The 60,948-nt window shown below is 39.9% G+C and overlaps 2 protein-coding genes across 2 annotated transcripts; both read left to right on the forward strand.

Moving 5' to 3' along the window:
- The first annotated feature begins 36,959 nt into the window (after positions 1-36,959).
- On the forward strand, positions 36,960-39,911 carry LOC144300243 (uncharacterized). The gene is made up of 4 exons (XM_077876146.1): positions 36,960-37,358; positions 37,528-37,569; positions 37,760-37,877; positions 38,033-39,911. Exons 1-4 carry the CDS (start codon positions 37,130-37,132, stop codon positions 38,058-38,060), a joined length of 417 nt encoding a protein of 138 aa, XP_077732272.1. The 5' UTR covers positions 36,960-37,129; the 3' UTR covers positions 38,061-39,911.
- Positions 39,912-41,818: 1,907 nt separating this feature from the next.
- On the forward strand, positions 41,819-60,653 carry SDR16C5 (short chain dehydrogenase/reductase family 16C member 5). Its single transcript, XM_077876900.1, has 7 exons — positions 41,819-41,970; positions 46,631-46,977; positions 51,758-51,889; positions 54,437-54,536; positions 56,274-56,418; positions 57,031-57,156; positions 59,583-60,653. The coding sequence occupies exons 2-7, from the start codon at positions 46,645-46,647 to the stop codon at positions 59,674-59,676; spliced, it is 930 nt and encodes a 309-aa protein (XP_077733026.1). The 5' UTR covers positions 41,819-41,970; positions 46,631-46,644; the 3' UTR covers positions 59,677-60,653.
- The last annotated feature ends 295 nt before the right edge of the window (positions 60,654-60,948 follow it).

Below are 60,948 nucleotides of genomic sequence, written 5' to 3' on the forward strand. Positions count from 1 at the left end.
GATACAAAATCAATGCCCAGAAATCAGTGGCATTTCTATACACTAACAATGAGACTGAAGTAAGAGAAATTAAGGAGTTAATCCCATTTACAATTGCACCCAAAAGCATAAGATACCTAGGAATAAACCTAACCAAAGAGGTAAAGGATCTATACCCTAAAAACTACAGAACACTTCTGAAAGAAATTGAGGAAGACACAGAGAGATAGAAAAATATTCCATGCTCATGGATTGGAAGAATTAATATTGTGAAAATGTCTATGCTACCCAGGACAATTTACATATTTAATGCAATCCCTATCAAAATACCAGGGACTTTCTTCAGAGAGTTGGAACAAATCATCTTAATATTTGTGTGGAATCAGAAAAGACCCTGAATAGCCAGGGGATTATTAAAAAAGAAAACTATAGCTGGGGGCATCACAATGCCAGATTTCAGGCTGTACTACAAAGCTGTGGTCATCAAGACAGTGTGGTACTGGCACAACAACAGACACATAGATCAATGGAACAGAATAGAGAATACAAAAGTGGACCCTCAACTTTATGGTCAACTAATATTCGACAAAGCTGGAAAGACTATCCACTGGAAAAAAGACAGTGTCTTCAATAAATGGTGCTGGGAAAATTGGACATCCACATGCAGAAGAATGAAACTAGACCGTTCTCTTACACCATACACAAAGATAAACTCAAAATGGATGAAAGATCTAAATGTGAGACAAGATTCCATCAAAATCCTAGAGGAGAACACAGGCAACACCCTTTTTGAACTCGGCCACAGTAACTTCTTGCAAGATATATCTATGAAGGCAAGAGAAACAAAAGCAAAAATGAATTATTGGGACTTCATCAAGATAAAAAGCTTCTGCACAGCAAAAGAAACAGTCAACAAAACTAAAAGATAACCTACAGAATGGGAGAAGATATTTGCAAATGACATATCAGATAAAGGGCTAGTTTCCAAGATCTATAAAGAACTTATTAAATTCAACAGCAAAGAAACAAACAATCCAATCATAAAATGGGCAAAATACATGAACAGAAATTTCACAGAGGAAGACATAGACATGGCCAACATGCATATGAGAAAAAGCTCCACATCACTGGCCATCAGGGAAATACAAATCAAAACCACAATGAGATACCACCTCACACCAGTGAGAATGGGGAAAATTAACAAGATAGGAAACAACAAATGTTGGAGAGGATGTGGAGAAAGGGTAACCCTCTTGCACTGTTGGTGGGAATGTGAACTGGTACAGCCACTCTGGAAAACTGTGTGGATGTTCCTCAAAGAGTTAAAAATAGATGCGCCCTACAACCCAGAAATTGCACTGCTGGGGATTTACCCCAAAGATACAGATGCAGTGAAATGCCGGGACACCTGCACCCCAATGTTTATAGCAGCAATGTCCACAATAGCCAAACTGTGGAAGGAGCCTCGGTGTCCATCGAAAGATGAATGGATAAAGAAGATGTGGTTTATGTATACAATGGAATATTACTCAGTCATTAGAAATGACAAATACCCACCATTTGTTTCAACGTGGAGGGACCTGGAGGGTATTGTGCTGAGTGAAATAAGTCAATCGGAAAAGGACAAACATTATATGGTCTCACTGATTTGGGGAATATAAAAATTAGTGAAAGGGAATAAAGGGAAAGGAGAGAAAATGAGTGAAAATATCAGTGAGGGTGACAAAACATGAGAGACACCTAACTCTGGGAAATGAACAAGGGGTAGTGGAGGGGGGAGTGGGGGGGGGTTGGGGTGACTGGGTGATGGGTACTGGGGGAGGGCACTTGGCAAGATGAGCACTGGGTGTTATGCTCTATTTTGGCAAATTGAACTCCAATAAATAAAAATTAAAAAATAAATAAATAAATAGCATCCTACTAAAGAATGAATGAGTCAACCAGGAAATTAATTAACAATTTTTTTAAATCATGGAAACAAATGAAAATTAAAAAAAAAACAATTCAGAACCTTCAGGATGTAGTAAAGGCAGTCCTAAGAAGGAAGGATATAGAAATACAGGCATTTCTCAAAAAACAAGCTGGAGAAAGAAAACCAAAGAAAGCCTAAATCCAGCAGGAGAAGAGAAATAATAAAGATTAGAGCAGAAAACAATGAAATAGAAATCAAAAGAACAGTTCAATGAAGCTAAGACCTGATTCTTTAAAAGAATTAAAAAGATTGATAAACTGTGAGGTAGATCTATCACAAAGAAAAGAGAAAGGACCCAAATAAATAAATAAAATCATAAATGAAAGAGGAGAGATCACAACCAACACTGAAGAAATACAATTATAAGAGCATATTCTGAGCACCTATATGCCAACAAATTAAATCTGGAAGAAATGGATGCATTTCTATTTCAAAGATATATAAACTACCAAAACTGAAACAGGAAGAAATAGAAAACCTGAACAGACCCATAAGCAGCAAAGAACTTGAAGCAGTCATCAAAAATCTCCCAACAAACAAGATTCCAGGACCAGATGACCTCCCAGTGGAATTCTACCAAACATTTAAAGAACTCTTTTCTTCTGAAGCTGTTTCAAAAAATAGAAATGGAAGGAAAACTTGCAAAGTCATTCTATGAGGCCAGTATCATCTTGATCCCAAAGCCAAAAACCCCACCAAAAAGAATTACAGATGAATATCCTCAATGAACATGGATGCAAAAATTCTCACCAAGATATAGCTAATCGAACCCAACAGTACATTAAAATGATTATTCACCAAGATCAAATAGGCTTTATTCCTGGGCTGCAAGGGTGGTTTGACATCCACAAATCAATCAGTGTGATACATCACATTAATAAAAGAAAGGACAAGAATTATATGATGCTCTTAATAGATGCAGAAAAGGCATTCAACATAATACAGCATCCTTTCTTGATTAAAACTCTCTGCAGTGTAGGGATAGAGGGAATATAGTATAATATAATAAAAGCCATATATAAAAACTCATAGCAAATATCATCCTCAATGGGGAAAAACTGAAAAATTTTCCCGTAAGGTAAGGAACAAGACAGGGATGTCCCCTCTCACCACTGATGTTCAACATAGTACTGGAAGTCCTAGCTATAGCAATCAGACAACAAAAAGAAATAAAATACATTCACTCTGGCAAAGAAGATATCAAACTTTCACTCTTCATAGATGACATGATATGCTATGGTGAAAACCCAAAAGACTCCACTCCAAAATTGCTAGAACTTATACAGGAATTCCGCAAAGTCGCAGGCTATAAAATCAACGCACAGAAGTCAGTTGCATTTCTATACACTAATAATGAGACAGAAGAAAGAGAAATCAAGGAATCAATCCCATTTACAATTGCACCAGAAGCCATAAGATACCTAGGAATATACCAAACCAAAGACATAAAAGGATCTGTACTCTGGAAACTGTAGAACATTTATGAAAGAAATTGAGGAAGACACAAAGAAATGGAAGAACATTCCATGATCACAGATTAGAAGAACAAATATTGTTAAAATGTCTATGCTACCCAAAACAATCTATATATTCATGCAATCTCTATCACAATACTTATACCGTCAACGTTTTTCACAGAGCTGGAAAAAGCAATCCTAAAATTTGTGTGGAACCAGAAAAGACTTCAAATAGCCAAAGGATTGTTGAGGAAAAAAACACAAAGCTGGTGACATCATAGTTCTGGACTTCAAGCTATATTACAAAGCTGTAATCATCAAGACAGTATGGTACTGGCACAAAAAACTGGACAACCTCATGCAGAAAAGTGAAACTTGACTGTTATTACACTATTCACTAAAATAAACTCAAAATGGATAAAAGAAAAAAAAAGAAAAAATGGATAAAAATGGATAAAGACATAAATGTGAGACAGGAATTCACCAAAATCCTAGTGGACAATACAGGCAGCAACTTTGGTCACAGAAACCTCTTGCTAGACACATCTTCAAAGTCAAGGGAAACGAAAGCAAAAATGAACTATTAGAACTTCATCAAGATAAAAAGCTTTTGCACAGGAAAGGCAACAGTCGACAAAACTAAAAGATAACCTACAGAATGGGAGAAATATTTACAAATGTCTTATCAGATAAAGAGCTGGTATCCAAAAATCTATAAATAACTTACCAAACTCAACACCCAAATAACAAATAATCCAGTAAAGAAATGGGCAGAACACATGAACAGACATTTCTCCAAAGAAGACATACAAATGGCCAACAGACGCATGAAAAAATGCTCAACATCACTCAGCATCAGGGAAATACAAATCAAAACCACAATAAGAACTACCTCACATGTCAGAATGGCTAAAATGAACAAATCAGGAAACAAGTGTTGGCAAGGAAGTGGAGAAAGGGGAACCCTCTTACACTGTTGATAGGAATGCAAACTGGTACAGCCTCTCTGGAAAACAGTATGGAGTTTCCTCAAAACATTAGATATAGAGCTACCCTACAACCCAGCAATTGCACTACTAGGTATTTATCCAAAAAATACAAATAGAGTGATTCAAAGGGGCACCTGCACTCCAATGTATATAGCAACAATGTCTGAAATATGGAAAGAGTACAGATGTCTATCAATAGATGAATGGGTAAAGAAGATGTGATATATATATATATATATATATATATATACACACACACATAATATTTAAACACATAAATATTATATATATAATATTTGTTCTTTTATATATATAATGGAATATTACTCAGCAATCAAAAAAAATGAAATCTTACCATTTGCAACAACATGGATGGAACTAGAGGATATTATGTTAAGCAAAGTAACTAATCAGGGAAAGACAATTATTACATTATTTCACTCATATGTGAAATTTAAGAAATAAAACAGATGAACATAGGAGAAGGGAAGGAAAAATAAAATAGAACAAAATCAGAGAGGAAGACAAACCATAAGAGACTCAATATGGGAAACAAACAGGGTTGCTGTGGGGGAAGTGCATGGGGGGATTAGGGTAACTGGGTGATGGGCATTAAGGAGGGCACCTAATGTAATGGTCACTGGGTATTATATGCAACTGATGAATCACTTAACTCTACCTTTGAAACTAATAATACAGTATATGTTAATTAATTGATTTTGAATTTTTAAAAAAATCTACCTTTCCCCAAACAGTTTTTGCCATCCTGCCAATTTATTGGAATGAGAGCAATTCTGGTTTACAATAAAGCCAGGAAGGTTAATGTAATTAAATTTTAATACAAATTGCTAAAAACTGGAAAAATTAAGCATACTAGAAAAAGTAGTTTTTAGGATTATTAGCAAACTGTAAATGTAAAATATTGATTTAATTCAATTGGTATAGTTTCCCTAAAAGAAAAAACAAGCCAAATAATATTTCATATAGATTAACACATAATAAATTTTAAGATTCTTGAGAAGTGACTACATGGCACCAGTAACTATTTTGTACTGCCACAGAATTTCGCATAAATATCATCAAATATTTAGTGAGCAAATAAAATAAGAAGTGACTGAAACATTGACAGTGTGTTTATATCTTCCAGATGTGTAAGGCCTTCCTTCCTGCCATGATTAAATCTAACCATGGTCAGTTGGTCTGTATTTCAACTGTAGCAGGAGTAGTTGGCATAAGTGGACTATCAGATGAATACTTTACTTCACCAAGTGTCTTTGTATTCCCTAGTCATGGCACCCTCAAATTAGGACTCTTCTAAGATACAGAGAACTCTTCCTGCACCAAAGGAAAATCCCTGGGACGAGTGGTTCTATTTTAAATGGCAGTTATAGGGGAGATATTCTCTTCTTTAAAAAAGCAAAAACAGGGATCCCTGGGTGGCACAGCGGTTTGGCGCCTGCCTTTGGTCCAGGGCGCGATCCTGGAGACCCGGGATCGAATCCCACGTCGGGCTCCCGGTGCATGGAGCCTGCTTCTCCCTCTGCCTGAGTCTCTGCCTCTCTCTCTCTGTGACTATCATAAATAAATTAAAAAAAAATTAATAAAAAAAATAAAATAAATAATAAAAAAATAAAGCAAAAACAAAGAGAAGAATGCATTTATTGGCTCATTAGTTTCTTGGGTTAAGAGAAATTGAAATAATTTCCACTTTGCTGTTGGGTAAATAGTGAAGGTATAGTAGAGTGGTCACAAAAATTACTTTAACAGTGATATTTTGTCCCCAAGGATAAACTAGAGAAAGGAAAGGGAGTTTCAATTTTTAAAATAATTCCAAGAATTAACTTTTCCAATTCTATTATGAATAGTGAATAGCTTTTCCTTTTGTTTCAGATGATTGTGCAAGCAAATTCACAGCTTTTGGCTTTGCAATTAAGAATTCTAAAAAAAAAAATGAATTAAGAATACAAAAAAAAAGTACAATTTAAACCATCATAATTTGCTTGAAATTCATCAAAACTGGAATGTTTGATGGCTGTACAACCAAGTATGTAAACTCTTAATAATAATCTTTGTTCTTATAATAATCTTCTAATATATGTCAATTATCATCTTTTTATTTTGAAGTTTTAAAATATGGACAGTCAAACAAAAGAAATAATTGGAATGTCTAATTTGGTAAAAACATCAATATGCATTGAATTAATGAATTTATTCAATTTCAAGATAATAATATGCTAACAAGTTAATGGCATGGTGAAAACGTATAGCTAAATTGCTAATCTGAATATACAATATAACAGAAAAATTGTTGGTGAGAAGTTATTAAATAGTTAGCACTGTAGTGTTGAGAAGATAATTTCTTTCCCAAAAATAATATGAAGTAAAAATGATCCAAAAGATAAAATATTTCATGAGACTGATTAATATATGTGGGAAAGTGTCAGAGGGTGATATTTTGAAAAAAAGGTTACATTTGGAAGAAAGATCCAAATGAGTATACAAATGAAATATGATGGCTTTTACACAAAGGAGCCAATCAGTAGAGTATATTGAAAAGCATAAACATGATTTAGGGCAAGCACAGTTATTACAATTGCTAAAAAGAGGGTTGACATGATCCAAATGGCATTAATCAGCCATATTTGTAGGAAAGAGACACAGCCAACAAAAAGGCTGACTAAAAAGCAATGAGGCTATTTAAAGTCTAGTGGGACTAAAATTAAATAAAAAGTACTGGTCAACTAATATTCGATAAAGGAGGAAATACTATCCATTGGAAGAAAGACAGTCTCTTCAATAAATGGTGCTGGGAAAATTGGACATCCACATGCAGAAGAATGAAACTAGACCACTCTCTTTCACCATACACAAAGATAAACTCAAAATGGATGAAAGATCTAAATGTGAGACAAGAGTCCATCAAAATCCTAGAGAAGAACACAGGCAACACCCTTTTTGAACTCGGCCATAGTAACTTCTTGCAAGATACATCCACGAAGGCAAAAGAAACAAAAGCAAAAATGAACTATTGGGACTTCATCAAGATAAGAAGCTTTTGCACAGCAAAGGATACAGTCAACAAAACTCAAAGACAACCTACAGAATGGGAGAAGATATTTGCAAATGACATATCAGATAAAGGGCTAGTTTCCAAGATCTATAAAGAACTTATTAAACTCAACACCAAAGAAACAAACAATCCAATCATGAAATAGGCAAAAGACATGAACAGAAATCTCACAGAGGAAGACATAGACATGGCCAACATGCATATGAGAAAATGCTCTGCATCACTTGCCATCAGGGAAATACAAATCAAAACCACAATGAGATACCACCTCACACCAGTGAGAATGGGGCAAATTAACAAGGCAGGAAACAACAAATGTTGGAGAGGATGCGGAGAAAAGGGAACCCTCTTACACTGTTGGTGGGAATGTGAACTGGTGCAGCCACTCTGGAAAACTGTGTGGAGGTTCCTCAAACAGTTAAAAATATACCTGCCCTACGACCCAGCAATTGCACTGTTGGGGATTTACCCCAAAGATACAAATGCAATGAAACGCCAGGACACCTGCACCCCGATGTTTATAGCAGCAATGGCCACGATAGCCAAACTGTGGAAGGAGCCTCAGTGTCCAACGAAAGATGAATGGATAAAGAAGATGTGGTTTATGTATACAATGGAATATTACTCAGCTATTAGAAATGACAAATACCCACCATTTGCTTCAACGTGGATGGAACTGGAGGGTATTATGCTGAGTGAAGTAAGTCAGTCGGAGAAGGACAAACATTATATGTTCTCATTCATTTGGGGAATATAAATAATAGTGAAAGGGAATATAAGGGAAGGGAGAAGAAATGTGTGGGAAATATCAGAAAGGGAGACAGAATGTAAAGACTGCTAACTCTGGGAAACGAACTAGGGGTGGTAGAAGGGGAGGAGGGCGGGGGTGGGAGTGAATGGGTGACGGGCACTGGGGGTTATTCTGTATGTTAGTAAATTGAACACCAATAAAAAATAAATTAAAAAAAAAACAAAAAAATTGTTAATATATATTGTTTTTCAAGAAGTGATCAATTTTCAGAACTTCTGTTCTCACAGATTGTAAAATTAGTGCATGTTTATTGCAGAAAATTTAGCAAAAAAACAAAATAAAAATCTACCACAATATCTACCTCAAAATAAATAAATAAATAAATAAATAAATAAATAAATAAATAAATAAAAAGTACCAAAGCAGATGGTAAAGATTGACAGAATATAGATGGGAAAGATAACTCACAAAGAGGTATGTATTAAGCTGGTCAAATTTAGAAGACGATCATTCAAAATCTTTGGAGCTAGATCAAAGGGCATGCAGTAAACTGAAAAGCATTTATTCAATAAAATCGACAGAAATTCAATAAGAACACAGGGAGGCCATGGCCTTGGGGATGGGGACCACACCCATCCACCTACAGCTCTGTCTTGTAGAATAACTGTTCCAGTGGGCTTGACAACCAAAGTCTTTTCCATCTCCCCCAGATCTCTGGGATGGAATTGCCATTCTGGGTAGTTTGGCAGCAGATGAATATCACAAGATCCCATCTTCTGTGGAAGACCAATATTGAGTGGAAAGACTCAGCCAGACAGTGCTGTTCCTCCACTCCTAGTTCCCACTATGCAGGAAAGATCCGGAGAGGCTGTTGCTGAAGAAAGCAATTCTTTAAAGAACAACTCTTTATTGTTGGAGAGACATACCAGTGGTTTCAGCAGTCAAGTAGCAGGTCCTAACTCTTCCATCTTCTTTTTTTTTTTTTAAGATTTTATTTATTTGAGAGAGAGGGAAAGAGAGAACAAGCAAGAGGAGGGACAAAGGGGAAAGGGAGAAGCAGACTCACCACTAAGCATGGAGCCCCATTCGGAGCTGGATCCCAGGACACTGAGCTCATGATCTCAGCCGAGTCAGATGCTTAACTGACTGAGCCACCCAGGCACCCCTCTCTTCCATCTTCTTAAGACAAGATCTGTTTTTGATCTTAAGTAGAGTCACCAGACAGTAAATATTTGGAAATCCCAACTTCCCAGGCTCTGGGTTGTGGAAGATCTGCACATGGTGGCGGCAGCAGCAGGGTGGCAGTCTTACTTCCTGACATCTCCTCAGCCCTCATATCCTACTCAATAGGGATAATTCCAATAGGTCAGTAAGTGGAGAAAGTTACTTATCACACCCAATTCTTGCTTCATAACTCAGAGGTTCTGCTAGGTTAAGGTCAAATTTAGCCTCAAAGATTGGCATCTCTCTGCTTCTCTCAAGGAACTGAACTTCAATTAGATAAGACTGTAGATCACAGAATTGTTGAAAGAAAGAAAGAACGAAAGAGAGAAAGAAAGAAAGAAAGAAAGAAAGAAAGAAAGAAAGAAAGAGAAAGAAAGAAAGAAAGAAAGAAAGAAAGAAAGAAAGAAAGAGAAAGAAAGAAAGAAAGAAGAAAGAAAGAAAGAAAGAAAGAAAGAAAGAAAGAAAGAAAGAAAGAAAGAAAGAAAGAAAAAGAAATTCAACCACCAGCAAGTTGTAGAGGTTAAGAACTTGATGTGATACAAATAGAGGCAGACCTGCTAGAAACTTAAGAGGAAGAAAGAGCAAAAAATTGCCTGGCTAAAATGATAATTATCCCTGACAGAAAGGAAGATTATTTGCATGCCAAAAATGGAATCTTTGAAGGAATGGCATCAATGACATATTGCAGGAGAAATAGACTTCACTGAACCAGTCCAGTCAAGTCACTAAATAAATCAACAAGCAAACAACCATAATAAGCCCCATGAGGAACTTTTTATCCAGAGCTTCTACAATATATTGCCTAAAATTTCTACTTTCATGCACCCCTGGGTGGCTCAGTGGTTGAGCATCGGCCTTTGGCTCAGAGTGTGATCCCAGAGTCCCAGGATCAAGTCCTATCGGGCTTCCTGCATGGAGCCTGATTCTCCTGTCTCTGCCTCTCTCTCTGCCTCCTTTTGTGTCTCTCATGAATAAATAAATAAAAAATTTTAAATGCCTACTTTCAAACAGGGAAGTATAAGATAAGCAAAGATACAAGAAAGCATGACCCATCCATAGAAAAAAAATGTAGGCAATAGGAATTGTCTTGAAGGAGACTCAGATTTTGAACTTAACAGAAAAACAACAAAGCAGTTATTATAAAATACATTCAAACATCTGATGGAATACATATTTTTAAAACAGAAAGTGGGGGCAGCCTGGGTGGCTCAGTGGTTTAGTGCCACATTCAGCCTAGGATGTGATCCTGGAGACCCAGGATCGAGTCCCACATCAGACTCCCTGCATGGAGACTGCTTCTCCCTCTGCCTGTGTCTCTGCCTCTCTCTCTCTCTCTCTCTCTCTCTCTCTCTCTGTCTCTCATGAATAAATAAATAAAAATCTTTAAAAAACTAAAAAAGGCAAAACAAAATAAACAGCTCAAAACAAAAGCAAAACAAAAACTGAAAGAACCTGTTGCTAGCACCTACCTTACAAGAAATGCTAAAGTTCTTAGGCTGAAAGTAAGTGACACCAGCGAATAATTTGAATCCAGTTGAAAAAAATTTAAAAACTGAGTGCCAGATAATAAAGTGGGCAATTTTAAAAAGGCAACATAAATGCATATTTCTTCCCTTAACAGATTCTAAAAGCAAATATGTAAACAATATGGACATAATAGTATTGTAGGTCCTATGTGATATAGAAATGTGGTATTTTTGACAATAAGAGCACAAAAGAGGTGAACGAAGACAAAACTATAGTAGTAAGGAAATGACATCAGATAGTAACTCAAATCTACAGGAAGGAATGAAGAGAACTAAAAAATAGAGAAGACTGATGTGGCAAACTCTATAAATATATACTTGTTCTCCTTTCCTCTCTAAGCTTCTTTAAAACATAAAATTTATAAGGTAATAATTACAACAAGGTTTTGTTTGGCTTAAAACATATACAGACATAATCTATATAATGAGAATAGCACCAAATGGATGAGATAATATAGCCATATAGGAGTAAAATTTCTCTATCTCATTGGAATTAAAGTAACATAAATCTGATAAATTAAGACATTGTATGTCCTGGAAAAATCTCTAAGAAAATAACTCAAAAATACAGTTTAAAAATCATTGAAGAATGTACCTATTATCAAAAGGGCACGGAACACCAGAACACTATAAACTAAGTCAACCTAATAGACAGCTATGGAACATTCCACCAACAAGAGCAGAATTTACTTTCTTCTCACACACACATAGAACATTCTCCAGGATAAACTATATGTTAGGCCATATGACAATCATACATAAACCTGAAAAGAATGAAATCACACAAAATTTGTTCTCCCACCAAAATGGAATAAAATTAGAAAACACCAGGAAAATTTTTGAGAAGTTTATAAATGCGTGGAAATACAAGATACCAAAACTTATGAGATGCAGCTAAAGCTAAAGCAGTGCTTAGAGACAAATTTATAGCTATAAATGACTACATTAGAAAAGAAGAAAGATTTTAAGTGAGGAATCTTTCACCTTAAGAAACTACAAAAAAAAAGAGCACATTAAATGCAAAGCAAGCAGAAATGATAAGAAATGTTAGCAGAGATAAGTGACATAGAGATTAGAAAACTAACTAAAATCAAGGAAACCCAAAATTGGCTCTTTGAAAAGATCAACAAAATTAATAAAACTTTGGCTGAACTGACCAAGAAAAAAAAAAAAGAGAGAGAAGACTCAAAGTACTAAAATCCGGAATAAAAGAAACTACAGACAGAAAAAAGATAATAAGGAAATACTATGAAAAACTATATGCCAACAAATTAGATAACTTAGATGAAATAGACAAATTCCTAGAGACATAAACTAACAAAACTGACTCGAAAGGAAATAAAAAAACCAAAACTACTCCAATAAAATAAAAAAGAACTGAACACTTCCCAACTCACTTTATGATGCTATTACCTTGACACCAAACTCGACAAAGACACCACAAGAACATAAAACTGAAGATCAATATCCCTTATGGATTCAAATACAAAAATTTCAATAAAAGACTAGCAAAGACAAATAAATGCTCCATAATCATCTCAATAAACACAGTATAAGTATATGACAAAATCTAACACTTTCATGATAAAAACACATGAACTAGGAATAAAAGGGATCTTCTATAACCTGATAAGCAGCATCTATGAAAACCTATAGCTAACATTTTATTTAATGGTGAAAGACTGAATGCTTGTACCCCAAGATCAAGACCAAGACAACGATGTCTGCTTTCACTACTCTGATTCAATTTCTGTTCAACAGGACAATTAGGCAAGAATATGAAAGAAAGATATTCAGATTGGAAAGGAAGAAGTAAAACTATTTTTACTGTCAGATGACATGATCTTGTACATATAAAAAATCCTAAAGAATATGCATACATACCCAAATTATTAGATCTAAGAAATGAATTAAGTAAGGTTATAGGATCAAAATACAAGATCAATATACAAAAAATAATTGTGTTTCTATACACTTATAATGACAAACCCTGAATTAAATTATTAAACAATTCCACTTACAATAGCATAAAAAGTAATGAAATACTTAGGAATAAATTTAACAAGAGAAATGCAAAACATATCTTGAAAATTACAAAACACGCTTGAAAGAGACTTTAAAAGACTTTGAGTAAGTGGAAATACATTCCATGTTCATGGATTAGAAGACATACTATTGTTAAGATGTCTATACTCTCCAAATTGATCTACAGATTCAATGGAATTCCTATGAGAAACCTAGCTGCCTTTTAGTTATTTGTTTATTTTGCAGGAATTGATGAGCTAATTCCAAAATATATATATAAATACAAGGGATCCAGAAAGCCAAAACTATACTGAAAAAGAATAAATTGTAGTGAATCACACTTCCCCAAATCAAAGCTTACTACAAAGCTACACTAATCAAGACACTATGATACTGGTATAAGGCTAGACATATAGATCAATGGAATAGAATTGAAAGTCCATAGCAAATCCTTAAAATTAGGTTCAGTTGATTTTCAACAAATATTCCAAGATAATTCAATGAGAAATTAATAGTCTTTTCAACATATGGTGCTGAGACAACTGGACAGCTACAAGCAAAAGACTGAGATTGAACTCCTACCTCCCACCATATACAAAAATTAACTCAAAATTAATCATAGACTTAAATGTAAGAGATAAAACCATAAAATTCTTAGAAGAAATGATTCAATATTTATGACCTTGGATTACACAATGGTTTATTAGCTACGACGCTAAATACAAGCAACAATTAAAGTTAAATAAATTTGATTTAAACAAAATTTAGGACTTCGCACTTCAAAGGACATGAAGAAAGTGAAAATACAATTCACAGAATACTAGAAATTTTTTGCAAATCATATATGACCAATAAGATACTTGTATCCAGAAGGTGAAGTTTCTGGCCCATTTTGCACCCTTTTGACTAATCAGTAACATGAATCAGCAAATGACAATATTTTTTCTCAAAATGGTTGAGTACTTATGACTTATCAGAGATTGGAACAAGCACTTTCCAAGAGTCATCCCAGTTAATTCTGAGAACTATAGGAAGTACATACCATTGTTACCTCCATTTCATAGGTGAATGAACTGAGACATGGAGCAATTCAGTAATTCACTCAAAGCCCAAAACAGCTGGAATCCAGATCTTCACCCAGGCAGTCTGAATATAGTCTATACTCTTAAATACTCTGTTAGATATGTAACATGTTAAAAATAAAATGAAATAACAAATGGAGAGACAATATTTTCAATATATATAACAGAATTATCAGTCTTAGTACATAAAAAGATACAAAGGATAGGAACAGGCCTTTCATGACAGAATTATTAAAGCTAACATCCAAAATCTCTACCTAAAAGAGTAAAGAAACTTTATAAAAGATATAATTTATATGAAAATGTATATTTAAAATCTAAATATATATAAAGTTTACCAAGCATATTGGGAAAACTTTTTAAAGCAGTAATAAATGGAGTTGGTATAAAGTATTAAAAAATATAACAACATTCATAAACCACAAGAACAATAAGTTTTCCTCATTTTGGGAAGAGATTCAGCCTTAGAAATTGCCTATCTTTTGCCCCAGCAACTTTATAATTAAGAATTTTATCCCAAGGAAATAATCATGGGTGTGTATTGAGACTATCTACAGGGATCATCATTACAATATTACATCTTCCACTCCTGTTTTATTGAGATATAAGTAACATATAACACTGTTATTAATTTAAGGTATACAAAATAATGATTTGATATGTGTTCATTTGCAAAACGTTTACCACAATAAGGTTAGTTAACATTCATAGTTACAATTTTGTTTTCTTGTGATTAGGCTTTTTAAGATTTTCTCTTTAAACAACTTTCAACCATGCAAAACCATGTTGTTAACTATAGTCACCATGCTATACATTACTTTCCCAGAAATTATTTAATTTTAGCTGGAAGTTTGTGCCTTTGGACCACCTTCACTCATTTCCCCCAAGCCCCACCTCTGACAACTTCAATCTATTTTACGTTCCTGAATTACTTTTTTTAGATTCTAGATATAAGTGTAGTCATACAGTATTTGTCTTTCTCTGCCTGACTTACTTCATTTAACATAATGCCCTCAAGGTCCATTCATGTTGACACAAATGGCAAGATTCCTTCTTTGTGTGGCTAAATAACATTCCATTATATGTGGCTGCACCAATTTACATTCCCACACGCAATGCACAAGATTCCCTTATCGCCCAATCCTTACCCACACTTGTTACCTCCTGTCTTATAATACCATGAGGTAGTATCTCATTGTGGTTTTGCTTTGCATTTCCCTGATGCTTAGTGATGTTGGCCACTTTTTCAACATGTACCTGCTGGCCAATATGTCTTCTTTAGAAAAAATGTCTATTCAGTTCCACTGCCCATTTATTAATTGAATGGTTTGTTCTTTGGCTATTGAGTTGTATGAGTTCTTTACATATTTTGGATATCCCTTCACCGGATATATGATTTACAGATATTTTCTCCCATTCCAGAGGTTACTTTTTCATTTTGTTGATGGTTTTCCTTTGCTGTGAAGAAGATTCCCATGCCATATTCCTATTACTCCCCAACTTTGTCAACATTTGGTGTTGTCAGTCTTTTTAATTTTAGCTCTTCTGGTAAATGTATAATGGCATAGAAGTAGCTACTTTTTTTTATATGTAAACGGTTCATTACAGAATTTTTTAACAGAGAAAAACAGCTTTATAAATATTAATAATATTGAAATGGTTAAATGTATTATAGTATGTCACCAAGGTGGAATATTTAGTCACTTAAATTTTTCAGGAAATATTTATAGACTACTATGTGGCACTGCATCAGACTAGAGACACATGCAGCTGAATTAAAGGAGCTATATGGTATACAGAACATTTGTTACAACTGGGAATATTTATTACCAATTGTTTTTTTTTTAATTTTGTTTATTTATTCATGAGAGATGAGAGAGAGACAGAGACAGAGACACAGGCAGAGGGAGAAGCAGACTCCATGCAGGGAAGCATGGGACTCAATCCTGGGTCTCCAGGATCATGCCCTGGGCCTAAGGCAGTGCTAAGCCACCTGGGCTGCCCTGGATTGTATTTTAAATTTACTTCAAAGTACTAGAATTAGTAATTATTACAAATATATCACTATATGATTAATGAAACCTTTTTTGTATGCCAAGCAATGTACTAGGCATGTCATACTCATTGTTTCTTTTACTACAAACCTACAAGATAGGGTTACAAAGCCCATTTTACCTATGAGGAGATGGAAGCTCATATAGTTAACATGACCACACAGCCTGTCACAGAGTGAGAATCTATATCAAAGGTGGCCTGGATCCAAACTACATAGTCTATCTGTCTTTGACACTGTAATATGTTTGGTAAGATTGACAAGGTCTATTGCTGTACTCTTTCTAGTTCTCTTTTGTTCCTATTCATTAAAAAATATCAGATGCCTCCAATATTCCAGGGATTGTTCAGGGTGCTCAGGATAGACAGCACAAGTGAACACAACAGATAGAATCCCTGAATTGAGTGAGAATGTGTCATGAAGAGATTGTCACAAGGATAAATATAAGGTTTATTATGCTATTAAAGGAAAATAACACAGGTTTTGAGTATGTAAAAAAGGGATTTAGGGAACCAGCGCTCTCAAGAGAAGTCTTTATGGAGGAAGTAACATTAAAGGTGAGTCCCATGCAGTGGGCTCACCAGTTGAAAGAATGGGGACCACATTCTGGATGCAAGGACCCGCATCTTAGCAAGCTCTGTTCTAGAGGCATTTGCTGGTCCTGCATGAGCAAGAGGATGGCAGGAACTGGGTGATGTAGAACCTTAAGAACTGTAACATTTATTTCTCTTCATTTTGTTTACTGGGACTCTAGGAGTCCTTCCAGGTCCTGATGATGTATACCCTACTGCATGGAACATTTATGCCCACTCATGCCTATCCAACTTCTCCTTTCTTTGACTACAGTGCACATAACTTCAAGAGCTACTAGCAAAAATGTTAATACTTGTGAAACTATAGCTCCTTTAAGAGCAAGAATAAGGGGATGCCTAGGTGGTCCAGTGGTTGAGCTTCTGCCTTTTTTTTTTTAATTCTTGTTTTTTATAAATTTGTTTTTTATTGGTGTTCAATTTGCCAACATATAGAATAACACCCAGTGCTCATCCCATCAAGTGCCCATCTCAGTGCCCGTCACCCAGTCATCCCCAACCCCCGCCCACCTCCCCTTCCACCTTTAACATTTTTATACATAATGAGATTTTCTCAAGCTACATAATGTTCCAAGGTGTGAATTTGGTTGGCTATATACTGTCATTAGTAGGAATGCACTATACTTCATTTAATCATTTCCCCCCTCTTATCTCCTTTACAGATAAGTAGATAAGAAAGTAAAGCAGATAAGAAAGTATGTGTAAACCCTGAGAACAGCCTTGAATGGCAGGAAGTTTCGAATGAAGAAAGCAGAAATAAGACTTCCTCATTTGCCAAGAAACTTTTTCTGACAACTGAATATAATGTTTTATATGTATATATATATATATAAATGTTATATATTATATATATAAATGTTATATATTATATATATATAATGTTAGCTTCTCTTGAATGGGGAGGACTAAAAATAGATTGTAGATTGTCAAGATCACACAATGAATGTGACCTACTCAGAGGGAGTGGCCTAGTAGCAAAGAAGTCAGTGATGTTAAATAATGGTTTTTGTAAACTCGGAGTCCCTATGTACATAAAAGCTAAAAACAATGTCTCCAGAAAAGGAAAGATTAATAATACTAAAACTATAGGGGGTGAAAGAAACATTGGTGTGTATAGATTAATTTTTTTCCAGATTTATTGAGATACAATGGATATATAATTTTGTGTAAGTATATGATGTACATTTTGGTTATTTTTGAACAAAATGCCCCATCATTGCTACCTCTTTTGCCAGAAAACAACTATATATACATTTTTTAAAGCTAAAAGCAACTATTTAATTTTTTAAATTTATTTACTTTTTAATTTTTTAATTTTTATTTATTTTTTAAGATTTTATGTATTTATTCATGAGAGACACAGAGAGAGAGGCAGAGACATAGACAGAGGGAGAGACAGGCTCCTTGCAGGGAGCCTGGTGTGGAACTCGATTCCAGGACCCCAGGATTACGACCCAAGCCAAGGGCAGACACTCAACCACTGAGCCAGCCAGGTGCCCCAAGAGCAAATACTTTAATAGCACAAGGACAATTTTTTGGACTATTGCTAGCTGTGTCTTAGTTCATCCAGACACTGAGAAAATTTAGTGACTATGAAGCCTTACAGAATATAAATTATTTACTTCAACTATGAATATGAAATGAAATGAATAACACTCCCTCAACTTTTTTTTATGAATTCTTTTAGTTCAAGTAATGGAGAATTTTGTTTGGAGAATGAAGGATTTAAAAAAACCTCGGTGCGTTGCCAGAAGAATATTAAGAATATTTGGCAAATTCCTCATTTAATTTAGTGAAAAAATACCTGTAACTTTATGCAAGGCAATTCTATGAGTTCCAGAGTATTTATGGATAGATTCAGCTCAGGTGCACTGTCTTCTCTAGAAAGCAGACAGAACAAAGTCTAACATTTATTGAGTGCCTGCCTGGGCCAGATTCTGTTTAGCAGATTTGCATGCATTTTACCACACTTAAAACATGTGTGACTTAAGGAGAATAAGTAATTTTTAAAGGGTTAAACAGCTAAAAACGCAGGAACAAAGTTTCAAACCAGAGATTCAAATCTGATTATAAACCTGAATTCTAATGCAAACTGACCCAAATTTAATTTTTAAATAGATAGCATATGATATTTTTAGAAGAGGGGTAATTAAAAATGATGACCTTGTAAATCAGTGTTTTAGGCTGATAATTTTTCAACATCAGATTTAAAGCAACATATTAGTTTTATAATGAAGAAAAATACTGTTTACCTCACAAAGTGAAGGCTTATTTGTGTTATCTATTAATTCCTGCTCTTGCTGGATGACCATAACAAGGTCCATAGTGGGACTGAATCTGCTTATTCGATAAAATAAACTTATAATTCATCACTTGAGTTTGCATCTGGGTGTGCCAAACAATTCCTAAGTACTTTACTCCATAAGGAAAAAAATATATACTAGATGGCTATTATATACTACCAATTTGAGAAGGAAACTTATCTTCATAATTAAGTCAATAAGATAATCTCAACACTGATGTATTTGAATACACAATATAAACTCCCTTTTTAAAAAGTCTATACTGACTTACATGTGCAGCACACATGCTTGCCATTTGGTGAATATTTTTAACATCTTCTGGGTGTGGAATGGTTCTTGATTCATAATCACTATACATCAATCTAGCTTTGCCTGTACCAGGTTCAAGAGCTGGGGAGTCATGTTCAAACCAAAACATGATATTTCAAATACATTAAAGTATATATTCTGTTAATCAAAGAGGGAGCATGCAATGGATAAGATTTATCCCATTATGTGAGAACTATAATTTCTACATTTATATAAAGGAAGCAGTTTAACATGGTATGAACAAACTAGAGAAAAATTCTGCGACTAACAAAGGAATAAAGAATTCCAAAATGCAATATTTTTAGAAAAACAAATTATCTTTTAACTATCTTTTAACTTATAATTATCTCTTAGTTATCTTTTAAAATTTTGACACCTCTCTGCCTTCTCAAACCAAGTATTCAAAGGATTATTCAACCTTGCCTTAATGCCTCAGGAGCATTCACACATTTTTGTCTAGCTGGGTTGACATCTAGCAATGGCTTTTGAAGGGCCATTTATCTCCAAGTAAAGTGGTCCACACCTCCTCACTGTGGTATCAGAAGACCTGTCCTGTTAGCTTTGACTTGATTGAGCCAAGAATATATCCTTCTGCTTCTAAGTTGGGCCTAAATAGAATCTTTTATGTATTCACTTATGCATTCACTGAACTGAACACATATTTCCTGTGTAGCTACTATGTATGGCACTAGAAATAGTGAATAAGATAGTCACCAAATAAGGTATAAGACCTTTGTGACAGCTGTTAGCCACACAGAGGCTTTAGTTTGGTTAGATTTTGCCTCCTTCCTGGTTAATATTGTTGGAAGTTCACTCTGCTTCTTATCTATGAGATTTATAATATTTAGAAACTGCATAGTCCGCTCCTCTGTTATCTTTCAGTTGTATTTAAAGGTATCATGGATAAAAGGTTAACAAAACCTTTTACTTTTCTGCAAGAGAATTTCCTCTTAGGTAACTTTCTAGCTCTGTTCCCCTAGTAACTTGGTAAAAACTGAATGTTGGGCAACCCGGGTGGCTCAGCGGTTTGGCGCTGCCTTCAGCCGAGGGCCTGATCTTGGGGTCCCGGGATAGAGTCCCACATCGGGCTCTCTGCATGGAGCCTGCTTCTCTCTCTGCCTGTGTCTCTCCCTCTCTCTCTCTTTCTCTCTCATGAATAAATAAATAAAATCTTTTTAAAAAAACAAACAAAAACCAAATGTCAAATATGTTCCTAAGCAACATTGCTTAGAATAAAAAGGATCACCAATTGGTAACTTGCATCAGACCAAGAGAAATTATAAATGGTTTATAGATACTTGACGGGGAGGGACACTATTCTTTGGGCTTCCTGGAGTTGGGGATCCTGATACCAGGGTTCACAGAGTATATGCCCATGAAGTTGTGGGTCTTTGGAGCATGAGGCTATAATGCCTGGGCAATCCTGCACTTGCCCTATCTGATTCTCCTTGCATCATTTCTGGCATCTGAGGAGAAGTTTCCTGGGCATGTGTGTTGAATGCTGAAAGGCCTACCCCTCATGCAAACAAGAGGAGTGCCTGCCACTGCCCATTGGCACCTGAAGCTTCTCTCATACCCCCTGAGTAGACTCCTGCCCATGGCTATCTTCTGAATCTGAATGTTGAGTTGAACCTAAAAAGACTCCCTAGTGCACATTGCACTTTTCCTTCCTATTTCAGTAAGTTGGAACTTTTAAAATATATAATAGCTGTCCATGTGACTCTTTCATATCTTCACATATACTCATGAAATCTGCCCAGTAAAAGCTACAGAACTAAACTGACTGTGTCTAAAATTTGGTCATGTCTATTCTTTTCTTCCACCAAGTTTTCAAAAAGCAGCCCAGTTGCTATAACACTTTCCATGTGAGGTCTCATCTTGTGTGATTACGGTACTTAAAGCACTTCATAGGCATGTCATTTTGGTGAAGTGGAGATTCATTGGGCCTGTCGGTCTTTAGAAATGAAGATTGATTTTTGCACCAGAATAATATTATAATGGATGGTTACTCTCCTCCTACAGGTTTTCATAATCTAATGCAATAAAAAATAGTCAAAATATTAATATGTGGAGATGGTATTTAATAATATATTAACCATTTTTATCTTTTTAAGATTTTATTCATTTATTCATGAGAGACACACAGAGAGAGGCAGAGGGAGAAGCAGGCTGCTCACAGGGAGCCTGATGTGGGACTTGATTCCAGGACCCCGGAATCATGCCCCTAGCCAAAGGCAGATGCTCAACTGCTGAGCCACCCAGGCACCCTGAATTAGCCATTTTTAAACCAAATACTTGAAAAAACATTTAAAGGCTGAGGAGATAGAAGTTTTTGATGACTCTGAAATAGATGACTAGAATCTTCCACAGGCTTTAGGAAAAAAAGAGCACTCTCTCTTACAAAAGTCATTTTCTAAAGTAAGCCTTTCCTTTCCTTGATACTGGAAAAGATGCAAATTTTGGCTTAACATAATAAAGAACTTTCTAATATTAACAGCTTCCTTAGACCAAGTGACTCTTGAGTTTGACTCTTGAAAATTGACTTTTCCATTTCTGAAAATCAAGGGTTAATGACTAAATTATTTGAATCCCTTCCTATCCTGAAAAATCTCTATTGAGAGCTCATTCTTGCAATAAATCTTTATTGAAGACCTATGTAGGAAATGTATAAATATTTGTGAAATTACTGAATGTACTTGTGACTCACAAACAGAACTCAGGAAGAGAAAAAGGAAATAGGAGAGTCAGGTAACTGCAGAATTTGACAGAACAATAAAAAGTAAGTGGAAAATCCAAAAAGAAAAAAAGAATATCTTTTTTGGAAGATATTCTTTTTGGAATATCTTTTGGAAGAATTATACCTTAGGATGGAACATGCTTTTTCTGGAAGGCATATTAGAAACTTTTTTTTTTTTTGGACACTTCTTAAAATGAGGAATGAGCCCCATCCACCTCCATGAACCAAGAGGCAAGAGGGAGAACAGCAGGTTCTTCAAGCAAGGCTCCCTACTCGCCGTTGAGTCACTTGGGTATGCAAGCTTTGGATTAGGTCTGAATTGTCTAGGATATTTGGGTTCTTGAGAAATGATGAAGAGAAAGAAAATTGTGATATGCTAACTGGAGAGCAGTGGAACTTTCAGGGTGAGAACAAACTCCTGAAATGGACAATTTTATTGTGTTTCTCTTGTATGTTATGTGATAAGGATTATCTTTCCCATCCATTCACACCATGCTTCACTTAGTCCCCACAGAGCTGGATATGTCTTAGCTAATGCTGTTAACATAAAATGCTAAGTATGGCCTTCAAGTGCATTCAGGATGGAAGCAGAGTTGGTTCAGGAAAGTCTGCTATACTTGGGTTACAAGGATGATAAGAAAAAGAATTGTATATATATAATGTATATATGGTGAATCAAAGAAAAGTGAGGAAAATACACCATTCCCTCTTAAAATGAAAAGATTTCTCCAGCAATTACCCCAGACTCAAGAGCAGAAAGTTGGCTCCTAGATTGCTATGGTCCGAGTAGCTTCATGGCGCTTCAGTGAAGAGGGTTCCAAGTGTGAAGAATGGCTGTGCAAGGCTGGAACAGAAGGTGCAAGGCCCAGTGCAAGATAAAAATGTGAGGCTTTCTGTTCAAAAAAACAGGGGGAAATGATAATTCTGATAAATGTACAAACTTACAAAAGTTTTGTCTCATAATTTATATAATAAATATTAATAAATAATAAATATTATATTATGTTTATTATATAATATTTTATTAATATTATTACCTTGTCATGATAACTTAATTGATCATAAGATGTTCCCAACTCACATTTTGGCAGATTCATTTCTTAAACTTTCACAATCCATACTGTTTGCAACTTAATTTTCAATCAGCATAATTGAAAGTGACATCTGTTTGTTACTCTAGGCAAGTAAAAGACTGCAGATAATAATATTTTTTAACTTTGAAAAGGAAATTTCTGCTGATGCAATTGTTCCTGGAGCTTATAAGAATATTTTAGAGACTATAACAAAACTACAATACATTTCTTTTTTTTCGTTAGGCTATATTTCTGATAAATTATTTTGAAACATAAATTTTATTATATCTAGAGCTGATAAATCTCAAGGAACAATGATTCTAAAAATATTAACTCCTGATATAATCCAGATGCATGTAAGTCTATATTTAATTTTAAATGTAAATGTGTACAATGGCATTTTAATGTTTTCTCTGGCATCTTGTGGATGTTGTACAAGAAACTGAGATGTACTTCATGATTTGTTCATAATTCAAAATGCCTGTTGATCCATTCTCTCAGTGTATCTTCAATTACAAGGGAAAAATTAATTTTTAAGTTGTTTTCCTTACTAATAATTGGTTCACGTGAAACTTCAACTGAAACGTGTTTTTTCCCATCCAATGCAACAATCCTTAAACTTTAATTTTTTTTATAAAGTTTAATCGTTAAACTTTAAATCTTTAATTTCTACTTCTAAGCCTGTGAATCTTTGCTTTGCAACATACAACAGTTTTCACAACCAGAAATTCTAAATCTTTGAGGAATTCTAATACCTCTTTGATGCACTTTATTACAGTGTCACAGACTTTTATTTTCTAATGATATGCCCACTAAGCATACTGCCTGAGAACTGGCCATTTCTGTTCTGGTGCTCAGATGGGAGATTTAATATTCGTACAGAGGGGGATCCCTGGGTGGCGCAGCGGTTTAGCGCCTGCCTTTGGCCCAGGGCATGATCCTGGAGACCCGGGATCGAATCCCACGTCGGGCTCCTGGTGCATGGAGCCTGCTTCTCCCTCTGTCTCTGCCTCTCTCTCTCTCTCTCTCTCTGTGTGTGACTATCATAAATAAATAAAAATTTTAAAAAATATTCGTACAGAGGTGTCAGGGCCAGGCTGTGGGGAAAATGAGCAAGTCAGCCTTCCACTCCTGGTCTTGACACTGCCCCCCATGTGGGACGTCCTGTCCCACCGCCTCTGCCAACTTTCACTTCTGCTGCTGCCGCTAATCTGGGCACAGTTTCAGGCCTAGCCACCTCCAGGGAGCTTTGTGGTACCCCCCAAGCCCCAAGGCATGCACATGTATGCAGAGCCAACTGTTATATGTGCACTGTCCACTCTGTAGGTGGGCCCCTGCTGGACCACACATCCATGTTCACATGGCAATGCACTTTACTGTCTGGATTCTCTCACATGCTACACTGTGCTGTCCAACTCCATTTACAAAAGCCAAGTTCAAAGACAAATGGTGACAAATTCTAAGACAGCAAAGGCAGACACTACACTGAGTATAAGGCCCTCCTGAGCACAGGACCTTGAGCAGCCCCACTTATCAAAGGTCTTTAAAGTGGGCCCTGCCCCTACGTGTCACTCACCATGCTGGATCTCCTGCAAGAGAGACCACATAATGGCCGGTTCAAATTCAGCTGCCAAAGTAAGAACTAGCTGACCTTCACCAAGGTTGCTCAGCCCTGATTTTCTAACATGTAAAATGAGAGTAATAACATGCCACAACTCAGAGGAGTAAGGACATGATGGACATGGGGTGGGATTAGTGGCAGGGGGGACTGCTTTACAATAAGTCATGTGCCATGGTGCCTGACATAGAGTAAATGCTCAATAAATTAGCGCTCTCACCATTTTATGGCCCATCATGAGAAGCAGGATAGCACTGGGGTCAAGATTGTGGTCCTGACTAGAATCCAGTCCTGGTGCCACCCATTGCCAACTGTGACTCTGGGCAAGTCCATCTTTCTGTGCTTCAGGTGTCTCATCTGTAATAAAACTCACCGATGAATGCAGGTAAAGAATTTAGGAAAATGCCTGGCACCTTGCAAGTACTTGGTACTGGCTATTCCTATTTGCCAGTATCACAATTTATTCACACAACAACCAGAACACATGTGTGTTGTGACACTCACTTTACATATAAGAAACCAAAGCTCTGAAAGGTCAAGTGTCTGTCACACAGACAATAAGGGGTAGCACCAGCTCTCAAACACAGGCTACTCCACCACAGCCCTAAAGACTACATTCATAACCACTCGCTATTCCCCAAAATAGACATTCAAAGCAGAACCGGTGCAGTTATCTGGGCAATGAGGGTCTCACATTGCCCGAGTTACTTCTGCAAAACCTCAGAAAATATTTGGGTTGAAAATATCTGGGTTTAACAGATCTCCAAAACCCTTGCTGCTCTAACATCCTATAAACCCAAATCAGAATCAGATCACATCACCTTTTGACTTTTCTACATATGAATTTCACTCACCCGCAGCCTCCACAGTATACGCTGATAAACCTGAACTACCCTTGACAGATGGAGGAGGTCAACAGACAAACGATGACCACATACTGTTACCACCGGATTGTACTAACTCTGACCGCAAGCCAGCTGCTCAGTTACCTCCTGGGTTTCTGCTGAGCCAGGGTCCAGTGCAATTTTTATCACATTTCCCCATCCATCCCTGGAGCCCCTCTCTTCAGGCTGTAACAGCCCTGTTACACACAGGCCACCTTGGCTTCCCTCCTTATCCAGGAGGGGTCCTAGGCTGGGAGCCGAGAAAGGACAAGGGAAGGCCCTACAGAATGGGAGAGAAGTCTGCTACTGCAAAGGCTGATCCTCACAGGGGAATAGGCATGTGTCCCTCCCAGGGAAAGACAAACCCAAAGAGCTGCTTATCCAGCAGGTTTTACTAGGGCCACTTTTCAAACTGTAAAGATAAAATCATGGCATAGAATGTGCAGAAACCCATCATTAGGAATTGGGCAATATGGAAGCTCTTTCTGAATTAATCTCTTAAAGAATATGAATCTACCATTAAACTTTTTTTTAAGGTTTTATGTATTTATTTGAAAGAGAGAGAGAGGGAATCCCTGGGTGGCTCAGTGGTTTAGCACCTGCTTTCAGCCCAGGGTGTGATCCTGGAGACACAGGATCGAGTCCCACGTCAGGCTCCCTGCATGGAGCCTGCTTCTCCCTCTGCCTGTATCTCTGCCTCTCTCTGTGTGTGTCTGTCATGAATAAATGGATAAAATATTTAAAAGAGAGTGAGAAAGAGCACAAGCAGTGGGAACCACAGAAGAAGAGGGAGAAGGAGACTCCCCACTAAGCAGGGAGCCCCAGGCAGGGCTGGTTCCAGGACCCCGGGATCATGATCAGTGCCCCCCCATGCATTCCTACTGTTAAACTTTTGAGGAATCCAAAAGAGACTGCCTGGCTTCAGGCAGGAGGCTCCTGCTGCACATACAGGGTTCACCTGCAAGCACTGCAAGGGTGGGTGCGGTGGGTGGAAGGATGTGTGGGGGTAGGCAGTAATATTGCACTGTATGAATAGGCCACAAATTATCTGGACATTTTGGCCATTATAAATAATGCTAAAATAAGTACTTTGTATATGTCATTAGAATGAGGTTAACCTAAATCACCAAAGGGCTCTTTCAACTCAAAACTAAATTCTACCCCTAGCAATTTATATTTGATAATTGGACATACTGCTTACTCTATTCCATTATTTCTGGCTACATGAAGCAAGTTTTAAAAGTTGTACAAATAACTAACTATTAATTACAAAATCTATTACTAACATGATAGTATTTTACTAAAACGGTCATTTTGTAAAGGCAATACAAAAATATTAAAGAAAGAAAACTTGGTATATGTCAATAGTCTTCAAACTTATTTGAAGAGCCCCTAAAACAACTTTTGAAATCATAAATCTCACACATATTTAATTTGGCATCTGTAATTTTTTAATATTTTTAACGCTTATAAATGTAAGTCATTGAAAACATGGAATTTCTTAGGTACTGTATATTTTATGTACTTAGAGTATATTTTTCATGATAACCTTTTATCTCTGCCATGTAAATGACAGAGTCAATCCTCGGTGTGAAACTAATGCAAAGCAAAATGACACTTGCTTAACTATTGGGGAGGTATCTAACTTTGATTTGAAAAATTCTGGGTAAAAAATTGTTTTAATCGTTTTAAATCATCAGTTCAGAAAAGTAGCTAGGTAATAAAGTAAAATTCCTGAGGGTTAAACCTATGTTGTGCTGGTGCTTGTCAAGAGATGGGGAAAAGGAATATATCTGTCTATCCTGGGGGACCCCTATAATGGGGAGAAGAGACAAAACCATGAAGCTTCTAAAAGGCAAGACAATTGGCTGGGAACCATCCACACGTGCCCAGAATTCCAGAAAGGTTACACTGCCCAGGCTGTTGAACTGTGGAGGGAGGGGGGACGCCCTAGAGACAGTGTTTCGGGACCAGAACTTATACCATGTGTGTTACATCCACTCCCCAGTAAATCTAGCCAAATAGTGGGTTTAAAGTGCTCCTAACAGAATATATTGGCGTGACGGAATGCACCCTAATAATGCACAACTATGTAAATTTATTAAAACTAAACAGCACCTTGAAAATAAGTGAACTTTCTAATATGCCAATTACACCTCAATAAAACTTTATAGGGTGGGGATTACAGAGGGGGGCAGATTTCCTGTCTTGTTCCACCTGTCATCTATCCATCCACTAGCAACCTTTTCTAGGGCTAATAATGCTCTGGAAACTAATTATTTAATTAATTAATAGGCGATTAATGATTTGCATAGTAGTATTTCCACCGATGAAAGAGAATCAAAAGCGAAAAGAAGCTCAAGAAGACAAAAGCAAAATAAAAAGAGGAAAAGCCTTATCTGTGCCAGGAGACAGTGGCTCTGTTTGAATTGCCTTCCAGCGTGATTACACATCCTAGGAAGAACAAACCAGGTCAAACCTGCCGAAGTTTATTACCATAAATTCATGGTTGCTCAGAAATTTTTTTTAAAGCTTGTTAGTAGTGATAATGATCTTGGAAGAAATAGAGGAGCAAAAGTAAACTTATAACACCACTTCCCTTTGTACATTTCCAGGACTGGGAGAATAATAGGGAATTTGGCTGCGGGTGGCCTGGGGAAGCCTAATGCCCTGGGAGTCCCAGTCACATGCCCCTCCCGGCACCACCTTCCCTGAACCTTAGCTTTCTGACTCTTCTTAGTTTCTTTGGAATATGGTTACTTTCCCAATAAGGTGGCAGGACAAGTGTCGCCTGCCTCTACTAATTCTTGGATTACTTATTCCTAGGTGTTGGTTTTCTAATCTTTGGCGTGAGTCAAATGTACCTGTGTCCTCCTTCCTGTCCAGTTTCCACTGCTTTCTTCTTGTCATAGAAATACAGATCTAACTAACTAACTAACTAACTAACTAACTAACTAACTAACTAACTCTGTGCTTAAGCTAACTCTGTGCTTTCCTGAAAATTTTTAGAATCTCCTTCTACCAAAATCAAGACAGTATCCCCAAATAGTACATTTTAGTAACACTACTATATTTTGAACATGTCATCTGGAGGCAAGATCTCTTCCGCTACTTTGCAAAGTAATCCCCAAAAACAATATGTCCTTAACATAGAGCCCTGGGGCCCCTGGGCGGCTCAGTCGGTAACCGTGTGCCCTTCGGCTCAGGTCATGATGTCAGGGTCCTGGGATGGAGCCCTGCATCCCACACCCTGCTCAGCAGGGAGTCTGCTTCTCTCTCTCCCTCTGCCTGCTGCTCCCCTACTTGTAATCTCTCTTTCTCTCTCTCTGTCAAATAAATAAAATCTTTTTTTTAAAAAAAAGAGTCCTTTTTAAACAGAAAGTATGTACATCTTAATCATTATTTTGATTTTTGATATTATAAAATAATGCGTGACATTTGTAAAAAATGTAATAATAAAGAAACTTACATCATAACAAAAGAAACCTCCCTTCATGCCTCTCAATTCTGTTTCTTGCGGGGGTAACCATTGGGAATGGCTCCATCTGTATTTGTACATGTACATAGTTCACATGGCCACACACCCACAATGTACTCATAAATTTAACTTCAACGGAGTAATTTTGTACTTTCTTGTTCACTTAACACACCGTGGCGATCTTTTCCTGCCAGTAAATATAGTTCTCAGTTCATTCTCTTTTTGTCTACTTCTGGGAATTATATTATGTGACTACCCATGATTAATGAAATAGATGGGCATTTGAGTAGTTTCTAATTTTTTGCTATGGTAAACAAGTTTCAGTGATTCTTACACTTGGAGGAGAAGCATCACAAGGCATGATGGTTACTGCCCAGTTGCCTTCCATAAAGGATGTGCCAGTTTATACCTCCATACACAATACCTAAGAATGCCTGTGTTCTCATGTGCTCAGCATTCCCAGATTTTAATCTAACTTTTCAATGTCATAATATTGATGGATAAATAAAAGAATATTCGCATTCTTCAATTCGCATTTTCCTGAATATCAGGGAAATTTAGGATGTTTTCAGAAGTTTTCAGTCATTTATATTTATCTGCCTATGCATTGCCTATATATTTCATTTTTAAGTTTTAATTTTAATTTCAGTAATTAACATATAGTGTAATGTTAGTTTCAGGTGTACAATATAGTAATTCAACAATTCCATATACCACTTGGTACGCATGACAAAAAGTGTCCTCTTTAATTCCCATCACCTACTTAGCCCATCCTCCCACTCATCTCCTCTCTGGTAACCATCTATTTGCTCTCTACAGTTAAGAATCTGGGGTTCCTGGGTGGCTCAGTCAGTTGAGCTCCTAACTCTCTGTTTTGTCTTAGGTTATGATCTCGGGGTCATGAGATCAAGCCCTGCATTGGGCTCCATGCTTGGAAAGGAGTCTGCTTGAGGTTCTCTCTCCCCTTCCTCCACCCCTCCCCCCACCCATGCACATGCTCTGTAAATAAATGAATAAATAAAATCTTTTTTTTTTAAAGAATCTGTTTCTTTATTTGTCTCTCCCTCTTTCCCCCCCTCTGCTCATTTGTATTGTTTCTTAAATTCCACATATGAGTGAAATCACATGGTACTTGTCTTTTTTCGACTGACTTACTTCACTTAGCATTATACTCCCTAGATCCATCCAAGTCATTGCCAATGGCCAGATTTCATTCTTTTTTATGGATGAATAATATTCCATTGTGTATATTGCCTCTGCATTTTTTTACTCCTTTCTCTTACTTCTTGACTCACATGGGTTTATAGAAATGCTATAAAGTCGGCCTCATTATCAATTCTTTAGGTGAAAATATTTTCTCCTACTCTATAGTGTGTCATTTTACGTTGCTATACAATTTACAGGTTTTTTTAAATTTTTTTATTTAAATTCAATTTGCCAACATATAGTATAACACCCAGTGCTCATCCCGTTAAGTGCCCTCCTCAGTGTCCATCACCCAGTTACCCTATCCCCCCCATCCACCTCCCCTTCCACAACCCTTTGTTTCCCGGAGTTAGGAGTCTCTCATGGGTTGTCTCCCTCTCTAATATTTCCCACTCAGTTCCCTTCCTTTGCCTTATAATCCCTTTCACTATTTCTTATATTCCCCATATGAGTGAAACCGTATGATGATTGTCCTTCTCTGATTGACTTACTTCACTCAGCATAATACCCGCCAGTTCCATCCACGTTGAAGCAAATAGTAGGTATTCATCTCTTCTGATGGCTGAGTAATATTCCATTGTATACATAGACCACATCTTCTTTATCCATTCATCTTTCAATGGACACCGAGGCTTCTTCCACATTTTCGCTATCGTGGACATTGCTGCTATAAACATTGGGGTACAGGTATCCCACCGCTTCACTACATCATCTCTTTGGGGTAAATCCCCAGTAGTGCAATTGCTGGGATGTAGGGTAGCTCTATTTTTAACTCTTTGAGGAACCTCCACACAGTTTTCCAGAGTGGCTGCACCAGTTCACATTCCCACCAACAATACAGGAGGGTTCCCCTTTCTCCACATTCTCTCCAACATTTGTCACTTCCTGTCTTGTTAATTTTCCCCATTCTCACTGGGGTGAGGTGGTATCTCATTGTGGTTTGGATTTGTATTTCCCTGATGGCAAGTGATGCGGAGCATTTTCTCATGTGCATGTTGGCCATGTCTATGTCTTCCTCTGTGAAATTTCTGTTCATGTCTTTGGCCTATTTCATGATTGGAGTGTTTGTTTCTTTGCTGTTGAGTTTGATAAGTTCTTTATAGATCTTGGATACTAGCCCTTTATCTGATAGGTCATTTGCAAATATCTTCTCCCATTCTGTAGGTTGTCTTTTAGTTTTGGTGACTGTTTCTTTTGCTGTGCAGAAGCTTTTTATCTTGATTAAGTCCCAATAATTCATTTTTGCTTTTGTTTCTCTTGCCTTCATAGATGTATCTTGCAAGAAGTTGCTGTGGCCAAGTTCAAAAAGGGTGTTGCCTGTGTTCTCCTCTAGGATTTGGATGGATTCTTCTCTCACATTTAGATCTTTCAACCACTTTGAGTTTATCTTTGAGTATGGTGTAAGAGAATGGTCCAGTTTCATTCTTCTGCACGTGGCTGTCCAATTTTTCCAGCACCATTTATTGAAGAGACGGTCCTTTTTCCAGTGGATATCCTTTCCTGCTTTCTCGAATATCGGTTGACCAGAGTTGAGGGCCCATTTGCGGATTCTCTACTCTGTTCCATTGACCTATGTGTCTGTTTTTGTGCCAGTACCACACTGTCTTGATGATCACAGCTTTGTAGTATGGTTTGAAGTCAGGCATTGTGATTCCCCTGGCATTTTTTTTCAATATTCCTCGAGCTATTCAGGGTCTTTTCTGATTCCCCACAAATCTTGAGATTATTTGTCTCAACTCTGTGAAGAAAGTCCATGGTATTTTGATAGCAATTGTACTGAAAATGCAAATTGCCCTGGGTAGCATAGACATTTTCACAATATTTATTCTTCCAATCCATGAGCATGGAATGTTTTTCCATCTCTTTGTGTCTTTCTCAATTTCTTTCAGAAGCGATCTGTAGTTTTTAGGGTATAGATCCTTTACCTCTTTGGTTAGGTTTATTCCTAGATATCTTATGCTTTTGGGTGCAATTGTAAATGGGATTGATTCCTAAATTTCTCTTTCTTCAGTGTCAATGGTAGTGTATAGAAATGCCACTGATTTATGTGCATTGGTTTTCTATCCTGCCACATTGCTGAACTGCTGTATGAGCTCTAGCAATCTTGGAGCAATCTTGGGATGGAGTCTTTTGGGTTTTCTACGTACAATATCATGTTGTATGCAAAGAAAGAGAGTATGACTTCTTGGCCAATTTGAATGCCTTTTATTTCTTTAGGTTTTCTGATTTCTGAGGCAAGGCCTTCTAGTACTATGTTGAATAATAGTGGTGAGAGTGGACATTCCTGTTGAGTTTTTCCCCACTGAGAATGATATTCACTGTGGGCTTTTCATAAATGGCTTTTAAGATATTGAAGAATGTTCCCTCTATCCCTACCCTTTGAAGAGTTTTAATCAGGAATGGATGCTGTATTTTGTCAAATGCTTTCTCTGCATCTATTGAGAGAATCCTATGGTTCTTGTTTCTTCTTTTGTTGATGTGATCTATCATGTTGATTGTTTTACAAGTGTTGAACCACCCTTGCATTCCAGGGATAAATCCCACTTGGTCATGGTGCATAATCCTCTTAATGTACTGTTGGATCCTATTGGCTAGTATCTTAGTGAGAATTTTTGCATCTGTGTTCATCAGGGATATTGGTCTATAATTCTTTTTGGTGGGGTTTTTGTCTGGTTTTGGAATCAAGGGAATGCTGGCCTCATAAAACAGGTTTGGAAATATTCACTCCCTTTCTATCCTTCAAAACAGCTTTAGTAGAATAGGCATAATTTCTTCTTTAAATATTTGATAGAATTCCCCTGGGAAGCCATTTGGCCCTGGACTTCTGTGTCTTGAGAGGGTTTGAATGACTACTTCAATTTACTCACAGGTTATTAGCCTGTTCAGGTTTCCTATTTCTTCCTGTTCCAGTTTTGGTAATTTTTAGTTTTCCAGAAATGCATCCATTTCTTCTAGATTGCGTAATTTGTTGGCATATAGTTGCTCATAAGATGTTTTTAAGATCATTTTTATTTCCTTGGTATTGGTTGTGATCTCTCCTCTTTCATTTTTGATTTTACTAATTTGAGTCTTTTCTCTTTTCTTTTCAATAAGGCTGGCTAGGGGTGTATCTACCTTATTAGTTCTTTCAGAGAACCAGCTCCTGGTTTTGTTGATCTGTTCTACAGTTTGTCTGGTCTCTATTTCATTGAGTTCTGCTCTAATCTTTATTATCTCTCTTCTGCTTGGTTTAGGCTTTATTTGCTGTTCTTTCTCCAGTTCCTTGAGGTGCAAGGTTAGCTTGTGTGTTTGAGTTTTTTCCATATTTTTGAGGGAGGCTTGTATTGTGATGTATTTCCCTCTTAGGACCACTTTTGCTCTATCCCAAAGATTTTGAATGGTTGTATTTTCATTTTCATTAGTTTCCATGAATCTTTTTAATTCTTCTCTAATTTCCTGGTTGACCCATTCATCTTTTAGAAGGATGCTCTTTAACTTCCATGTGTTTGAGTTTCTTTCAAATGTCTTCTTGGGACTGAGTTCTAATTACAAAGCACTGTGGTCTGAAAATATGCAGGAGACAATTCCAATCTTTTGGTATCAGTTGAGACCTGATTTGTGACCCAGTATGTAGTCTATTCTGGAGAAAGTTCCATGTGCACTTGAGAAGAATGTGTATTCAGTTGTGTATATATCCATGAAATCTGTTTGGTTCAGTGTATATTCAAGGCCCCTGTTGTTTTGATTATGTTCTGCTTAGAAGATCTATCTGTCATTTGCTGAGAGTGCTATGTTGAAGTCTCCTACTGTTAGTGTATTATCTAAGTATCTCTTTACTTTGTTTATTAATTGAGTGATATACTTGGCAGCTCCCACATTAGAGGCATAAATATTCATGATTGTTAGGTCCTCTTGTTGGATAAACCCTTTGAGTATGATATAGTGTCCCTCTTCATCTCTTACTACAGTCCTTGGGATAAACTCTAACTGATATGAGGATTGCTACCCTAGCTTTCTTTTGAGGACCATTTGATTGGTAAATGGTTCTCTGCCCCTTCATTTTCAGGCTGTAGGTGTCCTTAGGTCTAAAATGAGTCTCTTGTAGACAGCACATAGATGGGTCTTGCTTTTTTATCCAGTCCAATACACTGTGTCTTTTGATGAGATCATTTAGCCCATTCACGTTCAGAGTACCAATTGAAAGATATGAATATAGTGTTATCAAATTGCCTATACAGTTCCTGTTTTGTGGATTGCTCCCTCTTTCTTTTACAGAGTCTCCCTTAATATTTCTTGCAGAGTCAGTTTGGTGGTCACATATTCCTTCAGTTTCTGCCTATCTTAGAAGATCTTTATCTCTCCTTCTATTCTGAATAACAACTTTGTTGGATAAAGTATTCTTGGCTGCATGTTCTTCTCATTTAGAACCCTGAATATATCCTTCCAGCTCTTTTTGGCCTGCCAGGTCTCTGTGGAGAGGTCTGCTGTTAATCTGATATTTCTCCCCATATAAATTAGGGATCTCTTGTCTCTTACTGCCTTAAGGATCTTCTCTTTATCTTTGGAATTTGCAAGTTTCACTATTATATGTCAGAGTGTTGAATGTTTTTATTGATTTTTTTTGGTGGGGGTAAACCTCTCTACCTCTTGGATCTGAATGCCTGTTTCCTTCCTCAGATTAGGGAAATTCTCAGCCATGATTTGTTCAAATATACTTTGTGGTCCTCTCTCTTTCTCAGCTTCTGGAATCCCAATTAGATGTATATTCTTCTTTCTCAAGCTATCATTTATTTCTCTAAGCCTTTCCTTGTGGGCTCTTAATTGTTTTTCTCTTTTTTTTTTTCTCAGCTTCCTTCCTTTCCATCAACTTGTATTCTATGTCACTCACTCTGTCTTCTACCTCATTAACCCTAGCATTTATAGCATCCAGTTTGGATTTCAGCTCAAAAAAATTTTAATTTCGGCCTGATTAAATCTCAATTATGCAGTAAAGAAGTCTCTAGAGTCCTTTACATTTTTTCCAGAGCCACCAGTAATTTTGCAATTTTCTTCTGAATTGAATTTCTGACATCATATTTAAATCTACATTCCATAACTCTGTGGCAGAGAGTATTGCTTCCGGTTCTTTCTTTTGTGGTGAATTCCTCCTTCTAGTCATTTTGACCAGTGCAAAGTGGCTATATGAGTGAGCTGAGTCAAAAATATCAACCATGACCTAAATAAAATACACCCTAGATGATTCTGAAGAGGTCAGAGACCAGAAAATAAAAGAAAAAGAACAGGGATGCCTTGGTGGCTCAGCAGATGGGCGGCTGCCTTCAGCTCAGGTTGTGATCCTGAGATCCGGGACCAAGTCCCACATCAGGCTCCTGCAAGGGGCCTGCTTCTTCCTCTGCCTATGTCTCTGCCTCTCTCTCTCTCTCTCATGAATAAATAAATAAATATTTTTAAAAAGAAAGAAAAAGAAGAAAAGAACAACGTGAAACAAAAGGACCACTAAAGTGAAAAACAAATTTTAAAACAAAGTAGTAAAAATAAAAAGCCAAAAACAAAGAAGAAGGAAAAAAAAGAGAAGAAAAGAAGAGTTGGGGGGAGAATGGTGGTGGTGAGGAAGTGGTAGTGGAGGGAGAATGTAGTCTCCATGAGGGGACCTAGAGGGTGATCTTGTTGGTTCTGAGTGTATTTTGTTCTGTATGTTAGAAGATGCTCAATTCCAAATTTATATAAACCAGCAATACTTATATATAAAGACCCAACATCGACCACAAAAACATAAACAAGATAAAGGGGGGGGGGCAGAATGGAAAGGAAGAGAGAATATAATCTCACAGAATGAATCAATACAGTGTTCCACCTGGTTCTGGGTGTATATTGATCGTGTGTTAGCAGGTACTAACTTCCACCATTGCAAAACAAAATGAGACAGAGAAAACAAAAAGCAAAAATCCATATCTTGTATATCTACCAAAATTAAATTGAATAGGTTGAAGGAAATCCAGAAGTGAAAAATATATCTAAGACATGTAGAGTGTAGAGGATGTAGGGGATCCTACATCCCCTTGAATTAATTAAATTGAATAGGTTGAAGGAAATCCAGAAGTGAAAAATATATCTAAGACATGTAGAGTGTAGAGGATGTAGGGGATCCCTGAGCAGTGTAGCGCCTGCCTTCGATCCAGGGCATGATTCTGGAGTCCTGGGATCGAGTCCCGCATCAGGCTCCCTGCATGGAGCCTGCTTCTCCCTCTGCCTGTGTTTCTGTCTCTCTCTCTCTCTGTCTCTCTCTGTGTGTCTCTCACGAATAAATAAATAAAATCTTAAAAAAAAAGACATGTAATTGTAGAAATATGAAAATCAAAAAGGAAAAAACTTAAAAATGAAGAGTTGGTAAAATATTATAGTTTAGGTGGGAAAAGAGAAAAAATATTGGAAATTTTTAACCTGATATAAAAATGAGTTATAATGAAAAGGGGGAAAAAGGGACCCTCTAGTTCTAAATACTATTTCCCCTCAGTCCTGGAGCTTTCCAGTGCTGCTTGGTCAAGAACTTGCTCTTCCCTGTGCTTCCAGCTGGGCTTCTGGGGGAGGGGCCTGCTGTGCTGATTCTCAGGTGTGTGCACCTGGGGAAGCTGCCCCGCCCCCTGCCAGGTGCACAGCTCAGTGGGAGCTGTTTACCCGGGGAGGCCTCTGTTCCCTGGCGGCCCTGACCCTTCCAGGCACAGGGTGACACCAAGAGGGACAACACCACTGGCGGCGGCCAGCTCTCCAGCCCTGGAGTCAGCTCCCGCAGTAACCACCGCAGCTCCCAGTGCACACTGGCCTGGATGCTCCAGGGGCGGGGAGCACTGATCTGCACAGCTTGGGGGTACCCGGCGGCAGGACCGTCCTCGCTGTCCTGTGCCCTCCCCACCTCCGCCTGTCCCGGGGAGCGCAGGATCCGCAGCTGTGTCTGCCCGGCGCCCTGGGATCCGGGCCCTGTGGACCCGCGCTCCCAGGGACCACCGCTCCGTAAGAACGGAGGACAGCCGCCTCTGGCCGTTAGCAGCCTCTGGGGTAAAGGACAGCCGCCTCTGGCCCATCCCCTTTCGCCTGCTAGTCATGGGGCCCCTCCCCCACTTTATTTCTTTTTCTTTTCCTTTTTTTCTTTGTCTGCCTTCCTACCTTGTTAGAAGTGAAAACCCTTCTCTCTGTAGCTTCCAGCTGTTCTCTCTTTAAATCTCAGGTTGGATTTGTAGGTGTTCAGGATGTTTTGAAAGTTATCCAGGTGAGTTGGTGGGGCCGGGTGAGCTGAGGACCCTACCCTCCACCACTTTGCCAGTCCTCTTTACAATTTACAGTTTTGATGTATGTAGTCAAATGAAGAATTGAAGGGGTTCCCTTGCCTAGCCCCAAACCACAAAATAGTTGTCCTATATTACCTTTCAGTACTGTCATTGTTTTGTTTTTGTGTCAAGACTCTTTGTCCACCTGGATGCCCCATGTCCTATTTCCATGGTCTGTTTGTTTACTGACTTGGAGTTGCTCAGGGTTTCTGTTGGGAAGAAGGATTCTTTTCTGCAATGCCTTACCCAGGTGTGTTTTAGGTTAAGCTATCTTTTGCTCTGGTTTTTAAAAATGAGACCCATCTGCTTACTAACCTCTAGTTCATGCTCACTGGTAGTCCCTTTCTTTCTCTAAGCACTGCTATGTTTTTATTCACATTTTTATATCTTCCCTTTTTTTTTCAGTGGAATTTTGGAAGAAAATAGGATATAAATGCATATACTCAGTCTCCCGTCTTACATGGAAATCTTCTTGTGTCTGTATGCTCTAAGAAACATTTTTATTGGGAAATACAAATATGTATGTAATGGAAACTTTGGAAAATACAAAAAGAAAGAAAAAAAAATTCCACTATTTGAAAATAAAAGAATGCTAAGATATTGGTGAACTCACTTCCAGCATTTCTAATGCATTATAATGAAAATTGCCAGAAAAATTGAATCACATACATTTAGTCTTACACTATGCTTTCTAAACCAACATTATGTAAAGAGTATTTTCCTATGCTCTTAAAACACATGGTTTTATAAAGAATGGTTGTAGAGCATGCCATCTGTGTATACTTGTCAGAAACTGACATTTGTTTTTTTTTAATTTTTATTTTATTTTATTTTATTTTATTTCATTTTATTTATGATAGGCACACAGTGAGAGAGAGGGAGGCAGAGACACAGGAAGAGGGAGAAGCAGGCTCCATGCACCGGGAGCCCAACGTGGGACTTGATCCCGGGTCTCCAGGATCGTGCCCTGGGCCAAAGGCAGGCGCCAAACCACTGCACCACCCAGGGATCCCTTGTTTTTTACTGACCTACTTATTTCCAGAAAGAGTAATACAGGATTCAATACAACCAAAAGTCTCCCTTCCAGCCCATGACTCCATTGGCCAATTTCCCTTCCTGGACTCAACAAATGAGACCTGATTATTTGGTAAAGATAAAATCCCATTGGTAGAACTTGGTGTGAGGTATAAACCTTTCTAGCTCTTGATACATACTTGCTCTCCAGCAATGTATAAATAACACCACCCCCTTAGGAAGACATGCTCTTTTTTTCTAATATTTGTCACTTTGGAAAGCAAGACACATTTTACTACTCATTTTGCTAAGAATGAAGTTAGAGCCTGTTTTCCTCTGTTCATTAGCCTAGTCTACATCTTCCATCATTTCATGGCTTTTCCTAGCCTTTACCACAAAGGACCTTTTAAAAATACTTTCTTATCTTTCAGGATCATGGTCAATCCACTGAGTCCTCACTTTGAGTCAAATTGGGGTCTTCTCCGAACCCAAAGATTTCTATTTCCCTTAATCACATCATTTATGAAACTGCCACTGCTTTACATTCATATTTTGTTTTAATGGGATTTCTGATAATGCTTGAGATTTCTTTCCTGAGCTCTGCCCTGAACTTCTCACCAGAAAGAAGAGTGACAGCTCAGAATGTTGCTCAGAGAAAAACATGAAGGGTTCAGAGGCTGGTGTTTTCCATTGGCTGCCCATGTGACCTCTTGCAGGCACATGGTGTGAGCAGGGCCCATGATTGACTAGTCTGCGCCAGAGTTCTCACCACACCTAGGTGGTGCCCACCTCCCCACTTTGGCCCATTCTGTCTCCGAAGTCTGGAAGGCCCTTCCAGTGACCTCTCCTTGTGAAAACTAGTTAGGTCCTAGGTGCAATTCTATGCACCAGGAGCAAGCAGTGCATATCTGTTGTTGAAAAACCAACAGGGAAAAAAAAACAAAAAACAAAAAACAAAACAATAGGGGCCACATTGAAAACTCCCCAAGTAGACAAAACCAGTTTAGTCATAGGAGCAAAATTTAATTTAGCTTATTTTGTAAGGCTAACTTGACCTGGGTTGTTTCTCGCTTATACCTCGAAGCTTAAACTGCTTCTTAAGGTTGATATGTGGTACCCACTGGCCAATTTCCTATCATTTAAGAAAACTCTAATATTACAACCAGTCACAGTGAAAAATAACCGGTCACTGCTTTGTCACTATATAAGCTGCTTTACCTTGAGACTCATTCTATGTTTTGGGTTGAGTGCTCCCAGTCTGCAAACTTCCTGGTGTGTGTGCAATAAACTTTTACTAATTACTAGTTCAGTGATACATTGGTTTGATGTCTATTATTTCTGAACTTTTGGCACTGACCTTCACACATGTGCAGTTCATGAGTGAGTCTCCCCCTTGCTCCCAAAAGCTCTGCAGTTCTCCAGAGCCATACACCCAGCCCTGCACAGCACATGCCTCTACGCAATGATTGCTCACCTGCCCCTTTCACCTTCAGATAGCACAGCTATGCACTTTGCTCTACTCACCACAGCTTGCAGAACACCAGTAACATGCTGAAATGACACTCAAGGCTCTTCCCTCCACCCACTTTTCAAGGCGTATACAACCTACCTGTTCCTTCTCACAGCCAAGTAAAAAACAAATTCACATTCCTCACATACCAGTTGGCTAATCTGCTCTCCTTTGAGCTTTTACCACTTCTGTGTCCTTCCCAACCTTTGGTGGGAAGTCTTGTCCTGACTCCCTGGGTTTCTTTCAACACTCCATCATTTATTAATATTCCAGCTCCCTATGCCATCCAACACACCCCACCCTGTATTATAAGCATTTCAGCAGTGATTTACCCTACGTTAGAGGCTCAGCTAATAAACCGAACATCTTTTTTTTTTTTTTTTTTTTTTTCTGGACAGATGCGGCATTGCTGTATCTTCTAGATCTTTGTACACAGGTGTTCAGTGAACACTCTGGTTGGACCAGAGTACAGTGTTGACTTTTTCTCAACCTCATCTCCTTGGAACAAGCTTCGCCCTCCCCTACTTCTAGGCCTCCTGCCAGTGCCGCACCCACTTGGACCCAGCACCCCGCCTGCCTTCCAAGCTGTGTTCCCACACCCACACTCCTTACAGCCATGGGGCCAGGGAAGCTGTTGACCTTGATCCCAACTGCAGGAATCTGATTCTGCTGGGGAACTCCTCCTTTCTGCCCTGCTCTGCAAGCTGCAGAGAACTGACCTGGTTCCCAGAGCGTGCTCCCTGTCCCCCAGCCAAGGACTCCTGCACCTGCCTCCTTTCCTACCCTCCTCCTGGGCTGTGCTTTGGAAACTTTTTTTTTTTAATTTTTATTTATTATTTATGATAGTCACAGAGAGAGAGAGAGGCAGAGACACAGGCAGAGGGAGAAGCAGGCTCCATGCACCGGGAGCCCGACGTGGGACTTGATCCCGGGTCTCCAGGATCGCGCCCTGGGCCAAAGGCAGGCGCCAAACCGCTGCGCCACCCAGGGATCCCTGGAAACTTTTTAAATGCTGATACCTGGGCCCCTTCCAACTCAGAAATTCTGATTTAATTATGTGGGATGCAGCCTGGATACCAGACATTTCCAAACTCCAGGGATGATTCTTCAAACTGAAATCCCAGCGCCTGTGTCCAGCCATAACGATAGGATATCCCCGGGCTAGTGGCCTGGAGGAAAAAGGAAGGAAAAGGAAAGAAGGAAAAGGAAGGAAGGAAGGAGGGAGGAAGGAGGGAGGGAGGGAAGGAGGGAAGGAAGGAAGGGAGGAAGGGAGGAAGGGAGGAAGAAGGGAAAAAGAAGGAAGGAGGGAGAGAGGGAAGGGAGGGAGGGAGGAAAGGAGGAGGGAAGGAAGGAAGGAGGGAACAGAGGAGGGAGGGAGGGAAGGAGGGAAGGATGGAAGGAAGGAAGGAAGGGAGGAGGGAAGGGAGGGGGAAGGGAGGGAGGGGAGAAAGACGGAAGGGAGGAAAGGAGGAGGGAAGGAAGGAAGGAAGGAAGGAAGGAAGGAAGGAAGGAAGGAAGGAAGGGAGGGAGGAGGGAAGGGAGGAGGGAAGGGAGGAGGGAAGGGAGGAGGGAAGAAGGAAGGAAGGAAAGAGAAGGAGAAGGAAGGAGGAGGGAGAAAGAAAAGGAAAGGGGGGAGCGAGCGCGGGCCCACGTGGCTGCGGCCCCGGGGCGGCTCCACCCACGCGGGCGGAGCCGGCAGCCGTGGACTTGGCCTGGGGCCGCCTCCGAGATAAACCCGGAACCTCGCCCAGCCGCGAGCCAGCGACGCGGCGCCCCCCGCAGACACCGCCTGGGCCGGCAGCGACGCTGCGTGCGCTCGGTGAGTGACCGACCTCGGACCCGGCGCGCAATCCCCCGGGCGGGGAGGGGCGCTGGGCGGCCGGAGGCGCCCGTAGCTCGGTGCCCCGCCCGGGGGGCACTGCTGGGGCTGGGGGGGGCACGGGGCGGGGTACGAGGGGGCCCGGGGTGGGGGCCCGGCGTGGGGGCCCACGGGCCGGCGGACTGGGGTGGGCGGGAGGGAGCGGCACCTGCTCTCCGCTGCCCGGCGCGTCTGCCCCCCTCGCCGCCCCCAATTCCTCACGTCCCCCTAACTGGCTGCGTGCGCCCTGGCCTGGGAAGAAGGCACGTGTTTACACTGCACAGGGTAGTTTAGCTGCTGCTGCTGCTTCTTCTTCTTCTTCTTCTTCTTCTTTTCTTTTTCTTCTTTCTTTCTTTTTTATTTTTCCAAAGTGAGCTCTGTGCCCAGCGTGGGGCTTGAACTCACGACTCTGCGATCCAGAGTCGCTGCCCGCTGGACTGAGCTGGCCAGGTGCCTCAAGTTAGTTCAGTTTTTGAACTAGTCAGGGAATGGGATGCAGACCCCAAAGAGGTGTATAAACTGATTAAATTTAATATATTCTGTAACTTCCTAAGAGTCTTTACACTAAAATGAAACCTTACGTTTATTTACAAGGTGTTTGTAAGTATGCTTACTAGAACCATCTTTCCTTCCTATGGGCAGGGATCGTCATTCCTATGCAGGAGCACCAATCATAGCTCTAGCCAATGCATAGTCATTGTGCCCGGCATGGTTCTAGCAAGGCCTCCACATTCTGGGCAGGAGGGGTGGAGATGGAGATGAGGTGTCACCCGGCAGGTGCTGAAATCCAGCCCAGCTCCTCCTGCCCCACCCCTGCCCCCACCCAGTACATCCTGGAGGGAGCTGTGTGCAGGACAGTGAAGACCTTTTTCTTTGCCCAATGTGCTCAGAAATTTCATAAGGGAACATAGGGACCATATTACATGCCTTAATACTTGACTGTATTAAATCTTTTTTTTTTTTAGATTTTATTTATTTATTCATGAGAGACAGAGAGAGAAGCATATTAAATCTTTTCACTTCCACATTTCCTCCGTCAGTGCATAGTGTGGAATCCTCTTATTAGAAGAGGCACAAAAGAAAACTTTAACCAACGTTGCAGAGAAATCAGTGGCAGATCCAGAATTCCAGTGCAAACCTTAATCTCTACACCTAACTACCTGTGCAGATACCCAACAGACACCCTAAACCCCAAGTGAGGGCGATCTCAGGATGCCAAGCTCTTAAGAACCTAGTAAACATTGGCCGAGACAGCAATAAGAGGTAAGATGTTGCTCTAGGTCTTACATCGTGCCAGCACTGAGACAGTGGGCTGCTGGAGTTTAGGGCCTCTGGCATTAAGAACCTTCTCCCAGGTCAGTGGTGAGAGTCCTAGCCATCCACATGGTGTTGGAACCCACTGAGGAGAGAAACAGACCTCTGTCCCTCTGGCATGGACTTGCATAGTGGTGTGCCTGAAAGGGGGCATGGATGAGCTGGTGTAGGTTTTCTCATGGAAGGACTGTTGGGAGTCACCCAGGCTGCTGCCTGGAGAAAGTGCCCAGGGTGCCCCATTACTGTGGCAAGTCTGGCCGTCATCCTTGCCAGTCTAAAGACACAGTCCCCTCAACTGTGCTTAAAATGAAAGTCTGAAAACCACTGTTTTCCCTTTAAGGCACCTTCCTTCCAAATTCTGCAGAGCCTGAGAGGCTCTTTTCTAAAAGGGGAGGCCTTTTTTTACATTCAGCAAATCATTCAAATCAATCATCCAAAGCTACTATATGAAAATAAATCCGAGCAAAAATGTCAGAGAGTTTGAGGGCCATTTCATCCAAAGTATGGTGAAACCCAGTGCTCCACAAGAACTCTTTTTTTTTTTTTTTTTTTATTTATGATAGTCACAGAGAGAGAGAGAGAGAGAGAGGCAGAGACACAGGCAGAGGGAGAAGCAGGCTCCATGCACCGGGAGCCCGACGTGGGATTCGATCCTGGGTCTCCAGGATCGCGCCCTGGGCCAAAGGCAGGTGCCAAACTGCTGCGCTACCCAGGGATCCCCACAAGAACTCTCTTTAACCAAAACATCCATGCCTCCTACCACCAGGATTCTAATTCTCAGGCTTTAACTACCTCGAGCCTCAAACTCTTCCTTCCATCTGTTGGTCAGGCTACTCCCAGATCTCTCTCTCTGTGTACCTCTGACCATTCCTCATTTGCTCAAATGTCACCTTCCACCAAATCTCTTTTGTTGCTTCTTCCCCAGCACCCAATCTAAACCAGATCTCCCATCTATTCTCTATAGCACCCTGTAGTTTTATTTGTAATATAACAGTTTGTAGTGATGTATTTATTTGCTCAGTGTCTGTTTCTTCAACTAGACCCTTGGTTCACAAAGACAGTGATCATGGGAGGCTGCTCACTCCCTCAGTCCCAATGTCCAGCATCAGACTTGCACAGCATCAGGGCTCAGTAAATATAATAAATGAACTCAGCTGGCCCTGCACTACCTAGCACCAGGACCTGGGGTAAACTATATACATAGTCTTACTGATCTTCAGTCCCATCTGTACAATGAGCCAAGAAACAACAATTTAGGTCACAGTGACTTCTAAGGGTCTCACCATGCTCCAAGCCCTGCTGTTGATGAATCTATCCACCCATCATCATAAATAGTGACTAGTCTATCCTCAACCAAACTGCCAAGTAAGTGAATCTGCTGGTTCTTTAATGAAGGACATCTCCTGCCCTCATCTGTGCCTCTCAATTGGACACCCCATTCAGAGAAGCCAACCACCTCCAGCACAGGATGCTCCTGCTAAACATGTTTTCTCATCCTGTAGGAAATAAGACCTTCCCTTTCCCAGCTGGCTTTTAGTAAAGCATCTTATAAACTCATTCTCACTAAAGGGTGAGCAACTGATAACAGGATGTAAACTATAGCCCTGTATGAGCTTGTCAAAGGGAGGCCTTTTATTCATTCAGCAAACCTATTGGGTGATTTCTTGGTGAGCAGGACTCCAAATCTGAGAAACATGCTAACATTCATAAAGCACTTACTGTGAGCTAGCATTGTGGTCCTGCACATAACATTCATTCCTATTTCATCTGCAAAGCCACCCTATGTCACAGGACCAGTAGATACGTGGAGATTGTGGCCCAGATAGGCAAGTAGCCTGCCCTAGGTTTCACAGGTAGGCAGGGGCAGGGCAGGACAGCGGTCTCATCTGTCTCTCACCTATATTCTACAGTCCCAAGGCTGAAGGGTCAGTGATGTGGGATGGAGTTCCCAGAATCTGGGGAAGGGGTATCCCACGCTCACAGTGAAACTGAAAAGTTTAGAATATCAATGACTCCTTTTGGAATGTGTTCTACAAATAGGATTTTACATTTTTTTCTTGAATCTCGGATTTTTTTTTTAAGTTTTTTACTTGAGTATAGTTGACATGCCATATTACATTAGTTTCAGGTGTATAATATAGTGATTTAACAAGTCTAGATGTCATGCTGTGCACACAAGTGTAGCTACCATCTGTCACCACACAGCACTGTTACAGTGTCATTAACTATACTCCCTGTGCTGTGCCTTTTATTCTCATGACTTACACATTCTATAACTGGAAGGCAGCCTGTATCTCCCACTCCCCTTCAGTTATTTTCCCCATCCTCCCTCCATTTTTCTCTGTATTTATAGGTCTGATTCTTCTTTTTGTTTACTTGTGTATTCTTTTTTTTTTAGATTCCATGTATGAGTGAAACCATATGGTACTTGTCTTTCACAGTTTGACTCATTTTACTTAGCATTATACTCACTAGTTCTATCCATGTTGTTGAAAATAGCATGATCTCCTTCTTTTTTAAGGCTGCATGACATTCCTTTGTGTGGTATCTGTGTGTGTGCGCGCGCGTGTGTGCGTGCGTGTTGCCCTACATCTTCTTTATCTATTGAATGTCAGATTTTAAATAGTGACACAGAATTAAAGAAGAACTGTGCAAATTAAAAAACACAACCCAGAGAGAGGCGCCTGGGTGACTCAGTTGGTTAAGAGTTGGACTCTTGGTTTTGGCTCAGGTCATAATCGCAGGGTCATGGGATAGAGCCCTGCATAGGGCTCTGTTCTCAGCAGGAAGTCTGCTTCTCTCCCGCAACCTCTCCCTCTGCCCCCTTCCCCTGCTCATGCTCACTCTCTCTCTCTCTCTCTCAAATAAATAAATCTTAAAAACAACAACAACAATAACCACAAACCTAAAAGGAGACAAAAGTAAAACCAGAGAGGTAGCAGTTATCACACAAACATTACAATATAATAAAAGCAGTCAACAGGACTCGAGATTATTATGAAGAAAGGTTAACTATGAGAAATAATTAACTTCTCCTTTGTGTTAAACTTTGGCATGGTTACACCTCCTAGTTAGGGAACGTTTCTGTCCTGTACAACACTCAGATGTGAGCCCCGCTTGGTGCTGTGAATGAAAGCTGGCCAAGACACAGTCTCTGTGTCTAAGTTCAAAGTCTGCCACCAAGAGGGAAGTTTAAATTACATGTCCCAGTTTCTCCGACTATCTCAGAAAGCATGAGCTCTGGGTCGTCTGCACACTCAGAGGGAATAGTCACCGAGGTCTTTATGTGGGTCTCTTTTTCTCATAGGTCTCAGCCACAACATGGCTTCTAACCTGAAGTCAGCCAAGGACTTGGTCGTTTTCTTAGGAAAATCAGTGATTGCGTTTCTGGAATCTATGGTTTTCACCATCATCCCCAAACCACGGAAGAACGTTGCTGGTGAAATCGTGCTCATCACTGGCGCCGGGAGCGGACTGGGAAGGCTCTTGGCCCTCAGATTTGCCCGCCTTGGATCGGTGCTGGTTCTCTGGGATATCAACAAGGAGGGGAACGAGGACACGTGCAGGATGGCCCGGGAAGCCGGAGCCACAAGAGTTTATGCCTACACTTGCGACTGCAGCCAAAGGGAAGACATATACAGAGTGGCCGAGCAGGTAGTTCTTGTGTCTCGCTCTTCCCCGTGGGTAGTGAGCACTCAGAGATACGCCCACACGCATGCCTCCTCTGTCCCTTTGCCTTGCTCAGTGCAGATTTGCCTGTCTCCAGCACCCTTTAACTTAAAAGCTGTTAGGGAGGGCCGCCTGGGAGGCTCAGGTCATGATCCCAGGGTCCTGGGATAGAGCCTGCTTCTCCCTCTCCTCTCCACTCACCCTCTCTCTCGCTATCTCTGTCTCTGTCTCTCTCTCTCTCTCAAAAAAAAAAAAAAGAATTGGGGAGTGAAAATTAGGGTTTTTGAATTGTCACTGTGTACAATATACCATACTAAGCACCCCATCTATATTATATCATAATCCTATAAAGTGAGGTCCATTATGAGGCCCATTTCACAAATAAGGAAACCAAGACTTAAGGAGGTAAGTAGCTCCCCTAAGAAACAGCTACTAAGTAGCAAAGATCCAGCTCAGCCTTGAGTCTGTTGACTCCAGAGGACCTACTCTTCCCTGCCCAGTGGACGGTAGGGACTGTGCGGCCCCTGTTACAGTATAAGAGGTAGAGGGTGGCCCCCTTCCTGGAGGAGAAAGGAGACCTAGAGATATGGAATAATCTATTCGGGGTCCCAGAGCTAGCACATAACTAAGTCAAGGCTTGAACCCATTTCAGTCTGAGTTTAAATCCAGCTGTTTCCACCATACCACAGTGCCTTTCATTTGAATGTGTATTTCTTTTAAAATAGTCATAAGAAAATCAGAATATTTTATTCATCCTAAAGACTCTTAACTGCTATGGCTTCTTTGGTGATGATACAGCAACACGAGTAAAGAAGGTTTCCAGGAAGTCATAACCCCACTATGCAGTGGAAAGAGTTTTCTTAGTTCATTGAGGCACATACTTGTTGCTGCCTCTTTTCCCTCATAAGGATTTTCTCTATCCCCTCCCCCCCTCATTGTCATGAGTACTCCGCACATCACTATCCTGGGCCACTTTTTTGGTGGCACCCAGAATTCCCCAATTCAGTAAGAAGGAAGGAACCAGACTGGCCTGCAAAGAGCAGGTCAGCCACATTGGAAAGCTCTTTCACAGCTTATAGACCCTACCTCAAATCTCCTTCCCACCTCACTTCCTAGTGGTAAGGTTGGCAGGTCATTGGTGGGTGATTGTGTAGCTTCTGTTTAAATTTGTCTTTAAATGCTATACATCTGTAACTACCATCTCCAATCCCTGGCAGCCCAGTACAGTCTGGAGACCGAAACCTGACATGCTAGCACCTCCCTCAAGGTGCAGGTGTGTCTTTGCCTTTGCCAACCTCACAGATTAATCCCTGTGCATTTGAAGCACTGATCACCTGATGTGTTCACTCATGATGATGGCAAACAACTTCTCTAGCCACTGTTAAGCAATAATTGGTTCATGTTCAAGTCCTGATGACCTTCCAATATTGAGCAAGCTAATATGAGACACTCTATAAATAAATAATTGCCTCTTCCCTATATCTGTGATTTAGTTCTGGCCAAGATGCTTAGCTCAGAAATGGTCAAACATTGAATATTACCAGCTTATTATTCAGCTTTTCTTACTTATGGGTCTTGAAAAGAATTGATTACGTGCTCTTCTCAATTCAGGGGAAGCAAACTCAACTCCACTCATAAACCAGCCATTTGCCCTTCTTATTCTGGATAGAGAGAAGGTACTGGGAATTTTTTTTTTAAGTATTCCATAGAGCAGTGATCAAGGTGAAACTTTTCAGGGTGGTATGACAGTGTGCCATCTCCACAGACACCAAGAACTTTGAATGCTTGTGTCCCCAGATCATAGTTTGGCCCCAAGTTCAGAACTTGGCATCCTAGGTAAGCAATTATTTAGAACAATGAACACAAGACCAGACTAGGGCTATGTAGTGGCATACCTTTTACCATGGCATGTGGAAGTGTCTGAGTACATTTAATGATATCCCTTAGTCCAAATCAGAATCAATTTTACTTGGCATACCTCCAGTTGACTGCATTGATTCAATAGGGAAAAAAAAGCCTTATTTGTGACATCTATGAGAACACCTTAAGGTTTATTTCTGCTTCCTGATGTGCAAGGTCAAATTTCAGGAATGTTTCATTTTTTTTAAACCACGTGGTCACTAGCAGACCTTTCTTTATTGCCCATCACCACTAATAAGTTGTGGTTGGGAAGTTAAAATTAGTATCTTGGACAGTTTATTTTTTTAATTAATTTATTTATTCATGAGAGACACCGAGAGAGAGAGAGACAGAGACAGACACAGGCAGAGGGAGAAGCAGGCTCCATGCAGAGAGTCTGATGTGGGACTCGATCCCAGGACTCCAAGATCACACCCTGATCCAAAGGCAGATGCTGAACCACTGGGCCACCCAGGCATCCCAGTATCTTGGACAGTTTAAAGTTAGACACTGATTTGCTGTCTTCTTGCTTTTCTTACAGCGTGGATGTTTGTAGAGGAATCCCTACCATTAGGCAGGGACAGTTTCTGTGGGAATCTCACTAGACCTGTTATCCAGGGTTGAACAGACTGTTGCCACATTCTTACAATGAGGAGAATAATGGATGCAAAAAAAAGAAAACTAGTTAAAAACTAGTCTGTATCATTTCCCTTAGATGGTACCCCGTGTCTCTTATAAAAAAGCATAATTGCAAACAATTATGAGCATAAGTTCATCCCATGGATGAGCTTTATTGTGTTATCTGGTCAGTAATAGTTAAATATATAAGTGAACTACAGTTGAACTTGATCCCTTTTTTCCCCAACAGGGCAGAGGCTGAATACTCATGATGTCTTTCAAAGCTTTACATAAAAGGAAAAAGCAGACTTTGGAGCAAGATAATCCTTAAAAAAAAAAAAAGATAAACCTATGTACAAAACAGATAAAGCAATAGGAAGATTATTCACATGAAAAATCTTATCACAAATACTTAGCCCAGTACATTTAAAGTATGATTCATAAAGATAGAATTTTCACATACTGCAAAGATACAAGCCATGGATAATAAAACCAGATGCCATTTTGAAATTCTGATGTTTATTCTGTCAAGGACATGATAACATGCTTTGTTCATGAAGGAAGCACCAGTGGATACACACACCTATTTATTTCTCTGTGATGTAACTTCCAGCTTTGCCATCCATGATTGAGCTAGGACATCAGCCTCTGATGCTGGTACTGTCTTCCAGTCCACAGCCCTGTCCAGCTTTTCTTTTCTTTTCTTTCTTTATTTTTTTTTTGGAGTATAGTTTATAGACAATGTTATATTAGCTTTAGATGTACAACACAGTGATTCAGCAGTTCCATGTGTTATGTTACGCTCACAACAGGTGCTGGTACCAACTGGCACCATACAACACTATTACAGTTCCCTGACTATATGCTTCATGCTGTGCCTTTTATTCCCTTGATTCGTTCATGACACCTGGAATGACCTGGAAGCCTGGACCTGATTTTAACCCCAGGTAAAGCTAGTTGTTTCTAGCCTCGACTGCTGTTCAGCTTGAATTTGACTTCAATGTTTTAGCCCCTCTCCAAATAAAACTTGAAGTCAGAGTGTTGACAGTGCTTTTATCTGAAAGCTCTATCATAAAATGTGGGGTTTCTGTAGGAAGCTCTGTCATAAAATGTGGGGTTTCTGTAGGCTCTATTTCATCCTGAATTTTCCCTAGGCTACGGATCTAGTTGGCTAATAAATACCTTACACATCACCCTCGTTGCTGGGACCCAGGCCTTCCACAACATAGATGAGAGAGGTGGCGGCTTCTACCCAGCTTCAGTAATACAGCCCGTTCTGTGCCAGCCTGTGCCAGCCTGTGCCATTCATATAGGGAGGTGCACGCATGCACGCACACGTGCACACACATATACACACACACACAGAGAACTGGAGATGTTAAGGGTACTGCCGTGAGCTTCCTGTTGTTGAGCACAGGGCAAGTGCAACCAGTGGTTCTCACTGATCTGGGGACAGAGCCCCTGCTGTAGGATACAAATCACAGTAATGAAATTCAAAACACAGAAAGGCAAAGGGACACCACCATCTCCTGTCACCAATCCTGGAAAATCCTGTGCTCACTTCTACCATAAGAGCCAAGATTATAAGCTAAAGATTTACCATAAACAAAACGCTCCAAGGTCACACCCAGAAATCTTGTTTCTTAACTACAAGTCATTGAGTACCTGCTCTGGCCAGTGTTGCAGCAACCCCTGATCCTCCCTTCACATATCTTAACACCTAGAAGCGTGTGGTAGGGAGAAGAAAACCAGCTAGCTGGTACAAGCAGGACAGACAGGTTCTGAGCTGTGCCACGTCAAACCTGTTTAGGAACTTCGTGTTCTTTCTGTGTCTTCCTACTCCACCTCGCCTCAGTGTGTGCTGGGTCTTGATTTCTAGGACTTGGCTATAAGGCCTTATGTCCTATTACAATAATTGAAATGACCTGCCACTTACACAGAGCCTGAAGCAATGTGACTGATCACCGAGTATAAGAATAGCTCTAATTGCTCTAATTGTTAAGGAAGGTAGTGGCCCTGCAATGTTGGAATGGTCCTAAGACAGGGGGAAAAATAAGAAGAGCATCAGACGTGGATGTCTGACGCACTATAAACTCAGCAAAGAAAATAAAGGATACTTTATTTGCCGGGTGCGTACACTCCATCTGAGTTAACAAGGAAAAGAAACATAGAAAGCTATGGGAAGACGAGACTTAGATCATGTAAAGAATTACTCCATTGGTGCTGTTGCTCCTGTCATTCAATTCAGGTTAAAAAAGAAGTTGGCGATATCTCCATCCTAATCAACAATGCCGGAATCGTGACAGGCAAAAATTTCCTCGACTGCCCAGATGAGCTGATGGAAAAAGCTTTAGATGTGAATTTCAAAGCACACTTATGGGTAATTATTTCTTTCTTCTTATAACAAATATAAAGTTACTCTGAATTTAGAAAGAACCCCTCCTCTAGTTCTCTTAAAATTTTATTTGCCCCTAACTAAAGCACAGACGTCTTGATTTTCGATTCGTCTCAGTCTACCCAGTTGTCCCCCCTTGATCTGATGTAACCTGCACCTGTCTGAGCCTCTGCTCAGGAATCCTGCAAAGACACAACTGTCCCAAGGCCTTACTGTCACTTATCACTTATGTCAGTTTATGTCGGATACTTTCCTTGGCACCTCCTGTATAATCCTTGAAATAGCTTAGTGAGGGTAGCCCCAGTGGCTTAGCGGTTTAGCGCCGCCTTCAGCCCGGGGTGTGATCCTGGAGACCCGGGATCGAGTCCCGGGTCGGGCTCCCTGCATGGAGCCTGCTTCTCCCTCTGCCTGTGTCTCTGCCTCTCTCTCTCTCATTCGCTGTGTCTCTAATAAATAAATAAAATCTTTAAAAAAAAAATAGCTCCGTGAAATAAGGGATCAGGGGAGTTAAAAGATTTGCTCAAGGCTACACAGAAATGACAGCAGGGTGACCTTATAATTTGCCTAGGCGTGACCAGGGTGACCTTATAATTTGCCTAGGCAGAACTCTTTTGAAAGTGGATATATATACATATATATATATATATATATATATATATATATATATATATAATAAAGTGAAAGTGAGCATTATTAAATAATCATTAATCACGTCTCTTCTGGGCAAACCAAGACCTGCAGTCACCTCCCTAAGTATCTAACCAGGGAAAGGAGAATTTGTACCAGTATGCTTGGTGACATCAAAAGGCACAGGACAGGAGCTGTGGGCATTAAAGGGCACAGCCCCTGACCTCCAAGGTGATCTGCCCCTTACAGATGTTGGGTTTTCCTGGCTTTAGCTAAAACCAGTCTTGCCATGCCTCCTCACCCACGGGCATTACCCTCCCTTGCCTTTCCCTGCTCCCACTGCCCTGGGTGGTTCTCTCCTGGAACGAAGGAGACATCTCTCCTTCGACTCTCCTGGACGTCTTAGCTTCCCCTCATGCTCCTTGTGTCTCCTCGCTTGGACTCCCTGCCCAACTCTCATTTGACAACTGAAGTCCAATGTTATTTGGACTTTATAGGTTTCTGTCCCCTACTTTCACCAAAAGTGTCCTGGCATTGGTGGTATTATTGGTGTTCGTATTATTTCCAGGAGAAAGATGGAAAGATCCAGAACTAAGTGGCCACTGCCTACCTTCAGGAGCTACTGCAAGTGATTTATGGTGTCTTGTCCCAAATATCCCTCTCCTTCATTAGGATGAAGTTAGAGTCTTCAGCCAGAATTAAGATAAAACCATAATCTCATCGAAAGTCTCTACTCCTGCTGTGTTCTTTTTTCTCCTGGTTCTCCTCTCTCTCTCTCCTTTGTCTCCCTCTTCCTCTAGTTGTCCCCAAAATGCTGGTGTGTCCCCGGCCCCCATCATCCTCACTCTGGACACTCTTCCTGGTCAAATCCACATACGTTCTTTGAGCCCCTGCATAGAGTAGGCACTTGCTAGTGGGTCAGAGGGCTCCTGGTGACCGTGCTCCTAAGGGACGCATCCCCAGGGAGAAGTAAAGAGACTCATCTCAGGCCATCACAACTCAGGGAGCTCTTTATTATGCTGTGCTGTTGTGATTTTCCACCTCTCTCTAAGCGTTAGTTTCTCTCTGAAAGTCATTGTGATGCACACAAAGGTTGTTTGACTTTTATAAGAGATCCCTTTTCTCATATTTATTCATATGATTCAAATTTGAAAATAAGCATGAATACAAATTCACATAAATAAGCAAGTATTTCTTTTTTCTTTTTTTTTAAGTATTTCTATTTAAGACTTATTTCTGTGTTGTAGAATATATCTTCTATCAAAGCTCATTTCTCCCTCCTTTACCTTCTTTTTCCAGGCCCCACATCAAAGGTGAAGGTGCTCTAGAGTACTGAGACACAGCACACATCCTTTCTTTCTCTCTATCTTCTATCCTCTCTACTGGCGTGGAATAAAAATTAGAAACCATTATTCAAAGTAGAGGTGAATTTCAAAACAAAGTGATGTTTTTAAACTGACGCCAACATCAGTGTGTCCTATGAACAATGTTCCGAAAAATTTGAAATCCAAATATGATCCAAGCAGGAGTGTGGGAAAGGCAATGTAAATCTAAATAATCATACCTCTCCAAGTACTCTTACTGGTTTGTGGATTGTGTCTGCCACAGTTAAGATTCTCCAATACTGCTTCAATTATTGTCTGAATATTGTTTTTCAAAGTCAAATATGAGCTAAATATAAGTCTTAATAAATACTTTTTTATAATATTGGAACTGACACCAGGAAAATACTGATTTACGAGCTTGAACAAACTACGAGGCTTACTTTCCAGATGTTTACATTTTTATACCCCAGTGCCTTCAGGTATTTTTATGAACTTGAAAGACTCTCTTTTCATCAGAATGGTCATATAACCTTCTGAAAAAAAGTACAAAATGTTAACAGTTCTTCCTTGTTCTTCTTAGACTTGTAAGTCCTTTCTACCTGCTATGATCGCTAATAACCATGGACATTTGGTTTGCATTTCAAGTTCAGCTGGATTAGTTGGAATAAGTAAACTGGCAGGTAAGAGAAATTTAGCAGTTGCAAAAAGTTTTATGACTTTATCTTACTTAGCTCTGAATAATCAGCATTGATTTGATGTACAAATGATAAAGGGTTATAAATTAAGAGCCATACTCAATAAGGTAAGTGGTTGAGAACATGGTACAGCAAAGCTGCCCATCAGATTTGCTTATACAAGGTTGAACTATGCACTTTGGAATCATTGGGTCAGTGCAGTTCCCTGGGCTTTAAAAAAAGAAAGAAAGAGACCTTACTGATAAATTATTTTTATACAAGTGATGAGCATAGGCACCGTCCCCCAGAATTTCCCTGGTGCTGTTATCAGGATGGTAAGGAGGAGCATTCTGGCTTCTGAAATTTCCATTAAATAGATTCTTTCTGGTGTGGGCTTGGAGAAAGTTTCTCAAGCCCAAGAAATCTAAAATTATCCTCGCTGCTTGTCCACTGGTTGAAGACTCGAAGCTCAAGGTGCATAGCAGTGGTCTTGGCACAGTTCACCTCAATTACAGGAATAGGGTTTTCAGAACCACCAGTCACCCCAAATCTATACAGTTACCCATCTATACACATCTCCCCGTGCGTGAAACTTCCTTTCCTCCATCCTTCTTAGAATTCACCAGGTATTATTGTTACCTCATGGGTCTCTGAACTCCTACAGGTCTATTTGCAGCTCCTCTGAATCCTTTTCCTGGCACAATATCTCTGTCTTAGGATATAAGACTCTCCCATGCCCTGTTCACCCTAGAAACATGTGTAAGATTTTTGTAATTCCCTCGGTGTGGATCTTGGCTCCCCTGCATCAGAATCAGCGAGGGTGCTATTTAGAATGCAGATTGCTAGAGTCCTGGACCACATCTGCTCATGGGAACCTCAGAAATGCAGGGGCTCACTGACCTGCGTTCGTACCAAATGACTCAGGTGATCCTAGAAGCTGCTCAGATCCTGTCCTCTAGTGTCTAACCCACCACAACCTAGGGACCTGACTCTTGCCAGTTGTAGTGGCTGCTTCTTGCCAGAGCAAGGACAGCCCCTTTGCCTCTTCGGATGGTGTGAGGAAAAGGAAAGTCAGAGGCCACCTAAATGCCTTTTCTTCCCCCAAATGTTCCCATTTTTTGAGTCCAATATGCAGCTGTTTAGTTGATGTATGATTGTAGGCAGAAAGCTCAGAACTGACATCGACGCCGCTTCCCACTCCCCCTGCATTTTCAAGACGTGTAAGAGATAGAGCTTGGTGTTCCTCAGTCTGGTTTTCTCCAGCAAGCAGAAGAGAGTCAGAGTTAGAAGAAAATTTGATCTGAGTATCACAGCCCATGCAGATCTCTCTTGCCTGGACTCCTACATGCCTTTATTAATGGATTTCTTCTTCTGTGTATCTCTCTGTCCTGATACTTTGGAAAGTCTGTGGGACAAGGACTGGACGCCCACGTTGTGCCCTGTGTAACAGCTGGCACAGTGTCTGATCACTTGTCAGAGTGGAAGTGATGTCTAGCAATGTGACCTGCAGGAGGCGCCCGGAAGCCTGGTGTCTCCTGGAGGGCACTTGCCCCTTTTTGTCAACCAACCTTTACGTGATACTGTTCCTCTCCACTTGTTCCTCTTGGCACAGAGACCAAGATCTACAAAATAATTCTGGAATCATTGTCTCATTCTCCATTTGTATTAGTGTCATGAGGAAACTTTGATGTAATGCCATTTAAAAGCTCTAGAATATACATTAGCGTTGTTTGCCTTTTTCAGATTACTGTGCAAGTAAATTTGCAGCCCTTGGATTTGCTGAATCTATATTTGCAGAAACAGTAGTCCAGAAACTAAACGGCATCAAAACCACTATTGTATGCCCATTTTTTATTAACACTGGCATGTTTGAAGGTTGTTCAACTGTGTAAGTATGTCCTTTGATCTCAGAGAAACTGCATTTTTAGAAATGACTAACCACCTGTTTTATTTTGTTCTATTTTTTTTAACGTTTCTTAGCCTGATTTATAAGAGATCTCAGAATTTTTTCCTTCTTCAGATGTGTTTGTGTTTAAGATACTGATTTTAACGTGGATGGGTTTATCAAGGCTGGGTCCAGCTCCTACCACCCCGAGGCCAGATGTGCTGACCACCTCCCCAGCATCCCTGGCTGTAGCGTTCTCTCTCTGCCACCAAACTACATTCTGCCCCCTTCCCTGGCCGACTCCATGGAAGGACTGAAAAATCCCTGAAAGGGCATGAATGCCCAAGTCTGCCTCTCACAGAGATGACAGGAAGTTGCTTGCTATGGTTTCAAGTATATGCATATTGTAACACCAGTGTATTAATTAGAATCATCAGGTGCCATTTCAGAGGAAAGTTGTTATTAGCATGTTGATGATAAAGGAGTATATATAGAAATAGGTCAAAGAGGCAAGTAAGTGATAATTTCTTAAGCTTCTTTTATCCCTAATTTGTAAGATTTTTTTTTTTTAGGAATTTATTAACTTGGGTTTTTGTTTTTGTTTTTACTCCTTAGCCGTCCTTTTCTGTTACCAGTTCTGGAACCAGAATATGTAGTTGACAAGATAGTAGATGCCATCCTGCAAGAGAAAGTGTACTTATATGTACCAAGGTTTATATCGTTTGTGATGTTTTTGAAAAGGTAACAATATCAACTTCCTGTTACTTCTCCAATGAGCCAGTCAATAGCTTAGTCTTCTACCAGGAGGAACCCCTTTAAAAATATCTGTCAAATGAATGAACTTTGATCCCTTCCTGTGGGAGTTTGCTGACACAGTCTCAAATCTGCATAGTTGCAGTGCTTCCCATGAGTCTAGAAGATGGAATTGGATCCTTCCAGCCATCTTACTATTGCATTATTGTTGGAGACAAGTGGGTTTAGTGAATGATCTGTGGACAGATTGAAGTGATTTTTTTTTCCCCTGACAGATGGTCTTTCTTGTGGGCATCATAGAATAATCATGTTGGAACAGATACTGTGTCCACGCTTCCTCGAGTACAGATCCCCCAAGTCAAGGGCAGACAGTAAAGCCAAACATTTCAGGAAGCTCTGGTATGGGTGAAACTGGCAGTGGAGGATAAATTTGAAGCATAAGATGGCTTAAAAAGTTGGAGGCAGGAGACTAAAATAATAACCACCTCTTGAAAGTACCAGAGGGCATCTTTGCTTACCCCCTCTGCTCCCCATTGGATTTTAGTGCTGAGACCCATCAGCTGCAGTCTGTGAACATGGGATCCAGCTATAGGAACGGTAATGCCAAATTGCTGAGCAGCTGCATATATCCACTATCTCAATTCATTTTCTGGACTGTAAGAGGTCATCTAATTATACCATACCTCCCTACCCTCTGCCCAATCAGGGCTTCTGCTTTGCAAGGAAGCACATTCCATTATCAACCCACTTCCCTCCATGGCTCTGAAATCTGTCTCCTTTAAATGTTCACCAGTTCTAGCTCTGCCCTCTAGCACTGTGTCTAATTCCATTCCTCTTGACAACAATTCTTCAGTTATTTGAAGGTAGATATTATGGCTGGTAGCCACTGTCCTTCTTGCATAAGGAAATGCCTTCTTCTCTTCAGTTAACTGTATCTACTTGGCACAAGTATTCTTTTTGTACTTGGTACAGAATTCTGCATGTGTCCTTTCATGGGTCCGGCTTCACCTAGCACAGGAGTGATACAGCCGGCAGGCTGTAGGAGGCAGGGTAAAGGATCTCTGACAAGCACTTTGAAATCTGGGGTTATGATCCAGCTGTTTCTTAAGTCTGAGCATGCCGTTTATTCTCCTGGCCACTTTTCTCATTTACAACCTCAAAGTCAGTGCTTGTAATAGCTTGTAGATTAGTGAGGGTCACACAGTTTATGGGACAGCGGGCATGTGCACAGGACGGTGGCCATCTATTATTGCCTAATAGATAGAAGTGTGTGATATAGTAATGCCAACAGTAAAGAACATGAGACTTAATTTTTCTAATGTTTTTGAATGATCATAGAGGTTATATTTACTTTTATAAGATATTAGTTCTGGACCCCGGTTAATGAGAGATCTACATAGTTCCTGAGAACCATTTAGAAACATGAAGTTTCAATAAAGGGGATGACATCACACATTCCTTCAAATACTCATTCAGTAAGCATGAGAGAGCACCCAGTGAGCACCACGAATTGCTAACCCAGTCCTAGGATCTGGGGTTACAACAAAGAACGAAAAAGACCAGAGTCCCTGCCCTCATGGAGATTTTCTTCTTGTGGGGTGGGTGACAGAGAACAAACAGACAAAAAAATTAAGTTAAAGAAAAGGTATGCCAGGTAGTCTTAAGTGCTAGGAAGAAACAAAGCAAGAAAGAGAAATCCCAGAGTGGGAGGCATGGGTGTGATGCGGGTTGAGCTCTGATGTTTCAGTGTGTTGCTCAGGGGAGGTACCATGGAAAAAGTAACATGTGACATCCTGTGGTGCCTGCAGATGGATGTGAGCTCAGTGTCCTTTCCTTGATCTTACCGTGAGGACAAGTCTTAGGTTTACCATGCCTCCCTTTGCTCTGCAGTGTGAATGTCAGGATTAATGGGGTCTGCCCTCTGTTGGGAAGGGTGAGCAGGGATAGAGAAGATGAGTGGTCCTAGTTGGGTCTTGCCAAAGGTCTAGGGACCTATCTATTCCTCACAGGAGTCCCAGAAAATGAGATTTGATGGCTTCATTTTACAGCAGAAGAAACAGACTCAAGAGAACTAAGTAATGTACCTGGGATGGCATTGTAAGTGATGAAGCTAGGACTCAAGCCAGGCTCCTCCCACTCCACAAGACTTCACTGCTTCCCATCAATAATCACATAGTGCAGGGAGGCTCTGGAAACTGATGTGAGAAGTGAGTTGAGTAAACGTAAAGAAAGCAAGAAGACATATAGAGACCCCAGGCCAGTGCCCTCCCCCGATAGTGGACAAGCCCCCTACTACTGTGTGGGTATGCCAGTGACTTCATCTGCAACAAGTCAGGGACACTGCATTTCCACCGAGTTGGTAAGATGCTTTCATGATAATAATAACCAAGAAAACTTCTCTTGTTTCTCTTTAGTATCCTGCCTGTCAAGGTATCACTGCTTGTGGCTGACTATATGGGTGCCTTGAATATAATGGATGGCTTTGTTGGCAAGAACAAGAAAGAGTAGAGACCAACTCAGTGGCTGATGTCATCTGATAGCCAGCATTCCATAATTCTTATTTCAATGAAGAAAAGCATTTTTGTCCAACAATATATCTGGAAACTACATGTACCATTCTTTTTCTGCTCTCTGGACTAGTATTTTCAACCAGTGCCTTTGAAAATAATGTTCGTATCTGCTTTTTGGTTGGGTTTTGTTTTGTTTAATTAAAAAAAATAGCCTGCTTTTGTCACTTCTGCTTGCAACAGATGTGTGAGAAAAAGAATCCTGTCTCTCATGAGCTGCCCTATACTTTAGCCATTGGGGAGGTGGCTCAAATGGAGCAGGCGGCTTTCCCTGGACTTGCAGCAGGGAACAGTGAGAGGTGAAGAGCATGGATGAGTATTTTGCTAGAATGCACTCCATAGCTCTGGGTTCCCCATCACTTTTCTTCTCAGCTTTGGCCTTTTTGAAACTGTGCCACCTGGCGTAGGATATGCCAGCATCCCATGGCCTTCTTCCCAAAGCAGCCATACAAATGCTTAATTCTACATGCCTTGGGTACTCCCAGACTCAGTGCCAGTCCCACTCAGGGCATATCAGGTGCCACTGTGTCAGGGAGTCTTCCTGCACATTCACTGAATGAACTTAGTAGGAGGTGATTTTATGCCAAATTCTAAACAGGAGCATTTTTTTCCTAGAAGAGATCAAAGAATGGCTACTTCTTACTCTGAAGATGACATTCCACTGCGTTAGATGAACTGCTGCCTATTAGTCTGAAAACATATTCATGTGGTTAGTTTCAAATGTTTAATTTAGTATTTCAGGTTGAGATTCATGTTGTAGTTTTCCACCAAATGGGACAGTTTTATGCATTGGCATTCATCTGTGCTGCCTTCATTTCAGACCTATTGTATTCCTACAGTTTAATGAACTGGCCAACTGCTTTCATGATTTGGAGATTAACTATAAAAGGAAGATTAAAAAAAATACGTTAATTGCCATATCCCTGGAACTCCTTCCCAGGCTGGGAGGGGTATCTGCCTTTGGAGAAAAACAGCAGCCTTTGTCTCTTACCTTCTTTTGTGTGGGAAGCAGGAAAGGATGGGAAGTACCTCAGGAGACTCAGTGAGAGTCAAAGAAACAAGTCATGAATATGGTGGGGGTAAGATGCTCTTAGAAAGGCAAAGGTCTCAGGGAATGTGGAAGCTGGAATCTACCGCAGACTGATTTATCTTGAGCTTGCCTGCATGATTCTGACAACTCTGCCCCTGTACTTCCTTTCCATACAGAAAACTT

Source organism: Canis aureus, chromosome 28 (assembly GCF_053574225.1).
Source record: "Canis aureus isolate CA01 chromosome 28, VMU_Caureus_v.1.0, whole genome shotgun sequence".
NCBI classification, from domain to species: domain Eukaryota; kingdom Metazoa; phylum Chordata; class Mammalia; order Carnivora; family Canidae; genus Canis; species Canis aureus.

What these genes read in the sequence shown, in the direction of transcription:
- LOC144300243 (XM_077876146.1), top strand. Translation starts at nt 37,130, where the DNA reads ATGCTCCAGGGGCGGGGAGCACTGATCTGCACAGCTTGGGGGTACCCG. An exon ending in GGCCGTTAGCAGCCTCTGGG is followed by an intron (nt 37,359 to 37,527) that starts GTAAAGGACAGC and finishes TTTAAATCTCAG; the next exon opens with GTTGGATTTGTAGGTGTTCA. An exon ending in TTCTGCAATGCCTTACCCAG is followed by an intron (nt 37,878 to 38,032) that starts GTGTGTTTTAGG and finishes TTTTTTTTTCAG; the next exon opens with TGGAATTTTGGAAGAAAATA.
- SDR16C5 (XM_077876900.1), top strand. Translation starts at nt 46,645, where the DNA reads ATGGCTTCTAACCTGAAGTCAGCCAAGGACTTGGTCGTTTTCTTAGGA. An exon ending in TATACAGAGTGGCCGAGCAG is followed by an intron (nt 46,978 to 51,757) that starts GTAGTTCTTGTG and finishes CATTCAATTCAG; the next exon opens with GTTAAAAAAGAAGTTGGCGA. An exon ending in TTTGTGATGTTTTTGAAAAG is followed by an intron (nt 57,157 to 59,582) that starts GTAACAATATCA and finishes GTTTCTCTTTAG; the next exon opens with TATCCTGCCTGTCAAGGTAT.